The sequence below is a fragment of the Mastacembelus armatus genome, chromosome 5 (assembly GCF_900324485.2).
Source record: "Mastacembelus armatus chromosome 5, fMasArm1.2, whole genome shotgun sequence".
NCBI classification, from domain to species: domain Eukaryota; kingdom Metazoa; phylum Chordata; class Actinopteri; order Synbranchiformes; family Mastacembelidae; genus Mastacembelus; species Mastacembelus armatus.
In genome coordinates this window covers 12,990,422-13,056,151 of record NC_046637.1, presented here as the reverse complement: position 1 = coordinate 13,056,151, position 65,730 = coordinate 12,990,422, and the positions used below count along the sequence as shown (strand labels likewise).

At 41.9% G+C, this 65,730-nt stretch overlaps 1 protein-coding gene across 1 annotated transcript; it reads right to left on the bottom strand.

Annotated features, from left to right (window-relative positions):
- Window positions 1–14,316: 14,316 nt before the first annotated feature.
- Window positions 14,317–61,227, bottom strand: erc2 (ELKS/RAB6-interacting/CAST family member 2). Its single transcript, XM_026306311.1, is given in 19 exon segments — window positions 14,317–14,393; window positions 14,520–14,589; window positions 14,849–14,912; window positions 15,357–15,433; window positions 16,118–16,265; window positions 20,108–20,268; window positions 20,379–20,502; window positions 20,820–20,831; window positions 22,644–22,766; window positions 26,273–26,502; window positions 29,312–29,452; window positions 29,760–29,900; window positions 30,655–30,792; window positions 31,563–31,730; window positions 32,229–32,396; window positions 33,145–33,300; window positions 35,519–35,593; window positions 35,922–36,356; window positions 60,556–61,227. Coding segments are annotated over 18 exon segments (3,060 nt in total). The 3' UTR covers window positions 14,317–14,393; window positions 14,520–14,562.
- Between the last annotated feature and the right edge of the window lie 4,503 nt (window positions 61,228–65,730).

The window sequence follows — 65,730 nt, the reverse complement described above, 5'->3', positions numbered from 1 at the left end:
AGATGGGGTGCTGAGTGTACATTAATGAGGAATAAAATGAACTTTTTTGATTTTGGCAAATGGCTGCAATGACACAAAGAGTGAAAAATTTAAAGGGGTCTGAATACTTTCCGTACCCACTGTAGGTTGTGTGATGTTTAACTGCAATGCCTGTTGTTACAGTGGTCAACCACTAGAGGGGGTTGATAGTCTTGACTTAGAGTTATCCTTGACAAGAAGAAGAAAAGACTCCGCTCCAAGATGGAGGTTGTACCTTGTCAGTGTTAGATACTGTTAAGACGAATGGTATTAACTGGAGTTGACAAGTTATACAACTGGACTGGGCTGTGTTGGAAAATCTTACCTTATGACTTTCCCCGGGTTCATTAATGGAGAGATACAAGAGGACGGAATGGAAGTTAGGAATCGACACACCGGTTTATTGTAAAAGTGCAGCGACGTCTCCGGAGATCTACTCACACATGCAGGCAGAGAGATCTAAACAATAGATGGAAGCTGTTGGGCAGCGCCCCACCAAAAGGAATTTATGGCATTACCTTATATGGAGTTGTTATTGCCAACTGTCTTCTATGTGTTCTGGATGGGGGTCGCTTGAGCAAACTAAAACCAGTTACATCTTTTTGTCTTATATGAAGCCCCCATAGGTGCGTCTGCATTCCACAGCTGTTAGAGTCTTTTTGGGGTTAAGATACTACACTCAGGCTGTCTTATGTTTGTCTATAAATACACGTGCTTGTTTCAGTGCACGGACTGGGTCTAACTGGTGCGTTCCAGTATCCGGTTAAGCAACCAAAGATGCGCTTGTTTTATACTCCACTGCATTCTGAAGGGGAGGTGCTCAAGCAGTGATACGTGCCCTGTTCGCTCGGGATGTTTGGGTTGGAGTGTTGGAGCATAACAAGTAAATGTCTGCTGGTTTGAAACTTTACCAAACAGGACTCGGTTCAGACTGAGACGACGCACTTATTGGAGGTAAAGAAATCCCTCATCTCTAGATTTTGTTTTTAGGTTTACTTCAATGTTTGTTGACTGTTCCAATGTCAGCTTCACAGTGAGCTGATTTGTGAGAATGTAACTCCATTTAAAAATGTTGTTAAAACATAATAAAATAACTAAAACCAAAGAAAACAATGAATTACTTGTAGGCCTATCATAGCAAACTATCCTTTAGGAACAATAACTATTCTATTCTGTAGTGTCTGTGTCTAATCTGTCACACTGGATCTTATTTATTTAGCAGATCATGCGTTTATGTTTGTGTCATATGCCATATAAATTGTACTATCCCTGAGGCAATTTCATGATGCCTACATAAAATTAAAGGATGATAGGCTATATGTAAACTATTTGTTGAGATTATCCTGCATATTTATTTTGACTGCAGTCACATTATTATGCTTCCATTTTTAAATTTGAACAAACCTGGATGTGACAAGATAAACATCTTTATCTTCAGGGCAGATGGGAGTAAGAATGTATGACAGCAACCTGCTGTAGGCTGCTTGGCTCTGCTGTTTGTTGGTTGTCCCGCTGTACAGCTGTCCAGATGCCTGCAGTAAGTGTACAGGCCCAGAAAATGACCAGTGCCAGGAATGCAGATGTGGATGGATGCTCCATAATCACTCTTGTGTAGGTACTGTATGCAGAAGTTTTTGTATGAATCTGGAAACATACATACATTCAAAAGATGGCGCTGCGGACGGCTGCCTCAGTCTGGAGCTCTCCAGTTGTTTTGTTATTTTTGTTAGTTTGTCCTGCACTTTGTTTACCCTTTGTAGCATTTGTATTTATGTCTTTTTGCACTGGAGTACCCCTCCTGTACCTAAACAAATTCCTTGTGTGTGTGTGTGTGTGTGCACACTCACTTGGCAATAAAGCTCATTCTGATTCTGAAATTATCATTGTTATGACCCTAGTGGTCATTATGTGTGGTTGCTGGTTCTCCCCTCCGCAGTCTGTATATGTGTGTATGGATGTGTGACAGGAGGGGCGTGGACTACCCATAGAGCTCGGGATTGGTCGGGTCAAACGGACCTGACGTTTTCGAATTGGTGCAACCTTCCGGGAAGACAATAAGAAGCTGCGACCAAGTCCCGGAAGAAAGAGCTCTTCTCCGATCTCTACCGCTCCCAAGCCAGCATTCGTTGTGATCGTCGTTAGTCGGAAATTTTGGACATTCGTTTTGTTTTGTACATTCGTTTTTGTAGTATAGGACTCGTAGTGTTTCTTTTGAGTAGAAATGTTTGTATAACTCACATTGTATATAGCGAGCACTGTTTGTTTACTAGTCCCTAGGAGGAAGCTAGGTGTTTTGTTTTCATTTTCTCCTGTGTATTTTAGTTAGGAGTTCCAGGAAAAGAAAACCTGTGATTTTTTTGTTGATTTTCTTTTGTTAGATAACGTAGGGCTATTATAGCGTTTTTGTTTGTAGTTTCAGGCTTCGCCGTTTGTGTTCAGTTTCTGTTTTGTTTATCTGAGAATAAACCCTTTACCTTAAGAGTTAGGAGTCGTGAGGGTTTTTTTGTTTATTGAGAGCGGGAGAGGGTTGAAAGGAAACCTCACATCGTGTTACGTACCGGTAACCCCTAGGCCGGGCGTAACATCATAAATATACACAAGATTACACAAGACAAGCAACTAAGCACTTATATGTTTTGATCTGTTTCGTAGATGTGGATGAGTGCGGCACTGAGCTGGATAACTGTCCTCCCAACAGCTACTGCTTCAATATAGGGGGCTCCTTTGAATGCAGAGGTCAGTGGTTTAGAACTCGTCTTTTAGAGGTACAGTTAGATCAAAACTATAAATAAAGAACTTAGATGTAAAGAGTGATGAATGCACATTACAATTTTCCATAGCCCACAGGGATGTTTTGATAAAATACCTATAAAATATGACTCCATCTCTGATGTGGTGGTATTTTGTGGCTTTTTAAAAAAATATTTATAGCATTTACAGCTTTTGCTAGTGCGATGCAGTCTGTAAATGAAGATATTGCGCTCTCTTTCCTCAGACTGTGATCCAGCCTGTGTGGGCTGTATGGGTATTGGACCAGCACGCTGCAGAAAATGTGCTTCTGGGTACTGACAGGATCAATGTGTCTTGGTATTTAGAAATAAGCTTATTTTGTTTTTAATTTCATCAGCATGTGTATGTTCTGTGCATCAGAGCAGTCTCTGATGACAATATATCAGAGGCCTGTCTTTCCTTTGCTCAGACATAGACAAATGCAGTGACAGGGTGCTTGCCTGTCATGGTCTGGATGAGATTTGTACCAACACAGCAGGCTCTTTCCGCTGTGACTGTGCTAAAGAATTCATCCGCAAGGACAGTGTTTGTGTGAAGAAGCAGAAGCCTAGTGAGTCTGATCATACACAGAGAAGGATGTTTCAATGGTGGAATATACATGTGAGGGGGGAGGAGAGGAAGAGAAGGGAGGGGAGGGGTAGGGGAGCTCGGTGCAGCGATGGTCCTCGGGCAGTCTAGGCCTATAGCAGCATAACTAAGGGATGGTTCAGGGTTACCTGAAGCCAGCCCTAACTATACGCTTTGTTAAAGAGGAAGGTTTTAAGTCTAGTGTCATGAGTCCCTCTGGGGACTTCCTGCCAGAGGACTCGTATTTTGTATTGACTTCCTGTTTTCTCCCCGTTCTAGTCTCTGGCAGCTTTATGTGTAATTAGGTTCATGAGTTTCACCTGTCCCCGTTATGTTCACCTGTGTTTTGATTACCTTTTGTGTTCCCCCTATTTATACCTCCCTTGTTCCTTTGTTCCCTGCTGAATCATTGCATTGAATGCACTGAATTAGTTGCATTGAGTTGGTGTTCACTATTAGTAAGTGTGTTTTTGTAGCGACTATCTCACCCGGTCTTTGAGTTTACCGTTTCATCCGGTTTCCTAGTTTTATGTTTGCCCTGGAAATCCCAGGAAAGAATAAACGCCTCTGTTGTCCTGCATTTGGGTCCTCACCTCTCCTCCCTCACACCACACCCTCGTTCCGTGACATCTAGCCTTAAAAGTACAGAGAGTGTCTGCCTCCTGAACCCAGACTGTGAGCTGGTTCCACAGGAGAGGAGCTTGACAGGTAAAGGCTCTGCTTTTGGAAACTCTGGGAACCACAAGTAGACCTGCACTCTGAGAGTGAAGTGCTCTATTGGGATAATATGGTATTATGAGGTCTTTAAGGTATGAAGGAGCTTGATCATGAAGGGATTTGTATGTGAGAAGTAGGTTTTTAAATTCTATTCTGTATTTTACAGGGAGCCAATGAAGAGAAGCTAATATAGGAGAAATATGATCTCTCTTGCTAGGACTCTGGCTGCAGCATTCTGGATTAACTGGAGGATTTTTATGGAGATACTGGGACATCCAGATAGTAATGAGTTACAGTAATCTAGCCTTGAGGTAACAAATGCATGGACTAGTTTTTCTGTATCATTTTGAGACAGGATGTTCCTAATTTTGGCAATGTTGCGCAGGTGAAAGAAGGTTTTTCACAGTAGTGCTGGAGGCCAGGGTTATACAGTGGGTAAGGAAAGTATTCAGACCCCTTTAAATTTTTCACTCTTTGTGTCATTGCACCCATTTGCCAAAATCAAAAAAGTTAATTTTATTTCTCATTAATGTACACTCAGCACCCCATCTTGACAGAAAAAAACAGAAATGTAGAAATTTTTGCAAATTTATTAAAAAAGAAAAACTGAAATATCACATGGTCATAAGTATTCAGACCCTTTGCAGTGACACTCATATTTAACTCACATGCTGTCCATTTCTTGTCATCCTCCTTGAGATGGTTCTGCTCCTTCATTGGAGTCCAGCTGTGTTTAATTAAACTGATTGGACTTGATTAGGAAAGGCACACACCTGTCTATATAAGACCTTACAGCTCACAGTGCATGTCAGAGCAAATGAGAATCATGAGGTCAAAGGAACCGCCCAAGGAGCTCAGAGACAGAATTGTGGCAAGGCACAGATCTGGCCAAGGTTACAAAAGAAATTCTGCAGCACTCAAGAGCAATTGTGGGAGAAGAGCCTTGGTGAGAGAGGTAAAGAAGAACCCAAAGATCACTGTGGCTGAGCTCCAGAGATGCAGTAAGGAGATGGGAGAAAGTTCCACAAAGTCAACTATCACTGCAGCCCTCCACCAGTCGGGGCTTTATGGCAGAGTGGCCCGACGGAAGCCTCTCCTCAGTGCAAGACACATGAAAGCCCGCATAGAGTTTGCCAAAAACCACATGAAGGACTCCCAGACTATGAGAAATAAGATTCTCTGGTCTGATGAGACCAAGATTGAACTTTTTGGCATTAATTCTAAGCGGTATGTGTGGAGAAAACCAGGCACTGCTCATCACCTGCCCAATACAATCCCTACAGTGAAACATGGTGGTGGGAGCATCATGTTGTGGGGGTGTTTTTCAGCTGCAGGGACAGGACGACTGGTTGCAATTGAAGGAAAGATGAATGCGGCCAAGTACAGAGATTTCCTGGAAGAAAACCTCTTCCAGAGTGCTCAGGACCTCAGACTGGGCCGAAGGTTCACCTTTCAACAGGACAATGACCCTAAGCACACAGCTAAAATAACAAAGGAGTGGCTTCGGAACAACTCTGTGACCATTCTTGACTGGCCCAGCCAGAGCCCTGACCTAAACCCAATTGAGCATCTCTGGAGAGACCTGAAAATGGCTGTCCACCAACGTTCACCATCCAACCTGACAGAACTGGAGAGGATCTGCAAGGAAGAATGGCAGAGGATCCCCAAATCCAGGTGTGAAAAACTTGTTGCATCATTCCCAAGAAGACTCATGACTGCTGAGAGCTAAGGGAACACTGGGCTCAACAGAGCTGTGACTTTTTGTCAGCGTGGCTACAGTCCTGAAAAGAAACCTGGGATTGTTCTTATTTTCCTCTATTAGTGATGAATAGTATGCAGTTCTGGCTTTACCGAGAACTTTTTTATATGTTAATAAACTGTTTTTCCAGGCTAGAAAAAATTCCTCTAAATTTGTGGAACAAATTTCCTTTCCAGCCTTTGTGATGGCTGCTTTAAGGTACGAATATGTAAATTATACCATGGGGCTAATCTCCTCTGATTCACTAACTTCTTTTTCAGAGGGGCCACAGTATCAAGCATTTCACGTAGTGAGGCTACAGCACTGTCAACAATATGATCAGTGTGGTAGAGAGTGGGATTGAGGGAGCTGCTCTCCACTGTGTTGGTACTTGGCATAGATGTAAATAAAGATGGGATCATTTTCTTAAATTTATTAACAGCGTTGTCAGATAAAGATCTGCTGTAGTGGAATTTTCTTCCAAATGCTGTATGAGCCATCATCTTAAATTCAAAAGTTATTAAAGAATGATCTGACAAAATAGGATTATGGGGAAAAAGTATTAAATGTTCAATTTCGATGCCATAGGTCAGAAAAAGATCAAGGGTGTGACTTAAACAGTGGGTGGGTTTATTAACATTTTGAGTGAAACCAATTGAATCTAATATAGAATTAAATGCAGTGCTGAGACTTATTTTCAACATCTACATGAATGTTAAAATCTCCCACTATAATGACTTCATCTGAACTAAGCACTAAATCAGACAGGAAGTCTGGAAATTCACTTAAAAACTCTAAGTAAGGGACAGGTGGATGAACACAATGACAAATAGAACTGGTTTTTGTGTTTTCCAGTTTGCATATGAGAGACTAAGAGAGGCTCTCAAATGAGTTATAACTGTTCTGAGGATGAAAGTTTAATAATAAGTTTGAGTGGAAGATTGCAGATACTTCTCCACTTCGACCTGTGCTTCAAAGAACATGACAATTTTTATGACTGAGGGGGGTTGAGTCATTTAGACTGACATATTCATCCTGCTGTAGCCAGGTTTCAGTAAGACAGAGAAAGTGAATTTGGTGATCAGTCATCAAATGATTTACTAACAGAGATTTAGATGAAAGAGACCTAATATTTAATAATCCACATCTGACTGTTCTGTTTTTCTGTTCAATAAGAGGAGTGGTCTTAATTTATATTAGGTTTTTATGAATAACTCCTCTTCTGTTAACTTCTGATTTATTTGATTTATATGTTCAAGAGGCAGACACAATCTCTATGTGGTGTGAGGGGGGAAACGGCTCTAAAGAAACTGCAGAGAGGCGTTTTAGACTGAGTCTCTGCGTCCCAGTCCCCACTCTGGATTGTCAGGCTTTAGGTTGGCTAATAAACTCGGCCAAATTTCTAGAGATGAGAGCTGCACCATTCAAAATGGGATGGATGCCGTCCCTCGCTACCAGACCAGGTTTTCCCCAGAAATTGGCCCAATTGTCTATGAAGCTCACATTGTTTGTTGGACACCACCTAGACAGCCAGCGACGGCACGATGACATGCGGCTAAACATGTCATCACTGGTCAGATTGGGGAGGGGTCCAGAGAAAATTACGGAATCCGACATTAATTTGGCAAAGTTACACTCAAAGTGACCTCCGATTGGCCTAATCGGGTGTCATTGCTGCCGACGTGAGTAATTAATAAAGTAATAAAGTAATTAACTTGTATGTAGAAAAGTAGTAAAATAATTTCTTTTTGGGGGTTTGTGCGTGTGCGTGTGTGTGCATTATTGTTTATATTGCGGAATTATAGAGTCTTATGGCCGTGGACACAAAAGACTTCCTGAATTTCTCAGTATTGGCTTTAGGAGGAATTAGTCTGTGGCTGAATGAACTTTCCATTTGCCACAGTTCCTCATGAAGTGGGTGGGCAGAATTGTCCAGTATGGAGTTGATTTTGTCTACCATCGTTCTTTCTGCCACAGCCTCCAGACTGTCCAGTTCCAGTCAAACAATAGATTTTGCGTTCCTGATCAACTTGTTTAGTCTGTTGGCCTCACCAGTCTTGATGCCACCTCCCTAGCACACAACTGCAAAGAACAGTGCACTCGCTACTACAGACTGATAGAACATCTTCAGTAGCTTGTTGCACATGCCAAAGGAACAGAGTCTCCTGAGGAAGAACAGCCTGCTCTGTCCTTTCTTGAAGAATGCCTCTGTATTGTTTAACCAGTCAGGTTTGTTGTTAATGTGGAGTCCAAGGAGTCCACAATCTCTACTTCGTCTCCAAGGATGGAGACAGGGAGTGGGGTGCACCAGTGCTGCTCATCACCACATCAGGTATACAGCCATCTAAGCGAACAAACTGTGGCCGCCCAGTGAGGTAGTCTTTGATCCACTCCACCATGTCTGCGGGAATTTCCATATCCTGCATCTTTGCACTTAGCAGGTGGGGCTGAATAGTGTTGAAAGCACTTGAAAAGTCAAAGAACATGACTCTCACAGTGTTGCCCCGCCTCTCCAGATGGGAGTATGCCCTGTGCATTAAGAGGATGATGGCATCTTCCACTCCAATGTGTTCCTGATATGCAAACTGCAGGGGGTCCAGAAATTCAGACACTTGAGACCTCAGGTGTTGCAGGACCAGTCTCTCAAACACTTTCATGACATGTGATGTTAGCGCTACTGGTCTGAAGTCATTAAGGGTACTGGGACGGCCTCTTTTTGGTAATGGGACAATACAGGAAGTTTTTCATAACTTAGGCACCTTTTTGAGCCTCAGAGAGAGGTTGCACACACACAGCACACACCTTAAATACTCTGGTGCTGATCTCAGCTGGTCCTTTTGCTTTGTTGGCCTTTAGTTTAGCTAGTTCCTTCCTCACTTGTTCTGGGTGAGGAAAGAACTAGCTAAGGCAATACACAATACACAGGCAAAGGCTGGGCCTGTGTACTGTGTTGATGAGGAGTCAGATGGTGAGGGCAGAGGAGGAGGTATTGGAGGTGAGGTATACTTTAATGTTCTTATTTATCCATAGCTTATTATTACAACAAACTTTTTTGGATGGAACAACACTGTCCTCACAGAAGTGGATCTAATCTGTGATACAGTGAGAGATGCCTTTGATGTGAGAGATGCCTTCGATGTCCTCACCATGAGCATCCATGAAAAGGTCCCAGTTTGTAACCCTGAAGCACTCCTGCAGGGCCTCCTCAGTATCCTTTGACCAAACCTTCAAATACCTTTTGGTAGCAGACTGTTGTCTTTCTACGGGCTTGTATGTTGGTACTAGATATATTAAGTTGTGGTCTGGTCCACTAAGTGGGGAGAGGGCTGAAGAGCTGTATGCCTCCTTCACATTGGCATAAAGGAGATCAAGAATCTTATTTTCTTGTGTTGCACAGTCCACATACATGAAGTTGGTCAGAGTTCCCGAAATACTAACATGGTTAAAATCCCCATTAATTAGTACTAGCGCACTAGGGTGTTTTGTCTTGTGTTTGACAACTGTGTGGATGATGTCACATGCACTCTGTGCTGCAGCTGATGGAGGAAAGTCACAACAATGGCATGTGAAAACTCACGGGGCAGGTAGTATGGCCTCAGTCCAACCACCAACAATGAGCAATGTCTGGAGTGCAGATGCAGTCCTTCACTGTTACATGTCCAGGGTTTCACCATTTGGAGTTAACAGAGAGACCACCTCCTCTTTTCTTTCCACTCTGTTTCCCTCGATCCGCTCTCACTAGTGAGAACCCAGGCAGTTCAAGCGAGCTGTCCGGTATATTTTCATGCAGCCAGGTCTCGGTGAAGTAAAGGAAGCTACACTCTCTGTACTCTCGCTGGCTGCTAGCTAAAGCAGAAAGTTAATCCACTTTGTTGCACAGTGACCTCACATTCCCCATAATAATTTTTGGGAGAAATGGTTTAAATCTCCTACGTTTTTCTTGATGCTTCACTCCTGCTCTGCAGCCCTTCCTACGCCTCCTCAGGTCTTGGGGGATTTCAGGTTTTATCCTAAGAAGCAGACTCGTTCCCTTGAGAGCTAACAGTTGCTCCCTTGTATAGATGCCGTTGCCACAGAAACGTATATTTTCTGATGCAGTTTCCATAATCTCCATAAATCCCTCCACGAGAATTAGAAGATCCCAACTCATCCACTTTCATCCGTTATCAGAGAGAAAGCATAGATCTTGACTTGACTTGGATTAACAGATGATAATTCAGTAAAAAACTTACAAAAAACAAACAGAGGAGCTGCTGTAACTGGCTGCCACCTAACAGGTGCCATTCTATACCCATTAAATTTAAAACAATAACTCATTTTATGACGTTTCTCTATCTCCACAGCTTCTTTCTGTAGTTTTCATTTTGGGCAATATATTTTTTGTTTTTGTAAATAGTCACGTGACAAAGGTTAATTGAAGGTGTACATACCAGCTTTGTCCAGAGCAAAACATACATTAGATTAACATCTTAGACTGTATCAACCACAATGTATTTGCACTCTATAAATATAAAGCTGTGACATGTACTGTACAGTGTGGCATGCAGGAACAATTTTGTTTTAAACCTTTTTCTTCACCTGCATATTTTACGTATTTCTCAAGAATACAAAGTACTGAAACAAATTTATTTCAATAAATTAGATGATTTTAAAAATAACTGTTGTACTTGTCTGCTTTACAAGTTTAAGTTGCTGCACTGGATTGAACTTATTTTATCTCACAGTAGAAAATCACAAACAGAGACAGAAAGAAAGTCACCTTTATTGGATGGATATAAACAAGCTGGCCAACACTCAATAGTAATATTCTGATACATCACATAACAATAGCAAACTGGGGCACTGAGGACAGCCTCCTAAGTTTAAAAAACAAAACATTGCAGAGTATCCATGCTTCATTCAAGACTTTGTCTCCCTTTTTTTCCTTTTGGGGCTTCCTCTGATAAAAGTTTTTTTTTAAATAGATGTTTCTCTCTGCATTCATAACACACACAGACACTCACACTGGTGCACAAACACACAGAAAACAACAAATTCAATTGCAGCATATACACACACACACACACACACACACACACACACACATCTCTTTGTCCTGAATACATTTACACCGGCAAAACCAAAAAACATGCTGCACTCTCACAAAACTGCACAGGCTGTCTACTAAGGGGACACAGTAAGTGAGACACATCACTCTCAAACACAACATCACACCGTCACAATGCACAATGCAGATGCAATTAATATATGAGGAATGATGCTTCATGAGAGACTAGCTCACGTTCGCACGTAATCATTCAGCATGCTGGACACTCATTGAATTTGTTCATAGGTCTGTACAACTCAAAACATTTACTTATACAAATAATAGTCTCAAACTGGCATATTCAAGAACCTGAAACTACAGAAAAAATAAAACTAACTTAAATACAAATAATATGAACAATAAAAAAGTAAATATTTGTTATATTTCTGGCAAACAAAAAATGTTTCTGGCATTGGTCACAGTGATTTGTTTGAGCCAAAGTTTTTAGTGACATACAATAAAAGACAAAAACCTTTGTACAATAAAGATAAAATGTCTGTTAGGCTATTCATACTTGTTTTAGAAGGCCTTTTGAAAATTACAGGAGAATGTACAGGCCTTTCAACTTAAATCGTTCTACACGGCTGCCCAGGAAACCAGCCTCAGTCCTTAAGCCTCTGCATCTCCTAAACTCTTTTGACACAACAGCTGAGAAATCGCTCTGCATAGAGAACAGGAGATTATCCTTAAATCATCATTTTCAGTTGGCACATTATGTAAAAATCAGCATGCATGGGCACTATTGAAATGTTCCATTTTTTCTACCATGTAAATCATGTATGCTATTTCATGGTAGGAGAATTCCCTACTTCAAGTATTCAGTAGATAAGGACCTGAAAATGGGGGATTCGTACTGCAACCCCCCTGATGTTAAAGTGAAAAGATTTTCGCTCCTCTGTCTGTTTGCATTGTCTTCCCCTTCTGTTCTTTTTTTTGTTGTTGTATCTAAATCAGGACCTTTCTCTAAACATTTGTAAACACAAACACAAAGCTTCACACAATCTGTTGATTCTTGGTCAGTGACAGGAGCTGTAAAGGTTCATGGGGGGAGCAGACATGTACAAGGTGATGCAAGGATCGCCTTTTTTTGTGTGAGATGGGAAGATGGAAAGACATTTATATACAACAACCTTCACTTAGTTATATTAGGGAGACACACCATGAGGGGAGGAAGAGGAAGTAGGAATAGTAACAGTCTAATTCAATTTTCCACTATACTGTAACAATGGTTTTTCTACTTAATCAGCTGTCACAGTCACATACGTCACCACTTCTGTTTACAAGACAACAACGACAAATACGCAAAAGAAATGCATCCCAACAGAGTCACTCAAACCTCCACTTTGATGTTGTTAGTGATAGTCCTCACTCACAAGTGCAAGTTTCTGACTGCTGAGTGCAGCAGACATAATCTCATTGCTACTTTTGTGAGCTGCAAAATTCAGTGATTTCTGATGTTAGTTACCACAGGTGAAGTGGTCTTCAACTGAGTTGTTTTCACATTTAGAAAGGAATGTATTAATATAATCTTTTCTAGACTTCAAGAGATATTTGGATACGCCTCTCTGTTTCCCATAAACTGCTCTAAAGCTTTTATTTTTTTATTCTGGGCTGTCCTGTATTTTCAGACAGGGAATGTTACTTTGTTGCTGAGGGGTTTTCTCACAATTTACAAATCGGAGGAAAATCACACCACTCAACATCTCTCTGACCTCAAGCCAGTTAGAAAAATAACCATGAAGAAAAAACATATAGTATCTCATCAGTTTGAAACAATTTTCTGACTACTTATAGACACACTCTATATTTTTCTCTCTATATGTATAATATATGCATATCTATCATATATGTGTACAGTTTTTATGAGGCACAGGCCACCTTGTTGAGGAAGAGAAAACAAGTCACTATGTTTGAGGAGGTCACACAGGCTACTGCTGGAAGAGTACAAGGAGAGGATCGCCAGATGATACTGTAAGTCAGAGACTGGAGTGTCAATGGTACAAACAGACCTGGAGGGAAAATATCTACTGAACATGGCCTCCATTTCAGAGTGTATAACGGTATTTATACAGTAGTATCAGTATTTAGAGGAAAATTCATCTGTGTGGGTCTTGAAGTGATCACATAGTCCCCATTGTCAACACTTGTACAAAGCAGTCTTTTACAGATGTTTATGAAGCCCATTGTTGGATTAAGCCCCTTGACTGTGAAAGATACCCTTGCCCGGTCTTCTGACACCATTTAGTTTGAGCACCAGCAGAAGCACCATTAGTAAAAAATCCTGCAACACAGAGGAGGTGCATAGGTGCATAGTCTCAGTAACTCAAAATGATGTGATGGACAGTTTTTGACCACTCTCTTGGCTGCTCTGTTTGGATGGTTAGTTACATGGATGGTTAGTTACATTAATTGATAATTTTGAGAAAGGACTGGGAAATAAAAATGCATTCACTCTATGTTTACATCTGCATAGATTGGTTCTTTTTTCAACTGTTTCTGATTAAAACGAGGTAACATGAAGTGAAATGCTGGTGGCAACCACAGCCTCAAGGCTACAACAAGCCAAAGAACTGAAGGGCCCTGTTTATGAAGCCACGGAAACCCCTCGATGCTGCAGGCAAGGTGAAGGTTAAGTATCAGTCAGCTCAAAGCTCTTTCTTCTGCCAACAAGAAATGACATGAAAAAAACTAAAAACATTCAGATCTGGTATGTGTAAAGCATGCTAGTGAAAGGAAGCTACTGTATGTCAAAGGGTGTGTATACTGTGAGGGCAGTAAGGATAACATTACAGAATCAGGTGGGGGGAGCCAACCAGAGCCAGAGGAGTGAGTCAGGCAGGGGAAAAAGACAGCAATACAAACATGATCTTAAACCAATCAAACAAAAATGGATGAAGAAAAAAAATACTGCACAGTCATCAAATCTCTACTGGAAGGATCACAAAAGTGTTTTTAGCCTGAAGAGGTGTCACATTCAGCAGGTGATAGACAGGTGAGGTGACCTCAGTGAGACCTCTGATACAGAGCTGCCACGTCGATCTCAAGAAACAATCTGACACAGAGCACATCTGTTGCACTTTTGACATCAACATCTGCTTGTTTCTATCAAACTCATTCCCATATCTGTGATCTTTTATGGTGGACATCTGCCCCTGCAAAGAAGAGGTCCCAGGTCACCTGGAGCAGAAAATGAAGAAGATGAAATATGCTGGACTTGGAAAATGTAGTTTTAACATAATGTATTTTTTAAAATAATTTCTGCATGTTCTGATACATGTGTCTTATGATGAAAGGTATGACATTACCTGCTCTGCTGTAGACCCTCACATGACCTGCACACCTGAGTGCATCCTTCTTTTCCCAGGAAAATAAACAAAGGTCACTCAAAGTATTGACTGAGGGGGGTAATAAATGTTTGACTGGGTAGTGTTTTAACATCATGACATGGCTGTGCTCCTCCAGTAGTGACTGAATCATCTGAATGTGAAAGACAAACATATCCAGAGGTCATTCAGTTTTTTAGTTTGTGACAAAGCACAGCAGACACTGTAGCAGACAGGGAGCTGAGAATTGTAAACTGGAAATTTCTTAAATATATCTCACCCCTCAAAACAACATTAGAGCTTTGGTTGATACTGCCCATTGGTTATGCCCATATGCCCTCCTCATCATCCTGTTTTTGGCAGCAGTGGAAATGCAATGACATGCACGTTGAGAAGAAAACAGACAGAAAGTGGAGTAATTGCTGATCAAAAAACACAAGTGGCACTGCAGGAAGTGTTGGACAATAAGTGAGTATCTGACAAAGTTCAAAGTATGAAGCTATTTTGCTGCTTTCTGCAAAGATTTTCTAGGGCTGTTGAGATAGATGACTGGTGAATTGGTGGGAGCATTAAAAATTATAACATGAACAGCATGGTGAGACATCTAACCTGGTCTGGAGAGGGACGATGACCAGCATGTCCTGGTCCTCGAGGTGGCCCTCCTCGATGATGGGGCGAAGGATGGCGTTGATGCTGGGTGTGATGTGGGTGCTGCGTGTGCTGAGGATGCTGGGGATGGGGATGTTGGGGGTGTGGTCCTTGTTGGGGAGGGCCATGTGGATGCTGAGGATGAGGATGCTGTGAAGGGGGATGTCCATGGTGGTGCTGTGCAGGGTGCTGGGGGTGCTGTTGGTGAGGGTGTTGGGGCTGTGGGGGACGAGGGTGCTGGAGAGGTGGCTGGGGATGCTGAGGGTGTTGCTGGGGGTGCTGTGGGTGAGGAGGGTGAGGGTATTGTGGTTGTGGCTGCTGGGGGTGTGGGTGCTGTGGGGGAGCCTGTGGATGCTGTGGGTGCTGAGAATGTTGTGGATGCGGGGCATGTGGATATGGAGTCTGCTGGGCGTGGGGAGGGTGGGGATATTGAGGCTGGGGTTGAGGCTGAGCATGAGGGAGCTGAGGCTGGAGGTGTATGTGACCATGTGGATGATACTGCTCATCTTCGTAGTTGTCAGCTATCAACTTCATTCTGCTTTGTGTCTGCAGGAAAAGAGAACTGTTTAGTGCATGCTGATCTGGAGTTATTAAGTGAACATTATTTCTTTAAAATGAATCATGGACATAAAACAGAGACACCTAAGAATATAATACAAATCACCACAATAGCCATGTACTGTATCTAACACTGAACCTTATAATGTTCAGGTTTTTAGACAGCTGTGGATATATCACTGCACTTGGAAAAATTCCATTTTGGAGACACACACGAATATGCTTTCTAGATGGGAAGATAGCAACCACTCTCATGTCTGTATGGTAAATATAACATTAAAAGCAGTAGCCCTTTAGCATAACGTCAGTATAAAGACTCAAAATGGGGTAAACAAGTTAAATGACTATGCCCAAAGGTATCAAATCCACCTATCATCACTTTTTAAGCATAAAAATCAAAATTGTAGTTTGTGTTCAAAGGGGAGTTACATGTTGGAACTTCCTTTAGGCCAAGCAGTGACTTTCATAACTCTGTGCTGGTTTCTTTGGGACTGTAGGCCAAAGCCTGAATTAGAAATAAAGATAAGTGTCCATGTGTGTGCACCATCCCCTGTAGATAAAATTAGGAAAAATGTGCTAGTTACATTGTGCAGCTATATTTTTCATTCAGATTGCCTTGGTAACCAGCTACAGTGCAGAGAGATTTCTTTGATACTGTGCTGCAGTACTAACATGCTGTTTGAGCTGGTGCATCAGTTTGTCCCGCTCCCTCTTGAGAGCCAGCACCTCCTCCTGGGTCTTCTTTTTATTGGAGGCAGACAGTTCCAGCAGTGCAATATTAGCATCTTTCTCACTGATAGCTGCAAGCAGAGCTTGTTGTCTGAAGAAGAAAAACATCATTATGACATTAACACTTCTATAATACAGGAGGAACACTTAATAAATGGTATATAGAACTATAACAGTTTAATTATGATTTTTTTTAACTAAAAAACTGTCAAATAAACCACATCAGTTCTAACTGCATCTAAGTCAAAACTGCAATTACAGTAAAACTGTTATTGAGGGGGATCAAGCTTTAAAGTGGTTGTAAAATGTAAAATTATCTTTATTGATTACGTATAAAGCAACCGCTAGCAGCAGCTTGCATTAGGGGTTAATCTAGATGAATAGCAAAATGTATAAACAACAAGCTGTGCCTTTATGGTGGAATATGTTTATTGTATGTGTGGGACTATTTTTTGGCCTGTAACTTCCTGGAATCTCCACTGTTTGCCTGTCAACGTCGATGCTAAGAAGACAAAAGGAGGTTACTGCAAAAAATATCTTGTTTTTAGACTATGCTCTTAGAATAAAATGAAGGATTAGCTACATGTGTCATGAGTCCCCTCGGAACTTCCTGCCAGAGGACTCTTATTTTGTTAAGACTTCCTTTTCCCTGTGTTCTGGTCCCTGGCAGCTTTGTTAGTTATCTGTGTTTATTAGTTTCACCTGTGTTTGATTACCTTTTGTGTTTCCCCTATTTATACCTCCCTTGTCCCTTTGTTCGGTGCCGGAGCATTAGTTGCATTTAGTTGGATACTGTGGATGCCCCTTGTAGTATTTGTGTTTGTGTAGTGACCGTTTCACTCGGTCTTTCGAGTTACCGTTCCATTCGGTTTTTGGTTTTGTGGTTTGTGTTCGTCCTGGAAATCCCGGGAAAGAATAAACGCCTCAGTTGTCCTGCATTTGGGTCCTCACCTCTCCTCCTTCTCACCACACCACCCACACCCCATGACAGAATGCTTCGGCCAGAAATGGACCCAGCAGGACCGGCCGAGAGTTTGTTCCCGGAGCGGTGTCTGAAGGACAGTGTCACCGCGCTCCGGATGTATCTGGGTTTCGCCCCGGATTACACGCTGGGACTGATGGTGTGTGGCCAACAGCTGCGGGGACTGCAGCATACGCCGCCCGAGACCTCCAAGAAGAGTGTGAGAACGGCGTTCCAGCTCTTCTCCTCCCTCCACGCTCTTCTGGAGGAAGGCAGAGATAAGCAGGCTCCTTTCCAAGGCGTCAAGAGCAGGTGCCTCGCGGTTCTCCAGTCGCCTCCACCGGAGTTCTGGCCTCCCACCACCTCGGCTCCTTCCCTCGCCCCGGCGTCCCAGTCGCCAGAGTCCCAGCCTCAGACACCGGTTCTCCCGCCACCAGCTCCTGAGCCTCAGCGGCTGTCCCCAGCAGAGGCACGCGCCATCTGGCAGGAGGTGAAGGCCGAGTCCCTGGCTCCCTGGGATCTGGTCCCCGCCTCCGCCGGCGGCACACCCGCTGCTGCCCAGCCCGGGTCCCTCCTCGCTGCTGCCCAGCCCGGGTCCCTCCTCGCTGCTGCCCAACCCGAGTCCCCCCGCGCTGCTCGACGGGATCGCCGACAGCGACGGCGTCGGAGCAGGGAGGCGGAATCACCAGCTCGGCAGTCCAAGCCCAGCCGCCGCTCGTCGCTGGAGCTCCCAGCCACCACCTCGCCGCTGCCGCAGCAACCCGAACCCTCATGTGCCGACGAGAGCGTCCCCGCGGGGGTTCCGACCAGGATCCTGCACCCTCAGTGCGGCGACGTTCACGTCCCCGCTGAGGCACTTACCCCGCAGCAGGAACCTCAGTGTGCCGATGATGGCGTCCCCGCCGAGGTTCTGCCCTGGATCCCTCAGCCTCAGCGCGCCGATGACGCCGCCTCGGCTGAGGTTTCCACCTGCCTTCCCAGCTCCAGTGTGCCGACGAAGCCGTCCCTGCTGGAGCATGACCCCGGTATCCCGAGCCCCAGCGTGGTGTCATGGCCGACATTGCTGGAGCTCAACTCGGCCAGCCAGCCTTCCTGTGCGCCGATGCCAGCGTCATGTCGCCCTCCGCCGCTGGAGCTCCAAGCCACCACCTCGCAGCTACAGCCGCAACCCGAGCCTCAGTGCACTGACGACGGCGTCCCCGCTGAGGTCCCGGTCCGGATCCCTGAGCCTCAGTGCGCGACGACAGCGTCCCCGCTGAGGATTTCCCCAGGATCCCGCTGCCTCAGTGTGCCGACGTTGACGTCCCCGCTGAGGCACTTACCCCGCCGCAGGAACCTCAGTGTGCCAACGATGGCGTCCCCGCTGAGGTTCTGCCCTGGATTCCCGAGCCTCAGCGCGCCGATGACGACGTCCCCGCTGAGGTCCCCTTCCAGCCTGTTCCCGTCCCTTGGCGTGGTGAAGTCGCCCACGCCGAGGCTCAAGCCCTGCCAGCTCCAGCCCCGCAGCGTCACGATGTTGGCGCCCGCGTTGAGGCCCAGCTACCAGCGCCACCGGAGTCCCCGGGGCAGAAATCCCCTGGACCTTCCGGACTACCGCCTGAGCCAGAGCCTCCGCAACAGCTGCCCGAGCTGCCGTGTCCCGAGCTGCCGTGTCCCGAGCGGCCGACTCCCAAGCGGCCGACCCCCGTGCAGCCGATTCCCGAGCAGCCGCAGCAGAAGCCGTCACTAGAGGTTCCCGAGCCGCCGCAGCGGCAGCCATCACCAGAGGTTCCAGTGCCGCAGCAGCCGCTGCCTTCGTCTCCAGTGCCGCAGCAGCCGCTGCCTTCGTCTCCAGTGCCGCAGCAGCCGCTGCCTTCGTCTCCGGAGCCGCAGCAGCCGCTGCCTTCGTCCCCTGAGCCGCAGCTGCCGCTGCCTGTCCCAGTCCCTCAGAGCCGCAACCAAGCTACGCGCGCCAAAGTCCAGCCAGCTCCTCCCCGGCCGTCACAGCCGTCTCTGCAGCAGCCTCCCCGGCCGTCTCAGCCGTCTCTGCAGCAGCCTCCCGCGTCAGCCGTCTGCAGCAGCCTCCCCGGCCGTCTCAGCCGTCTCTGCAGCAGCCCCGGAGCCGTGGCCGCCAATGCGGCAGCTACCAGCGTTCCCGGAACGGCTCCGGATCCACGCTAGCCTGTGAGGACTCTCGCTCGTCTCGGAGGCCGTTCTCCCGAACGGTCCCAACCTTCGCCTGTCAGAGAGGCCGTCCTCTGGAACGGCCTCAGACCTTGTGTGCCCGCGGAGCCGATCAGCGGATCGACCCAGGACTCTGCCCGGTTAGGGGTCATAAACTGTGTTCCCCCCCCCCCACCCTGGACTTTTGGTGGAACTCGTGGGCCGTCTGGTATCCGGCCTTGGGGGGGGGGGGGTCCTGTCATGAGTCCCCTCGGAACTTCCTGCCAGAGGACTCTTATTTTGTTAAGACTTCCTTTTCCCTGTGTTCTGGTCCCTGGCAGCTTTGTTAGTTATCTGTGTTTATTAGTTTCACCTGTGTTTGATTACCTTTTGTGTTTCCCCTATTTATACCTCCCTTGTCCCTTTGTTCGGTGCCGAAGCATTAGTTGCATTTAGTTGGATACTGTGGATGCCCCTTGTAGTATTTGTGTTTGTGTAGTGACCGTTTCACTCGGTCTTTCGAGTTACCGTTTCATTCGGTTTTTGGTTTTGTGGTTTGTGTTCGTCCTGGAAATCCCGGGAAAGAATAAACGCCTCAGTTGTCCTGCATTTGGGTCCTCACCTCTCCTCCTTCTCACCACACCACCCACACCCCGTGACAGCATGCTTTATTTCTCATCTCAGAAATCTTCATAAATTAACTGGTAGATAATAAAGCAAAAATTTTTCCATGGAAAAAAATCCATTCATGGATTTGCCACAAACACATTAAGATAAGCAGACAATAGGCTGTCTCTGCAAGGCAGACATCAAGTCATGGTGACACTAACTTCATCTCTAGGATCTCCTCCAGTTGTTTCCTGCGCTCTTGTCTCATGTTGGTGAGATGAGTGTCTCTCTCTTGCAGAGACTGCTGTGTGGAAGAGAGACGCTGCTTGGTGGCATCCAGCTCCTGCCTTGTCCTTTCCAGTGTGTTCATCAGCTCCTCCAACTGACAGATAATGATGTGGGAACACACAGACAAAACACCTTCAAGGCATACATTTCAAGTGCTAAAACCTAATGTATATCATAATTGGTAAATTATGTGTCAATCTGCACCTTTAAGTGGTGACCACTATCCATTGAGCTTTCTTTACGAGGGTCCTGTCCTAAGCCTTTCTTGTCCCCTTGTGGTCCCAGTTTGATGGTTGAACCCTTCTTAGTCTGGTCTTTGCCTCCTTGTCTGTAAAACCAAAAAAACTTAAAAGTACTTCCATTCCAATTATTTTTCTGAATCCAGTTCTAGTAGTTGTGTCTGTTGTATACCACAACAAAAACATGAAACACAAATAGAACAAGTACAGTGTAATGGACAATCACTTTAGATGCATTTTGAATGAGACTAACAGTACCAGTATTGAGATTCCAGGACAGCAACAAGACATGCGCACCACAGATGAATTGATAGCTTTGTGTTAATGTGACATTACTGTGATGACTCCCAGGTTTAAGCACCAGAGTTAGCAGGGGGTTCAGTAGAGGGATGGGGACATAACTTACCTGGGAGCTAGACTGCAGATGGGGAGAGGAAAAGGTAGACGAGAATGGAATAACGGGACAAGTGGAGGAATTGAAAGCAGGAGACGAGAGCAAACACAGGAAAAAGTAAAAAAAAAAGACATTAGAACCAGAATAACCACAAATAAAATATACAGAGGACCCAGTGTGTTCACTGTCAAACAACATGGGTGATTATAAAGGCGCCTGTGATAGCCTGACACAGCTAATGCAGGATGCACTTCTCTGAAAAAATGGAGCCATGTGCATCTGCTGCCAAGCCGGGGAGTGGCAGACATGCAGTCAGACAGGCATAAATCAGCTGGGAAAAAGAAGAGGATAGGAGGACAGGTTTAAGTGCCGAGCAAAAGGAAGGGAAGCCAATGGTGGTTTAACCAAGTAGGCAAAAAGGATTGAGTTAGTCAGTTATGGATGCAGGGTTGTTCAGACAGAAGAGACCCAACTGAACCGACACACTTCAAGACTGAGGGCTCAGTCCAAACCCTACCTACTACAGCACCTCACTCACTGAGCATGTGTAGACCTGGAGCACAGCTGTTCTATTCATGCAGGCCACTAGGGTGATCATTTTCCTTAGTGTCTGGTAGAGCAAGCTAGGCAGGGTGGAGTGGGTCAAGTTGGACAGGAGAGCAGAAAGGTGGGCACTGGGAAAAACCACTTCAGAAGAGAGGGGCTGTCAGGTGACATTACTGGGATTATTTGATGGTGTGAGGGTGACAGAGTTACATATGCGGAGGGTGATGTAGGGTGAGGAGGGCAGATGGGTGGCTGGAATGAGCAAGGGAAGCATGCTCATGGCAGGAGGAGGCCTCAGCTCTAAGGACAGACTCTTCCTACACAGAGAAAAGCTACAACAAACAGCCAAACCAAACACCAAAAAAAGACACAAAAGGGTGTATGTGTGTAAGATATATAAACATGTAAGCAAGATATTTCAACAAAGGACACAACGAGGTGTAACAAATACCTATAGAAAACTACAATGGATGAAGCAAAAGCCGTTGGGAAAAATCACACCAAGTTCTATATACTGCTAATTAAACAGTATATAATTTAGTATTTAGAGTATTAAATATTTATATACAAGTGCAAAATGTGATAATGTCTTAATTACAAGTGTGAAACTCCTCTAGTGTTAATTGTGAAATTGAGTTGCAGGCTGAGTCTTTGGTGTGATTTACTATGTGACTTTACCATGCATCATTACAGCAACAGGCCTCATGAACAACAGTGTGAAGTGACACTTACAGTTCAGTGAATCATTAAGTATAGTATAAGTATATACTAATGGGACATATATTTCAAATAATATGAGCTGATGTTTTGCACTCACAGTATTTTTGTACAATTAATCACACATTATACAACTACATTTTTGTTGACTTAAGTCTTATAAATGTCAGTGCACAGATTGATGGCTGTTATTGCTGATTGTCACATGCAGTTTGACTAATTAAGCATACAACTCTCTCTCACACACACACACACACACACACACACACACACACACACCACACATGGTCACACAGACTGATCAAAAACCATTCATGGCACACATTACAAGTTAGCTTACACAGTTAAGCACTAAGCAAACACATGCTAAACAAATAAAAGGAAACATGAATCCAGGGATCTTTGTATCACGCACACAGGTAGATTAGATGGTACAGATAGAGTGTGTCAATCTGATACAAAGATCTGTGGATAGCAGGCAGACCAAGGCACACAGATGAAACCAGATGCAGTTGCAGCAGTCGTAGTCAGAGACCACACAGCCGAGCTGAAGTGCCAGGGCAGAGCACTCACTTTCCCAGGAAATCCCACACCATGCCCCCTATCTGCTGGGGAGCAGCGGACACAGAAGGGAGCGGGTCAGGGGGAGCTCTGCCACCGGGACGAGGGATGGGGCGAGGGGCAGAGGGAGGGGGGCTGGTGTCAAGATGACACAACAGAGAAAGAGTTGCGAGGGAGATGTAGAGATTGATTTAAAAAAAAAACAATCGAATTTGAGAAAGGGAAAAGAGGGGATTCAAGTCCAAGGTTGAAAGTGTTCAATAGCAGAGGGTAAAAAAGGGACAAGTGGGTATGAATCAGAAAATAGAAAAGGGAACAAGACAGAAGAAGTGGGTAAAGGTGGCAAAAAGAACAAGAACACTCAATTAATCAAACACCACTAATGAATTAGCATGACACTGAAACAAAGTGGCCCCTACCACTGGCAGGGAAGGAAAGTGTAGTGGTTTTAACAATAAGTGGCATCACTGTCATTAGCATGGGAGGTGGGCTCTCATTGGCAGACAGTGTGATGTGTGCGCCTCTCATGCAGTCCTTTGGTTTTTCTCTGTCTTAGCAGTGTGACATCCTTTCCAGGTTAATGTTAAAATGGCAGCCTCGACCAGAGAGACATCAGCCAAACCAAAACCGAAAGGTTATTCCAGTGTGGACACTTTAGCCCATATAGAGGTGACCCAAAACCTGATGGGGCCACCAACATTATTTAAGTGGTCCTTAAAATTAAATCTGCCATTGAGCAGGTGACTAAGTGTGATCTAATATAACATTTAACATATTGGCAGAACTTGTACAAAATCCTGCTCTACTTCCAGCTGCAACTTCTTCTTCTTCTTCTTTTCCTTTCGGCTGCTCCCTTCAGGGGTCACCACAGCGAATCATCTGCCTCCATTTAACCCTATCCTCTGTATCCTTCACACCCACACCAACTATCCTCATGTCCTTCTTCACTACATCCAAGAACCTCCTCTTTGGTCTTTCTCTAGGCCTCCTTCCTGGCAGCTCTAACCTCAGCATCCTTTTACCAATATATTCACTGTCCCTCCTCTGAACATGTCCAAACCATCTCAATCTGGCTTCTCTGGCTTTTTCTCCAAAACATCTAACATGAGCTGTCCCTCTGATGTACTCATTCCTGATCCTATCCATCCTCGTCACTCCCAAAGAGAACCTGAACATCTTCAGCTCTGCTACCTCCAGCTCTGCCTCCTGTCTTTTTCTCACTGCCACTGTCTCTAAACCATACAACATTGCTGGTCTCACCGCTGTCTTGTACACCTTTCCTTTCATTCTTGCTGATACTCTTTTGTCACACATCACATCTGACACTTTCCTCCACCCGTTCCAACCTGCTTGCACACGTCTCTTCACTTCTTTTCCACACCCTCCGTTGCTCTGGACTGATGACCCTAGGTACTTATAATCCTCCACCTTCTTCACCTCTACTTCCTGTAAGCTCACCATTCTACTTGAGTCCCTCTCATTTACACACGTATTCTGTTTTACTGCGACTAACCTTCATTCCTCTCCTTTCCAGAGCAAACCTCCACCTCTCTAGATTTTTCCTCCACCTGCTCTCACTACAGATGACAATGTCATCTGCAAACATCATGGTCCACGGAGATTCCTGTCTAACCTCATCTGTCAGCCTGTCCATCACCACAGCAAACAACAAGGGGCTCAAAGCCAATCCTTGGTGCAGTCCCACCTCCACCTTGAACTCCTCTGTCACCCCTACAGCACACCTCACCACTGTCTTACAGCTCTCATACATGTCTTGCATCACTCGAACATACTTCTCTGGAACTCAGACTTCCTAATACAAAACCACAGCTCCTCTCTCGGCACCTGTGGTGCTCTTTCTTGGCATGAAACCATACTGCTGCTCACAAATGCTCACTTCTGACCTCAGCCTAGCCTCCACTACTCTTTCCCATAACTTCATTGTGTGACTCATCAGCTTTATTCCTCTGTAGTTTCCACAACTCTGCACGTCTCCCTTGTTCTTAAAGATGGGCACCAGTACACTTCTCCTCCATTCCTCAGGCATCCTCTCACTCACTAAGATCTTAAGTAGCCCAGTCCAAAACTCTACTGCCATCTCTCCCAAACACTTCCGTACCTCCACAGGTATGTCGTCAGGACCAACTGCCTTTCCACTTTTCATCCTCTTCAGCGCCTTCCTCACTTCATCCTTACTGATCTTTGCTACTTCCTGCTCCACAACAGTCACCTCTTCTACTCTGTGCTAACATTTTCCTCATTCATCAACTCTTCAAAGTATTCCTTCCATCTTTCCATCACACTTGTGGCACCTGTCAACACATTTCAACACATTTCCATCCTCTTCATCTTCCTCACCACCAGAGTTATCCTACACACCATCATCCTATGCTGTCTGGCTACACTCTCCCCAGCCACTACTTTGCAGTCAGTGATCTCTTTCAGGTTGAAACGTCTGCACAAGATGTAATCAACTTGTGTGCTCCTGCCTCCACTCTTATGTGTCACCCTATGCTCCTCCCTTTTCTGGAATACATCCAGCTGCAACTATTGTCCATTAAAATTATTTTTGGGTGTATTATCCAAGCCTATGAATGGCTCTACTACAGTACAGTGTGTTGACACTTGTACATAAAAACATGAAAATGACAGTACATTGATACAAAAACGTGAAATTTCACATGAAATACAGATCGAACAGTACAGGGCCCTTTAAAACTGACAAGCACAACCAAGTGAGATTAGAACCTTGACTGTTCAACCTGAAGAGGAAGTAAGAGAATATACTGCTAAAAACCTCAGAGCCAAAACAGTGGCATTAAAGTGTTATGTTGCTAAATGACAAAATAACACGTTTTGTTTTCGTGCTAACATCACAGACGAAATCTCAGAAAGCAATATCTCAAAGCATTGTTAATAGCAGAAGTATAAGAGAAAACATTTATTGATAATTTGGTGACCCAACCTTTAACAGTCTTTGACATGTAACTCTTCTTCCAATTGAGTTGGACTCACTATAGGATTATAAAGATAACAAATGAGACACAAAGGGGTAATTACATCAGTACAGGCTACACTGACAATAAAATATCTTTAAGTGAAGCTTTGGTGAGAATTCAATGTGGGTTAATGTCTACTATGTCTTCTACTGTCTACTACTAATAATGTCTACCTGTTCTCCATCACTCCCATTTTATCAAAATTTATGTCCAAATTCCTACATTCAAAATTTTTATATCATTGCATAACTGTCTATCCATCTTTCAGAGTTCCTATTGCATAACCTACCTAGGTAGTAGTTTCAAATAACTGAAAACACAACAGTTTTCTGTCTTACGAGAACTGTGAATTCAGTTGTATTGATTTAACAGATGATAGATTGTGTTTTAACTGTGTTTTCTTGATGTGTTAGTTTTGGTGGAATTCTGTGCAATACTGTGTTCAGAATCAAAGATAACTGCTGCATTTAAGCTAAAAACCTGTGCAGATCTAGCGTTTTTTAATACAGAAAACTGATCAGGAAATCATTAGGGGCATCAATAAGCAGAATCAATAATGGCATTGGTAACAATAAAATCTTATTAATTCCCATTCCTAGTTAAAACTTCCATACAATTCCAATATATCTCTCCTAACTGAACTAACTTCTCCAGACAGTCAGAGTTAGTTACCTTTCTAGCTCAGCAATCTTCTTGTCCTTGTCATTTTTTTCAGTCTCCACTTCCCGCAGGATGTCCAGCAGTCGCTCCACCTCCGCCTGAGCTTTGCTGGCTTCATCCTTGTAGTAGCTCACCTCTTTCTCCAACAACTTCACTCGGTCCACATACTCTGGGTTCCCTCTGGAGCCCGACTGCTGCTCTACCTCGTGGGCCTTCTGCATCCACACACCAGAGAAAGACACATACGAACATGTACAGACCCAAACACGTACTCTATTAATATTATAATGTCAACACAACCCTGCGGTGCAGCACAGAATGTTTTACTGCCCGGTGAAGATAGATACATATGGTACACTGTCGTCCATCTATGTCTGAGATTACCTACTCCCCCTGCTCGCTTCCTCACTTTCTGAATGACTAAAGTCGAGTAAAATGTTGTGGACAAGGGCATCATTACTGGTACTGGCTCATTAGCTTTAACAGAGCTATTATTTAGCTCCATTTAATAGCCCTCTGAGACTCCTAGTCACTTGGGTGAGTGTGCAGAATACAGCACTGTGCATGTATGTCTTGTGTTTATACACAATTTTAATAAGCAAAATTTGTTATAAATCATGAAATGCTAAATCATTATCGTCTCTCATTGATTACCTGCCACAAACTAATCAAAGCGCTGTTGTTTAATCAAAATGGGTTAATCTTGCCATTATTGCAACAGTTTGTACCTTTCCCTGAACAACAGTACACATCACCCTCAAGACAATATTCAGCCACACATGTCAACATACGCTGCAAAAGTGCAATATTTGTACAGAGCCATCCATCAGGACACTGCAGTGATCTCCCACCACAGCTGATACCTCAGCTAACCACACCACACTGTAACAGTAGAGAAGCGTGGCAACACTTTACACTGACAACATGCAACAAGATAAACCAAATCATGCAAATCCAACAAAGCTGCACAGTGTTTGCTACTGTCAGTCAAAAGAAAGTTGAGTAAGGCGCAACAGGGACCAGGTCAATCTGTCAGCTTGGAAGTTTTATATTTTAAGCAGAAGGAGCATTGTCGGGATTTATTTTGTGGCAGATTATTCGCACTGATTTGACTGTAAAATTATTTCAGAATGACTAATCATTGTAGAGGTATGTCAAACATTTTAAATGTTTCTGGTTCACCATGTTACTGTAGGTGTCGAAACATACGAGAAAACGCTTTTCACTTCCATTATATTACCAATCTCAGTAGCCATTATGAAGAGGTTGATTCTTGCATTTTGACCCTCAAGAACAAGAATTCATTTCTCATGTGTACTTGCATTACAAAGCACAGGTGTAGCACAGGTGTTTTGTGCCAGTGTAGGCTCTGGTATTTCCAAATTTTATAAATTTGCAGGACTGAAAGTTTAGTTTTATCTTTTCGAGCTTAGTGTGCAGAGAACTTTCCATTCTATTGTGTGGTTAAGTAAAAGAATCTCACTTTGGTTAAACTAACTAATCACTGAAAAAGGAACTATACAATTAAAAAAATTAGAAATAAATAAATACTGCTAACTTTACATATTGTATATTTAGCACCAGTGTCACCATATGTCACAAACACCAACACTTGCAGAATGAATATATTACACAGGACTCTGAGTGCAATCTAAAGCTCAGTAAATCATTACAGTGCAATGGTCATGCATCTGAGTGGGTCAGTGGGTAAAAGCAGAACCTGTGCTTGGGCCTGACATGATCACCATTTAGCACATTTAAAAAAAAAAATATCAGTGTCCTCATGCTTTCAACATGTGCCTCAGAGATCTTAAGAGAGGGACTTACAGGATTGTTCATGTGACTGAATAGTTGCTCAGCTTGCTACATTGCAAACAGAGGGGTTGAAGGAAGCAGTGTCGGGGGAAGGGGGAAGCGTCAGGATTTTGTTTGAGGCCGGGGAGAAAACAGCAGGATCAGACATGTTACAATACATATTTGACAGATTGTTAGCATCAGTTACAGCACATGTTGTTGCAGGTTCAGGGCTACACAAACTGACAAATAAATGCGGTCGAACAAACACAGGGATAGTCTGTGGATTATGGAGTAGAACAAGACAGAGGGGGGTATTTAATGGATTGTCTGCTCCCAGCAGTGGCGTAACGAAGTTAGAGGAGAGAGAGCATGATGGTACTCACTATCCTAATTAACTGTCTTTTACATAAAGCTGGATTTTTTTTATCTTGTTTGGTCTGGATTACAGGGATATTGACACAATTTTTGCTCTTTTCATACAAGGAATCAACTTAATGAAGGATTAAGGATTTTCACAGTGTTCACCTTGGTGTTTTTTATATCTGCTAAATGTTTTACATGTCACAGTTTTCTACACTGAGGAGTTTATTATTAGTTAAGTTAATCAGAATTCTTCAGCATTTTCCATTATGAAAATGACACACAATGCAAGATCTGAGTTGTAGGTATTTCTGAGCAGGGAAAACTCACTTTATCAATATGAATCCAAACTCTGAACTGAAATAAAAGAACTATTTTATACAGTTCAGCCAAAGCTGAAGCATTAACCATATAAAACTCTAGTTAGTATTAAAAACAACATTATAGTGGTACTACTGTGGAAATTGGACGTCTCAATGTCCTTTTCATCACAACAATTTAGCTACAATAAAATTATTAAAACTTTTAATTTTTGTCCATGTTGTAGCTGCTCTGGAGCTTTCAGTCATGTCATACAGTCATCCTTAGCAAACAGAGATGATACAAACAAATACTCTCAAACAGCATAAACCTCATGGTGAAACTTTTTTGCCAACAGCTGTAAATTTGCATGAACATGTTGCGGCGTCACGTTAGCTTAGCTAATACTGACTTGTTTTCTCCTTGAATTAGGTGCTTGGATTTTTCCAGATTGGTTGCCTCAAAACTGCAGGTTGAGTCATATATAGCAAGAATGATCAATTTAGCACATTTAAAAAAAAAAAGATCAGTGTCCTCATGCTTTCAACATGAAAGCACACCTACCTTCTGCAACTGTGTCTCCAACTTACTACACTCTTCTTTTTTCTGCTCAATGGCTATCTCCAGTGATTTAAGCTTTGAATCCTTCTTGAGGCCTGAAGACGCAAGGGATGATGCATGTTCCTTCAGATCAATGAGACTGGACTACAGATAGACAAACAGCACAGAGAAAGTGAGTTTGCTTGGAGAAAAGACAGTAAGATTGTCAAGTTCAAACCAGGTAGGCCACCACACTGTTAGCGTGTATAACTAGGCCAGAGGTAGCAGCTTAAATGTCATACAGAGGCCTACTGAGAGAATGTAGTATGACACAGGCTATACAGTACATAGAGATGCGGTTCATACTTTATAGTTCAGCAGAGAAACATCTGGGCAATATTCAATCATCAGTGCACTCCTGTATGGCCTTCCATAAACAGAAAATCTCTTCACTCCGTGTGTACTGACTGACCTCCTTTTCTGTTAATTCTATCTGTAGGCTGTTGACCTTCTCCTTCAGGTCCTTGTTCTCTTTTTTATAGGACTCCACTTCTTCCAGACGTTCTCTGTCTTCCCTCTCTCTTTGGTCCTTTAAACGCTCAATAATCCTCTCCTAACACATACAGACAAAAACAAAAGAAGTGGCTGAATAAACAAAGTTCCTTTTTAAAAATTCTTCTCTGAAAGTGAAAAATAAGACACATTTCTCAAGCAACATACTCAAGCAAATCTTTAGCAGCTCTCAAGTGATCTCACCATTTGTCACATGTATATCTGAAGCAGAATCAGAGACAAGGATTTAGTACTACATCTGCATTTCATTTTTTTAAAGTGCATTTCATTGTTTGAAATTCTTAATATCTCCAGTAGAAATCACATGTGAATCTAGGGAGACCATCTTGGAATTTTACTCTATCCAGTATGGAGGAAATAATAAAAAGGTCATTCGAATGGGAACAGGAAACCAAACTGGAGCAGTAATGAAATCACATCATGTAAAACTGCCCAATTCTGGATTATAAAAATTGCCTCAGCTGACATATTTATACATGACCAGTTACTGTTCTTATTCTTAACCCACTCAAGCTGAAATTATGCTTCTCCAGGCTGCACACAGGCAAATGTGCACAGGATCTCTGGAGATCCCTTAAAAAAATTATAGTTATTTTTTTCTACTTGGGGGTAGGATAAAAAGTGAAGACTCTGTTTCACTTTTGGAGGTAAAAAAAAAAACAAGGCCTGGAAATGAAATGTTATTCAATTCATCCAAGGAATGTAAAATGATTTGCAGCAATCTTGTAGCAGCTGGTAAATTCTAAAAAGTGAGATATAAATCTTTGCATCATCATTTTACTGCAGTCCTGTACCTTTTCGGACAGTGCCTCCTCCAGCGTGGCCAGGGCAGTGTCTGTGTTACTAGAGTCAGTCTGCAGAGACTTGACCCTGTCCTTCAGGTTCCCCAGCTGCTTGTCTTTGTCACGCAGCTGCTCCTGCAGGTTCTCAATCTGCCCCAAGAGGGAGAGACCGACAGGATGGAAGTGCCACAGGAGGCAGGAAAAAGGCAGAGAAACATGTAACTGAACCCATGGAACCCTTCAAAATGTAGAGAAACATAGATAACTAGCGAGTTATGCTCATAGTCTGAAATGTGCTGTGCCATTAAGACTGTAAAAGCTATTAAGAGACATTAACATGCATGCACTGAAACAAAAACAAATAAGCACATCAGGAGATAAACAAAGAATTAGACATCACAAAAGATAACAAAGAGGGAGATAAAAGTAGATGGATGACGGAGAGGGGGTGTGATAGCACAAGTGAGGAAAAACAAGCAAAGGGAATTGGAGAGCAGGTCAGGGTGACAGGGGAAGTAACACTCTGTGGGTATTTATAGCACAGATACACACTAGAGCCAGCAAGGCAGAAATATCTTCTTGCTTATCTTTTTATGGACACATTCCCCCTGAGAGCAACACAAACTCTCACTCTTAATGGAGAGCGTAACCACTCTGTTTTACTCCAAGACACAAAAATCAGATAGAATAACTCACTCCCCTCATCATCTAACATTTCTGACTACATGTGAAACACACACTGACAGCACACAGACCTCCACCTACTCACCATAACCCATAAAATCAGCAACAATAACACAGAGTAGTTTGCAAATGGTTATAACATTTTCCTGTGTGCATGTTCCCCCTGACTTTCAGTTTCTTTTCATTCCTTTATACACCCATAAAATAGTAAAATTTTCTACACCTCTGATTCTCACCTTCTTCTGCAGGACATTGATCTTTCTTTCTTTGACCTCTAGCATGTCCTTCATGTCCCTGATTTCTCCGGCAAGAGTGCCCTTCTCTTCAGTCAAGTCCTGCAGCTGCTTGGTTTTTTTGTTCAGGAAGGACTCTTTTTCTTCCAGACGCAGACGTAGAGCATCCACCTGCAGAAACACACAGCCAAAAACACCTTAGAGAAAATCCATCTGGTTATCATGCTTTAAAATAAAAGAGAAAACTTATTTAAAACTTACTTAATTATTTATACAGTGGCAGGGAAAATAGTATTGAAAGTGCTTTCAGATAGTTATTTATTTTATAGCTAATCTCCATACAACTGTTTTTATTACTTTGGTGATCTTCATTTACTGCATTCTAGTGCATTCTAGTAACTGTAATGCAGTTACAGTTATTGTTTTGTTTTATTAGTACAGCCTTTTCTTGTTTTTGATGTTTAGTAGATGTGCTGTAACAGTGCATTGAGGCTTGCTCTTTCCTTGGATCTGCCCTGCCCTCACAGTTCAGTTAGTCCACAAAGTAAATAAAGTGCTGATATGATTTGCAATAATAAGCCTGAGGCCTAGAGCAAGCCTATTATTTGCACAGTTTGGCTATGATTTACTGTTTGTGTACAAACAAGTTAAGGTTTTTTTTTAAATTACCTCTGTTTGCAGGATGGCAGCACGTTGCTCCTTGGCAGTGAGCGACTCTTTGAGCACCTCAATATGCTGTTTGCAGTCTGAGTTTTGATTGTTGAGGGTCTCTAGTTTTGTTTGCAGAGCCAGCAGTTCCGATTCCTTCTTTGACAACTCCTGTTTCAGCTGGTCAATCTGTACGATACACGAATCAGACAACATGCAGAACCTGTTACTGTACTAGTGACATAACGTCCTAACATTATGGCACACGCGTGACAGAGTGAAAGAAATGGAAACTGCTTTTTAGGCAATACAGTCTTTTCATGTGCACATTTTCCTCTCATTCAAAATGCATTTGGGACTGACTACCCTGCATTCATCATATATTATGCATCATCTTTATTCATGATTGATGAAATGAGGTTTAAAAATAGAATAACAAAACTGTGGCCTCTTTGTGCTTAGTCAAATAATTAAGTGGTACTGTCAGAGTCAGTGCCCCAGAGAGTGACAGGCACATATAGCTTTACATAAACACAGATTTTAGGTGACTACGTTTGCTGGAGGTTTTATGGTGTAGCTATAACTACTATCATGCAGCAGCCAAAAGCCTGAAATAAAGCAGGTGTAGTTTGTTTAATCAAAATTAATCTATTGCAATGATTCTGTGGGTAGTTTTACCCTTTGAACATCTAGTAATGTATATTTGCTGATTTTGCTTTTTGTGGTAATAATGACATTGAGTTCACAAAAAAATAAAAACTGCTGTACTACTTGCTGACAACACTTAACACTAAAGCAGCAAATTTAAGTGACACATCAGCTTAATTTGGTATTCTCCTCTCTGAAAAGGTTTATCTGTACCCTGGAACAACAACTGTGTTTTTCAGCTATCCTTATTTCAATAAGTGCATGTGCATGTAGTGCAGAGAGTATCTACCTTGGTCTTCATAAACTTAGAGTGGTTCTTGTAGACCTCCATCTGTTTGATCTCCTCCTCTCTATCCTCTGTGTTCAGTAAGCCGTTTGCCTTTAGCATTTGGATCTCATCTTCTAGATCTCGGATGTTGCGCTCCAGAGAGGCAATTTTGGTGTCCTGCACACAAACATACAAAGGAGACACATCTCAAAATCCAAAATGGTATGTCCACAAGTTGCATGCTGCAAATAAACCTGAACTACAGGCAAGAGCCTGGGACAGACAAGCAACAAAAAAGATTTAGAGGGACTAAAATGCAGAGAGAGTGTAGAATGAAGAGTAGAAAGATAAAGAGAAACTGGAAGAAGCTCTTTGGTGTGACAGAGAGCAACTGCAGCATCTGTCGATGGAATCAGAAGCTTTCTACCCAGTTCCTTGCATCAACTCAGAGGATTAATCACCATTGGGTAATATGGAGCACACATCCAGCACGGAGAGATCAGCCTAAGCCGGAGAGAAACGTGCAGAGGGAAAGTAACGAAATGCAGCTTTTGCCATAGCTGCTTGCAGATCAATGCAGAATCCACTCTCTGGACTGTGACTGTGAGTGCAGCTTTAGCTTCATGGCTTTTTAAATAAATAATACAACGTCTTTAAGATTAGCCATGGTCCATCTCCTCCTCCAGCAGAGCAAAGAGCAATCGTTCCTTCCTGTCTTTCTCTCTTTTTGTGCCCATACTTCTTTCTTCCTAGTGGCTTTGAACTTATGAACTTGTGGCAGGGTCAGTCACAGCCCACTGCAGAGGAACATGGGTAAAGATGGTCTACCAAAAAAGGATCTGACGGGTTAACATCAACGCACGAGCCTAGTACATGTCCATGCACTTCGCCCTGCCACTGCATCTCACCTCAGTCTCCTTCTTACAAGACGAACATCAATGAACTAACATTCCTGCAATAGACATAAGACACCGTACCTTAAATGGAGGGAGGTTTTATTCCATCCACATGTAATCAGTGGTACATCGACCTAATAAGTAAATCTTGCTCTTATCTGTCTTTCTCTGACACTGTGTGTCTCTCTACCTCTCTGCATACTGGCCTCCACTGTCATAAACAACCACACCTGTTTCCATGGTAGCACCAGGCAGGCTATATACTGTGCACTGTCTCCAGTGAGTGAGAAGGAGAGGGCGGGAGGGATGTAAGCGAGAAAGGGAGGGAGGATTATTCGTGCTTCCATCAGCATCAACCCAGCAGAGGGAGAGACGAGAAGGAAGAGATGCAGGGTCTTCCTACACAGCACAGGAGGAGGAGGAGAAGGCGGGTCTTCCCTCGTTCTGTATGCAAATCAACAGGATCCGAGAAGGAAGAGATGCAGGGTCTTCCTACACAGCACAGGAGGAGGAGGAGAAGGCGGGTCTTCCCTCGCTCTGTATGTCACATGACTGCACAGGGGAAGGATGAGGCCTGCATAGTGCCGAGCTCGCCAAGTGAGAGGGGCTTGGTCAGCTCAGCGATGATGTCATGATTTATTTTGAGGAAGTGATGTCAGGCCTCTGCAGTGAGGCTGGTGGCTCAGTAGATGGATGGCCCTGATTATGGCCCTGTAAATGCATTTTAAATATTTACATATTATATGCATTGATTTTAAAGATTGAAATGTGGTTGTAAATACTATAAAGATACTAGAGCTGACAGCTTATAACAATCACATCTGTTTGTGTGGCATAAGAGCTCTAAAATTGCAATCCAAGTCCATCTTCTTGAATACAATATAATACATTTAATAAGTTCTTATATTTAAATCCCTTTAAATTTTCCTCTGAAGCTTAAAAGTTTCATAAAAACTTTACATACATATTCTTCACTTTTTGTCTTAAGTGAAATTTTCAAATCCAAGATTTCATTTTAAGAATAAAATACAACATATGTTTGTCATGACCCACGTGTTTGGCACAGTTGGCTGCTGCTCCTCTTCAGTAAATCACAATAGCTAAAATACTGAACTGCATTATTAATTCCTCTTTATGTTTACACAACTGCTTTGTGAACTGAGAGTGAGAGTGCATTTGTCAGTGTGTTGACTATTGACTGAGCTGCTGAGGGCCTCAATGACAACACTAAAGTAAGCTGAACACACATTGGTGTATTCCTCAGTTTATACATGCAGCAGCAAACACAAATCAAGACATGTCTCAAGTATAAATAAATATACCATCTTCGACAAATTCACCATGATTAGCTGCCATGATTAAAACTTTAGTATATCAAAAATAATAAATGAAATATGATGTAGCTGAATAAAAAAAATAACTACATCGAGTGTTGATTTCTCCATGAACGTTCCATGTAGCTGTGGTCATCCAGCTTATATTGAGAATCAGGTTCTTACTTTCATCTCTATGATGGTCTGCAGGGCCTTGGTTTTGCTTGGATCCTGATGTAGCTGATTTCGTCTGTGCAGTTCCTTAAAGAAAAGCAATAAAAACCATATAATTTTGTGGCATCTGCACAGCAGAATTTATTGTGACCTTTACTGAAAACTTAATTACTTTACTAAAAAACAATTCAATAAAAATATGAACATGTATTTAATACATGCAACTGATGTGCTCTGCAATTTTCAGTTTATTACATAATCAATGTGCTATAATTTAAGCAGCAGAGCAGAACATGTTGATTTTGTAACATCTAGTACTGCCCTCTTGTGACAACAAAATATAAAACAGCCAGTTTTAACTGTTACACAATACATCCTGTACATTGATATCAGCATAATCCTAGTCATTGAATACCTCTCGTAGATGGATGTTCTCCTTCTCCTTTTGATCCAGAATGACCTCAAGGTGTCCGAGCTGGGCCTCTGCTTCAGCAATGCGTCTGGCTCTCTCCTGCTCTTCCTCTTCAGATGCCCTGCCCGGCCCCGGGGGCAGCCCTTTACTCTGTAGCATCTCCAGCAGCTTCTTTATGGACTCATCTCTAGCACCCAGGGTCTGTTTCTGGGTTTCAATCCTCAGCTCCATCTCCTCCAGTGTCTTTCTCAGCAGGAAGAGCTCCTTCGCCTGCCTGTCGTGTTCGGCCTGCAGCCGGCGGAAGTTCTCCTCTGTCAGCTCAATTGTGGTGAAGTGCTCTGTTCCAGAGCGGTTTCCACTCTCCTGCTGTAGCAGATGGTTCAGGTCTCGTTGTGTGCGCAGCTCATCCTGTAGAGCCTGGATGGTCATCTGGAGATGCTGATGAACATACATGTAAACACACACACATATACACACAAAGACTCAACAATTAATTTTATGAATAACACACAATGCAAAAATTTTCACCTCACTACACATGAGGTTAACCACACATAAACACACAGTTCTAAAATGCTTTGCACACAGTTCTGTGGAAAAATGCTACACTAGGTCAAACATGCATAAAACATGACTTACCTCAAAATATCTTTAGAGCTAACAGAGTGCAAAACAACTGACATTGTTAAATGGCAGTATGTCTTACTTGGGGAAAATGTGTGTGAGTATTTTTTTATTCTGGAACAAAAATCAAGGTTGAGTCCTTTGGGACTACAGTAACAATTTTACTATTTATTGATGAGATCAATAAAAGCTTAAAATAAATCTAAACTGTAAGACAGATTTATGTATTAGTGTGTTGTTAAAAGCTGCACTGTTTTTATACACAAGCAGAATTAAATAGGGCCATTTATGGGGTAAGGTTGCTGTCAAAAAAGACGTGCGTCCTAATAAACATTCGTACATATTGGCCTAAGGTTGTGCATAAATGAATCCATCCATCCATCCATCTTCTATACCCGCTTTTCCTGGTTCAGGGTCACGGGGATCTGCTGGAGCCTATCCCAGCTCTCTCTCGGGTGGAAGGCAGGGGGCATAAATAAATAAAAAATAATAATAAAAAAATGTGGTTTTGTAAACTCTCGTATGAGTCAAATAATACATAAAATATGTAGTGCGTGTTCTTATGTGAGAATACGATTCAAAAAAACTAAAAAAATAAAATAAAATAATAATAATAATAATACGAAGCACAATTTTGCACTTGGAGTTTCTCCTTTATGAATACTAATTGACAACTGTGACTTTACTGTTCATGTCCAGAATAAAATAAAATACTGTAAAAACACATAATATTAAGTCAAATTTTACTTTGTGTAGGGGTGTTGGTTCTGGGTTTATAGGAACAATGTTTTAGCTATATTTCTGCCAAAGATTGATTCAGTCTTGGTTTGCCTGTTGAAATTTTCTTCCAGTAGATTTCTCCAGAGATAGACAAATCAACCCATGCTCAGAAAATGGTCCAATTTAAAGGAGTGGCAACAGCTTCTTATACTGAAATCAAACCAACTTTGGAGGCAGTTTGCGGTTATAAGGTTTGTAGTACTTCAGGGATATGGAGCACCAGACATATTTGGACTGATGTAAATAAGTAAACATCACTTTCTATAGTTTTAAAGTGTTTACAGAGAAACACAAGGATTCACGGGATAAGGAGGAAGACAACTGTTGAAAATAGTTAACATCATTTTACAGGCTTCATAGGAGGAGGGTGTAGATGCAAAGGAATTGCCAGGTGCCTGAAAATACACACCACACTGAAGGTGACTCTATGTTATGCACACAACACATGGTGCAAACATAGGGACAAACCTTGGTTCTCCTGGCATCCAGCAGCTGCAGAGCATGGGCAGAATGAACAGAAAAACAAATGGATGGTAAAAACAGAGCATCAGAGCATGATGCAAGAGAGATGGATGATCAACACAAACCAGCCAGAGTTTAAAGTGAGAGCCATTCATCAGTCTGTCCAGCTGCCTGTTAATCAGTCTGCAGCTTTCAGTCACTACATCACATTTTTCACAGCAAATATTTTTGGCTTGTCATGGCAGAAAAACTATTTTATCTGCTTTCCATTTAGCTGAGCCAGTTTCAGTGTCCTAGGATTGTGCATGCTGACTACATGCTTGTCATAGTTGAGAATGCAATGAGAAGTCAAAATGTCTGCCATGAAAAACCTATAAATCAAAATGACCTTTCTGGAGAGAGATGACCAAAAGTTGAAAAAAAATTTAAAATGACCATGAATTTATTACTAATTATAATCAGATTAGATTTGTCTAATAATAGTAGTTATGGCAGTACCACTGAAATGAAATTAATAACTGTAGTATAAATAAAACTAACTGTATCATAGTAGTGATTGGATGACTGAGGTTAGGTGTTAGTGTTAGTGTAGTTTTAAATGAATTTATTATGAATCTTCAATGGAAAGTTACTGCAACCACTATTGATAATTCATTTAAATAGATTTTCAAACAAAAATCCCAAACATGATTTAGTTCTATTGTCCATAGGAATGAGTGTGAGCCTGTGTGGTTGTTCATATATATGTGGCCCTGCAATGGACTGGTGACATGTCCAGGATGAACCCCTGTGACCCAAAATAGGAATAAGTGGGTATAGATAATGAATGGATGGATTTAGTTCCAGCTTCTCAAATGTAAACATTTACTGATTTATTTGTCTTTTTTCTACTGTTGGTCTGACACCTTTGGCTTTGGAATACTGTAAAGGCATTTCTTCACTATTTTCTGACAGTCACAGATGAAACAACTGATAGATAAATTCTCCTAAAAATAATAATCAATTACAGCTCTTACAGCAGTATAATGAAATATAATCAAAGGACAAATACCAAAGTATTTAATTATTCTAACATTCTTTAGCTCACTTTCTCTACATGATACTTTAACCATCAGGGGTGTTTGTGCTTGAAAGAGGAACAGATGATTTTTTTTCTTTCTGACTGCAGGACCACTGCTATCATCAACAGTTTTGGTCACACTCCCTTGAATGAGTCAGCGACATTTGGTCCAGTAACAGAAACCACCTCTTACATCTCATATTCTCAAATTCAATCCATTTACATGGACATTGCATCACTTGCTCACGTTCCCATAAATTACAAAACAAGCACACTGCCTGAACCTTAAAGCTAGAACACTGTATTGGCAGTGAACAGGGATTTATTGTACATTTGGAATAATCCTTAATAAAATAATAATTTGCTATGGCCATCTAGAGATAAACCTGGAAAATCAGCCTGCTGCAACCCTGATTCTACCATATCAAGGTATATTAGATTCAATTGGTTTCACTCAAAATGTTAATAAGCCCACCCACTGTTTCAATCACACCCTTGATCTTATTCTGACTTATGGCACCAAAATTGAACATTTAATAGTTTTTTCCCAAAATCCTATTTTGTTAGATCATTCTTTAATCATTTTTGGATCTAAGATGATGGATCATGCATCGTTTGGAAGAAAATTCCACTACAGCAGATGTTTATCTCACAACGCTGTTAATAAATTTAAGGAAATGATTCCATCTTTATTCACATCTATGCCATGTACCAACACAGTGAAGGGCAGCTGCTCCGTAAAGCCAGAACTGCATATTATTCATCACTAATAGAGGAAAATAAGAACAATCCCAGGTTTCTTTTCAGCACTGTAGCCAGGCTGACAAAAAGTCACAGCTCTGTTGAGCCCAGTGTTCCCTTAGCTCTCAGCAGTGATGAATTTATGAGTTCCTTTACAAATAAAATCACAACAATTTAGCAGATGCTTCCTATACCTGCAATAAATGAATCTTCTACTACAGTAGCTCTTGAATCATCTGCAAGACCTGTTATGTTTAGACTGCTTCTCTCCCATAGATCTGTCTGAATTTATATGAGTAGTTGTTTCATCAATCATCAATGTGTCTCTTGGACCCCATCCCGACTAGACTGCTTAAAGACACCCTGCCATTAATTAACTCATCTTTATTATACTTAGTAAATTTATCTCTAGTTAGTATCAGGCTACGTACCACAGGCCTTTAAGACTGCAGTAATCAAACCCTTACTCAAAAGTCTTGATCCAGGAGTCCTGGCTAATTATAGACCAATATCCAACCTACCATTTATTTCTAAAATCCTTGAAAAAGCTGTTGCTAAGCAGCTATCAGACCACTTACACAGGAATGAACTATCTGTCCACCCCCAATACCATGACTGAGGTGAGACCCTTGAGCAAGGCACCGGACCCACTGCTCCGGGTGTGTGTGCACGGTGTGTTTGTGTGTTCACTGCTGTGTGTGTGCACTTGGGTGGTAAAGGAATTTCCCCATTGTGGGACTAATAAGGGTATTAAGTTAAGTTAAGTTAGGTTATGAGCAGGAGGCCATGCCTGGCCTTTCACAAGGCCTTTAACTCAAGGTCACATGAGACTCCTGCAGCATGATGCCTTTTCAAAATAAAAGCCTTTTTATGACATGGCTTCAAAATAAAAGCAAAGAAATACTAGTATGTGCTCTTTTCCAGCTCATTCTTACCCTTACAGCCTTTTTAGCAATTCACATCATTTTATACTTTTTTCATACTTCTTTCACTCCTTACCAAGCACTTGGCTCCTGGCAAATTGCTTTAGGCACCATTGTCAGCCTTGCTGTCTTCACTAGACAGGACATGTTCACCCCCTTTATTTGATTATTTTAATTTCTTTAAAATACTTTTTCGACAGCGTATCAGCTCTCCCACGTAATTTCTTCTGAAATTACCTTTTCTAGTTACCACTGCTATGCAGATGACACTCAGCTGTATCTATCTCTGAAACCTGTTAACACAAACCAGTTAACCAGACTTCAAGCATGTCTAACTGACATAAAGGCCTGGATGACCAGTAAATTTCTACTTTTAAATTCAGAGAAAACAGAAGTTATTGTATTTGGGTCTAAAAACCTCAGAAATTGCTTTTCTAAGCTACTTTAGATGGCATAGCCCTGGCCTCCAGCACTACTGTGAAAAACCTTGGAGTTATTTTTGACCAGGTGTCATGATGTGAATTCTGAGTTCCGTTCTTGGACTTTGATTTTGGGGCAGTTTCCTGTTTTCTCCCGTGTGATCTTGGATAGCTTTATTTCTCGTTAGTTCATCAGTTTAAATTAGCTTCACCTGTGTTAACTAGTTCTGTCCTGTGTCTATTTATACATCTTGTGTTCCTTTGTTCCTTGCTGAAGCATTAACGTTTGTGGACTTATGCCCGAACCCTAACCCGAACCCCTGGCCAGAGTGCCCAAACCCCCAGCCAGAGTGCGTGCGCCAGTGTTCCAGTCTCCAGTGTCCCAGAGTCCAGCGCTGCGGAGCCAGAACCAGAACCAGAGTCCAGTGCTGCAGAGCTAGAGCCAGAACCAGAGTCTAGCACTGAAAAGCTAGAACCATTGCCAGAGCCAGAATTCAGCACCGTGGAGCCAGAGTCGAGCTTTGCAGAGCCAGAACCAGAGCCAGAGTCTAGCACTGCGGAGCCAGAGTCCAGCGCTGCGAAACCAGAGCGGCACCTGTTCCTCTCTCACCTGAGAGGTTGTCCACCCGAACGGCCTCGGACCCACACCTGCCTGAGAGGCCGTCCACCCAAACACCCTCGGACCTATGCCTACTTGAGGGGTCGTCCTCCCGAACAGCTCAGAAATTTGTTTACCCAAGGGGTTGACCTTGCCGTCGACCCAGCACTCTGCCCTGCCAGAGCATTGTCAGGACATTGTATTTGGCTCTCTCCTGCCCACCCTGGATCTTGCTTTTTAAACTACAGTGGGTACGGAAAGTATTCAGACCCCAAGTACAGAGATATCCTGGAAGAAAACCTCTTCCAAGAGTGCTCAGGACCTCAGACTGGGCCGAAGGTTCACCTTTCAACAGGACAATGACCCTAAGCACACAGCTAAAATAACAAAGGAGTGGCTTCAGAACAACTCTGTGACCGTTCTTGACTGGCCCAGCCAGAGCCCTGACCTAAACCCAATTGAGCATCTCTGGAGAGACCTGAAAATGGCTGTCCACCAACGTTCACCATCCAACCTGACAGAACTGGAGAGGATCTGCAAGGAAGAATGGCAGAGGATCCCCAAATCCAGGTGTGAAAAACTTGTTGCATCATTCCCAAGAAGACTCATGGCTGTACTAGCTCAAAAGGGTGCTTCTACTCAATACTGAGCACAGGGTCTGAATACTTATGACCATGTGATATTTCAGTTTTTCTTTTTTAATAAATTTGCAAAAATTTCTACATTTCTGTTTTTTTCTGTCAAGATGGGGTGCTGAGTGTACATTAATGAGAAATAAAATTAACTTTTTTGATTTTGGCAAATGGCTGCAATGACACAAAGAGTGAAAAATTTAAAGGGGTCTGAATACTTTCCGTACCCACTGTATGATTGTGGCCGTCTGGAATCTGGTCTTGGGGGGCAAGAGAGATCATATTTCTCCTATATTAGCTTCTCTTCATTGGCTCCCTGTAAAATACAGAATAGAATTTTAAATCCTTCTTCTCACATACAAATCCCTTCATGATCAAGCTCCTTCATACCTTAAAGACCTCATAGTACCATATTATCCCAATAGAGCTCTTCGCTCTCAGAGTGCAGGTCTATTTGTGGTTCCCAGAGTTTCCAAAAGTAGAATGGAAAGCAGAGCCTTTAGCGATCAAGCTACATTCCTGTGGAACCAGCTCCCAGTCTGGGTTCAGGAGGCAGACACTCTCTGTATTTTTAAGGCTAGACTTAAAACCTTCCTCTTTAACAAAGTGTATAGTTAGGGCTGGTTTCAGGTAACCCTGAACCATCCCTTAGTTATGCTGCTGTAGGCCTAGACCATACGTGCACTGAGCTCCCCTACCCTAACCCTCCTCTCCCTTCCCTTCCCTTCTCCTCCTCTCCTCCCTGCTCACATGTATATTCCACCATTGAATGTCACTAATCTTGTGCGAGCTCCCTCTCTCTGTACCTTCTGCAGGTGTCCCTGGTCCTGGAGCTGTATATTGCTGATGTGCAGTGTCTATTTGTTGTTTATTCTTGCTGTTCTTTTCTCTCTGCTCTATCCACTCACCCCAATCGGTCTAGGCAGATGGCCACCCAAACTGAGCCCGGTTCTGCTGGAGGTTTTTTCTTCCGTTAAAGGGAGTTTTTTCTCTCCACTGTCGCCAAGTGCTTGCTCATAAAGGATTTGTTGGGTTTTTTTTTTTGGTTTTTTTTTTGTAAAGTGGCTTGAGGTGATTTGTATTGTGATTTGGCGCTAAATAAATTAAATTGAATTGAACTGAATATCTGCTTATTATGGCACACAGCAATATCCAAACCTTTTTGTCCTACACCTGACACTGCTCCACCCCTCTTTTCATCAATTCTCCTCTCTGCCCTAATCAATAAGCTGCCATCTTGGAACTAAACTGCAGCAGACAGTCCAATAAGTCCATTTGCATAATTGCAATGTGGGTTTGGGTTAAAGTGGCTATATGGCTGGTGTTTCCATATCCCTGCACCCCACCCATCATCCACAGAACTGCATCAGCTCCTGTGAGTCAGTAATGACTCAGCGGATATCAGAGATGTGGTCAGCCACCTGAGTGGTTAGCACTGTTGCCTCACAGCAAGAAGGTCGTGGGTTCGCAACCCGGCCTTTCTGTGTGGAGTTTGCATGTTCTCCCTGTGCTTGCGTGGGTTTACTCCGGGTAATCCAGTTTCCTCCCACAGTCCAAAAACATGCATGTTAGGTTGATTTGTGACTCTAAATTGCCCGTAGGAGTGAGTGTGAGTGTGAGAGGTTGTCTGTCTTTGTGTGTCTCTATGTGGCCCTGTGATGGACTGGTGACCATTCATGTAGATGTTGAAAATAACTGCCTCAGCATTGCATTTAATTCTATATTAGATTCAATTGGTCTCATTCAAAACGTTAATAAACCCACCCACTGTTTTAATCACACCCTTGATCTTGTTCTGACCTATGGCATCGAAATTGAACATCTAATAATTTTTCCCCCAAATCCTGTTTTGTCAGATCATTCTTTAATAACTTTCGAATTTAAAATGATGGATCATGCAGCGTCTGGAAAAAAATTCCACTACAGCAGATGTTTATCCGACAACGCTGTTAATAAATTTAAGAAAATGATTCCATCTTTATTTGCATCTATGCCAAGTATAAACATAGTGGAGGGCAGCTGCCTTAATCCTACTCCCTAACAAATTGATCATGTTGTTGACAGCGCTGTAACCTCACTGCGTGAAACGCTTGATTCTGTAGCCCCTCTGAAAAAGAAGTTAGTGATTCAGAGAAGACTAGCCCCATGGTATAATTTACATGTTCGTACCTTAAAGGAGGCATCACGAAGGCTGGAAAGGAAGTGGCGTTCCACAAACTTAGAGGAAATTTTTCTAGCCTGGAAAAACAGTCTACTAACATATAAAAAAGCTCTCCGTAAAGCCAGAACTGCATACTATTCATCACTAATAGAGGAAAATAAGAACAATCCCAGGTTTCTTTTCAGCACTGTAGCCAGGCTGACAAAAAGTCACAGCTCCGTTGAGCCCAGTGTTCCCTTAGCTCTCAGCAGTGATGAATTTATGAGTTTCTTTACAAATAAAATCACAACTATTAGAGATAAAATTCAGCAGATGCTTCCTATACCTGCAATAAATGAATCTTTTACTACAGTAGCTCTTGAATCATCTGTAGGACCTCAGTTATGTTTAGACTGCTTCTCTCCTATAGATCTCTCTGAATTTACATCAGTAGTTGCTTCATCGAAATCATCAACGTGTCTCTTGGACCCCATCCCGACTAGACTGCTTAAAGGCACCCTGCCATTAATGAACTCATCTTTATTGGACTTGGTAAATTTATCTCTAGTATCAGGCTACGTACCACAGGCCTTTAAGACTGCAGTAATCAAACCTTTACTCAAAAAGCCTAGTCTTGATCCAGGAGTCTTGGCTAATTATAGACCAATATCCAACCTGCCATTTATTTCTAAAATCCTAGAAAAAGCTGTTGCTAAGCAGCTATCAGACCACTTACACAGGAATGAACTATTTGAAGATTTCCAATCAGGATTTAGAGCACATCATAGTACAGAAACAGCACTGTTGAAAGTTACCAACGATCTTCTCTTAGCCTCAGATAATGGACTTGTTTCGATACTTGTCCTCCTAGACCTTAGTGCAGCATTCGACACCATTGACCACAACATCTTATTACAGAGACTGGAGCATGTGATTGGTATCAGAGGAACACCGTTAAAGTGGTTCCAATCCTATTTATCGGACAGATTCCAGTTTGTTCATGTCCATGATGAACCTTCCACACGAACAAAAGTTAGTTATGGAGTTCCACAAGGTTCTGTGCTAGGACCGATTCTGTTCACCCTGTACATGCTTCCTTTAGGATATATCATTAGGAAGCACTCTATTAATTACCACTGCTATGCGGATGACACTCAGTTATATCTATCTATTAAACCTGTTAACACAAACCAGTTAACCAGACTTCAAGCCTGTCTAACTGACATAAAGGCCTGGATGACCAGTAACCTTTTACTTTTAAACTCGGAGAAAACAGAAGTCATTATATTTGGGCCTAAAAATCTCAGAAATAACTTTTCTAAAATTATAGCTACTCTAGATGGCATAGCCCTGGCCTCCAGCACTACTGTAAAAAACCTTGGAGTTATTTTTGACCAGGACATGTCCTTTAACTCACACATAAAACAAATTTCTAGAACTGCATTCTTTCACCTGCACAACATTTCCAAAATTAGGAACATCCTGTCTCAAAATGATGCAGAAAAACTAGTCCATGCATTTGTTTCCTCAAGGCTAGATTACTGTAACTCATTACTATCTGGATGTCCTAATATCTTAATAAAAAGCCTCCAATTAATCCAGAATGCCGCAGCCAGAGTCCTGACAGGAACTAGCAAGAGAGATCATATTTCTCCTATATTGGCTTCTCTTCATTGGCTCCCTGTAAAATATAGAATAGAATTTAAAATCCTTCTTCTCACATACAAATCCCTTCATAATCAAGCTCCTTCATACCTTAAAGACCTCATAGTACCATATTATCCCAATAGACCACTTCGCTCTCAGAGTGCAGGCCTACTTGTGGTTCCCAGAGTTCTCAAAAGCAGAATGGGAGGCAGAGCCTTTAGCTATCAAGCTCCTCTCCTGTGGAACCAGCTCTCAGACTGGGTTCAGGAGGCAGACACTCTCTGTACTTTTAAGGCTAGACTTAAAACCTTCCTCTTTGACAAAGCATATAGTTAGGGCTGGCTTCAGGCAACCCTGAACCATCCCTTAGTTAGTTATGCTGCTATAGGCCTAGACTGCCCGAGGACCATCGGTGCACTGAGCTCCCCCCCCCCCCCCCCTCTTCTCTCCCACCTCATGTATATTCCACCATTGAATGTTACTAACCTTGTGCTCTCTCTCTCCCCTAGTTTGTGCTCTCTCCCTCCCTCTCTCTCTCTCTCTCTCTCTGTACCTTCTGCAGGTGTCCCTGGTCCTGGAGCTGTTTATCGCTGATGTGCAGTTACTGGCCCCACCAACTTGCAGTGTCTATTTGTTGTTTATTGTTGCTGTTCTTTTCTCTCTGCTCTATCCACTCACCCCAACCGGTCAAGGCAGATGGCCGCCCAAACTGAGCCCGGTTCTGCTGGAGGTTTTTTTCTTCCGTTAAAGGGAGTTTTTTCCTCTCCACTGTCGCCAAGTGCTTGCTCATAAGGGAATTGTTGGGTTTTTAGTTTTAGTTTTTGTAAAGTGCCTTGAGATGATTTGTATTGTGATTTGGCGCTATACAAATAAAATTGAATTGAATTGAATTGAATTGACCTGTCCAGGGTGTACCCCTGCCTTTAACCCGAGAGAGAGCTGGGATAGGTTCCAGCAGATCCCCGTGACCCTGGCTTTCAGGAAAAAGCGGGTACAGAAGATGGATGTATGGATGGATGGTCAGCCACCCTTGATAGAAGGCTTCTCTTTCATCGCCTGTGCTGAAAATTACCATAGCTTCCAGATGTTTCATAAGAGTCAAGGATTGATATTGAACAGTCCTTCCCCCTCTAACTGACACCTGGGGCAGCCAGGGATAACTGGCTGTCAAAATGGAGAAAAACAAAATCCTTCTGAGACCCACAGTAGGGGGGATATAGGGGATATTGGGACATCCAGATAGTAATGAGTTACAGTAATCTAGCCTTGAGGTAAGAAATGCATGGACTAGTTTTTCTGCATCATTTTGAGACAGGATGTTCCTAATTTTGGAAATGTTACGCAGGTGAAAGAATGCAGTTCTAGAGATTTGTTTTATGTGTGAGTTAAAGGACATGTCCTGGTCAAAAATAACTCCAAGGTTTTTTACAGTAGTGCTGGAGGCCAGGGCTATGCCATCTAGAGTAGCTATAATTTTAGAAAAGTTATTTCTGAGATTTTTAGGCCCAAATATAATGACTTCTGTTTTCTCCGAGTTTAAAAGTAAAAAGTTACTGGTCATCCAGGCCTTTATGTCAGTTAAACAGGCTTGAAGTCTGGTTAACTGGTTTGTGTTAACAGGTTTAATAGATAGATATAACTGAGTGTCATCTGCATAGCAGTGGTAATTAATAGAGTGCTTCCTAATGACATATCCTAAAGGAAGCATGTACAGGGTGAACAGAATCGGTCCTAGCACAGAGCCTTGTGGAACTTCATAACTAACTTTTGTTCGTGTGGAAGGTGAACAAACTGGAATCTGTCCGATAAATAGGATTGGAACCATTTTAACGCTGTTCCTCTGATACCAGTCACATGCTCCAGTCTCTGTAATAAGATGTTGTGGTCAATGGTGTCGAATGCTGCACTAAGGTCTAGGAGGAGAAGTAGAGAAACAAGTCCATTATCTGAGGCTAAGAGAAGATCGTTGGTAACTTTTAACAGTGCTGTTTCTGTACTATGATGTGCTCTAAATCCTGATTGAAAATCTTCAAATAGTTCATTCCTATGTAAGTGGTCTGATAGCTGCTTAGCAACAGCTTTTTCTAGGATTTTAGAAATAAATGGCAGGTTGGATATTGGTCTATAATTAGCCAAGACTCCTGGATCAAGACTAGGCTTTTTGAGTAAAGGTTTGCTTACTGCAGTCTTAAAGGTCTGTGGCACGTAGCCTGATACTAGAGATAAATTTACCAAGTCCAATAAAGATGAGTTAATTAATGGCAGGGTGTCTTTAAGGAATCTAGTTGGGATGGGGTCTAAGAGACACGTTGATGATTTCGATGAAGCAACTACTGATGTAAATTCAGAGAGATCTATGGGAACATAACTGAGGTCCTACAGATGATTCAAGAGCTACTGTAGTAGAAGATTCATTTATTGCAGGTATAGGAAGCATCTGCTGAATTTTATCTCTAATAGTTGTGATTTTATTTGTAAAGAAACTCATAAATTCATCACTGCTGAGAGCTAAGGGAACACTGGGCTCAACGGAGCTGTGACTTTTTGTCAGCCTGGCTACAGTGCTGAAAAGAAACCTGGGATTGTTCTTATTTTCCTCTATTAGTGATGAATAGTATGCAGTTCTGGCTTTACCGAGAACTTTTTTATATGTTAGTAGACTGTTTTTCCAGGCTAGAAAAATTTCCTCTAAGTTTGTGGAACACCACTTCCTTTCCAGCATTCGCAATGCCTGCTTTAAGGTACGAATATGTAAATTATACCATGGGGCTAGTCTTCTCTGATTCACTAACTTCTTTTTCAGAGGGGCCACAGAATCAAGCGTTTCACGCAGTGAGGTTACAGCACTGTCAACAATATGATCAATTTGGTAGGGAGTGGGATTGAAGCAGCTGCCCTCCACTATGTTTATACTTGGCATAGATGTAAATAAAGATGGAATCATTTTCTTAAATTTATTAACAGCGTTGTTGGATAAACATCTGCTGTAGTGGAATTTTCTTCCAAACGCTGCATGATCCATCATTTTAAATTCAAAAGTTATTAAAGAATGATCTGACAAAATAGGACATGGCGGAAAAACTATTAGATGGTCGATTTCAATGCCATAGGTCAGAACAAGATCAAGGGTATGATTGAAACAGTGGGTGGGTTTATGAACATTTTGAATGAAACCAATTGAATCTAATATAGAATTAAATGCAATGCTGAGGCTGTTATTTTCAACATCTACATGAATGTTAAAATCTCCCACTATAATGACTTTATCTGATCTAAGCACTAAATCAGACACGAAGTCAGGGAATTCAGTTAAAAACTCTGAGTAAGGGACAGGTGGACGGTACACAATGACAAGTAGAACTGGTTTTTGTGTTTTCCAGTTTGGATGCGAGAGATTAAGAGTGAGGCTCTCAAATGAGTTATAACTGTTCTGAGGATGAAAGTTTAATAATAAGTTTGAGTGGAAGATGGCAGCTACTCCTCCACCTCGACCTGTGCTTCGAGGAACATGATAATTTTTTTGACTGAGGGGGGTTGATTCATTCAGACTGACATATTCATCCTGCTGTAACCAGGTTTCAGTAAGATAAAGTAGGTCAATTTGGTGATCAGTTATCAAATCATTTACTAACAAAGATTTAGATGAAAGAGACCTGATATTTAATAATCCACATTTGACTGTTCTGTTTTTCTGTTCAATAAGAGGAGTGGTCTTAATTTTTATTAAGTTTTTATGAATAACTCCTCTTCTGTTAACTTCTGATTTATTTGATTTATATGTTCAAGGGGCAGACACAGTCTCTATGTGGTTTGAGGGGGGCGGCGGCTCTAAAGAAACTGCAGAGAGGCGTTTTAGACTGAGTCTCTGCATCCCGGTCCCCACCCCATCTTAGTTTAGCATGTTGCTAATTAAGAGTAAAACAAAGTACAGCTGAGGCTGATTGAATGAATTAATGGATGTTATTAGTTCTGTACATAAACCAAAGTATTAAACTTTTGTCCTGATGGTGGCATGAGAGGAAAGCTTAAGAATCACCAAAGTCATTTAAATTTACCCTGAGGGGGATCAAATGTCATGTGGAGCCATCCAATAGTTGTACAGCATTGAAATTAAAACCCAAAAATGTCAATTTTACAGTGGTGAGAGCGGAAAAGTCAGTTTCACATACCTGTAAACACACCAGTAAGTAAAACATCTGACCTGCTACTAGAGGAAAGGTCAGGGTTTCACCAGAGTTATTATGATTTATTCTCTGGGCACCATAAATTTCCAAGTATATGGCAATCTAGTTATGGTAATCCACTCAACAGTTGCTGAGATATTTCACTAAAAACCAAAAACCACATGCTGGCACTAGAGGTAAAATCCAGATCTCTCAAAAGTTCTTTCAGCACGTTTCATCTTCTTGGGACCATGATTGCAAGGCCAGATTCGGTGATGACACCGAATTTAATGGAAATTCATCAGTATTTGACATCATTCAAAGTTCAGTTCTTTAACCAAGTGCCAGGGACAGCTATATGTGTGGCATATTGTACATGTGTGCTAGAGAGAGTGGGTGTTTGCAACTGACAGATGAACGGCTCCAAAGCGCTGAGTCAGAGCAGCCTACTGTTCACAACATTTCTAATCTCTGTGTTGCATGTCGTGATGGCTCACAATATACAATTACACCCACATCCATGCCAGCAAATGTGGCATTTATTCATCTCCACTTAGCTAAAAAGTTATAGAGCAGCATGAATGCAGGAATTTGAGAGTTGAGAAAGTATATAGAAGTAATATTATACTAAATACTGAATGATATTTTCTTTCATTTTAAGTGTTCACCCAGAGTGAAGAAGGACATTTATAATACATTTTAATCATATTGGTGTTTATCATCTAAATAATATAGTTCTCTTCTCATTTGTAATATATGATCATTATTCAGTTTGACAGTCCCTGTCCTTAGTGGTCCCTATCCTTAGCCTTCATTTAATTTACTGAGTGTCAAAGTGCCACCATGAAGGTAAATATTAACCACACACACACACACACACACACACACACACACACACACACACACACACACACACACACACACATATATCGTTTTTATTGCACTTACTCTCGACAGTCAATGTGATAATATTACTGTAATAATTAATACGGTAGTGACGAATCACACTATTGTAATAATAATATTAAAATGTAACTATAACACATGCTCATAAATGGCAATGCAAATATGTTGACATTTAGCAAGTATAATAATTAATGTAATCATCTTAGATTAGCATGTTGTAACTGCTTCTAACCTGCTAATTAGCACTAAAGTAAAAGTACAGCAGGGGCAGATGGGAATGCAACTGGCTTGACAGCTAGTTGATCATAAATCAAGGTACTGGACTAAAGGACACTGAACTGATGACAGTGCTTCACTGACAATTCATCCTGAAGGGGACATGAATGTACCAGCTGGAATAATATTTCACTAAAAGTCAGAAGTCACAACCTTGGTGGCACCAGAGGCAAAATCTGGGGAACATTATAATTCATCCACTGGAGACTGTGAACCAGAATTGCATTGTAATCTATCAAATTGATAGTTTAGGTTTCACCATAGTCTAACACTGTCAGCCCTAGAGCCACTCTACTGTTATTTCTAAAAAACCACAAGGCACTTTGTCGTAAAAAGTCACCGGCCAAAAAAACACATGACTTACGGTTATGTTTTTACCATGCACATATTTTTTTCTTCATTAATTTTACTTGTTAGTGGCATATTCAACTGTATATCATGATTATAAGATAATAATCTTACCACTCACTGTCTAATTATAGAATGGCACCTGTTAGGTGGCAGCCAGTTACAGCAGCTCCTCTGTTTGTTTTTTTTTTTTTACTGAATTATCATTTGTTAATCCAAGTGAAGTCAAGATCTATGCTTTCTCGCTGATAACGGATGAAAGTGGATGAGTTTGGATAATTCCTGTGGCGAGACATATGGAGATTATGGAAACTGCATCAGAAAATATACGTTTCTGCAGCAACAGCATCTATACAAGGGAGCAACTGCTAGCTCTCAAGGGAACAAGTCTGCTTCTTGGTATAAAACCTAAAATCCCCCAAAACCTGAGAAGGCGTAGGAGGGGCCAAAAATTATGATCGGGAATGTGAGGTCACTCTGCAACAAAGTGGATTAACTTTCTGCTTTAGCTGGCAGCCAGTGAGAGTACAGAGAGTGTAGCTTGCTTTGATTCACCGAGACCTGGCTGCATGAAAATATACCGGACAGCTCGCTTGAACTGCCTGGGTTCTCACTAGTGCGAGAGGACAGAGGGAAACAAAGTGGAAAGAAAAGAGGAGGTGATCTCTCTGTTAACTCCAAATGGTGCAACCCTGGACATGTAACAGTGAAGAATTGCATCTGCACTCCAGACATTGAGCTGTTGGTGGTTGGACTGAGGCCATACTACCTGCCCCGTGAGTTTTCACACGCCATTGTTGTGACTGTTTACATTCCTCCATCAGCTGCAGCACAGAGTGCATGTGACATCATCCACACAGTTGTCAAACACAAGACAAAAACACCCCAGTGCCCTTATACTAATTAATGGGGATTTTAACCATGTCAGTATTTCAGGAACTCTGACCACCTTCAAACAGTATGTGGACTGTGCAACACAAGAAAATAAGATTCTTGATATCCTTTATGCCAATGTGAAGGAGGCATATAGCTCTTCAGCCCTCCCACCAATTAGTGGATCAGACTACAACTTAATATATCTAGTACCAACATACAAGCCCATAGTAAGACAACAGTCTGCTACCAAGATGTATGTGAAGGTTTGGTCAAAGGATGCTGAGGACGTCCTGCAGGAGTTCTTCAGGGTTACAAACTGGGACCTTTTCATGGACGCTCATGGTGAGGACATCGAAGGCATCTCTCACTGTATCACAGATTATATGCACTTCTGTGAGGACAATGTTGTTTCATCCAAAAAAGTTTGTTGTTTCCCCAATAATAAACCATGGATAAATAAGAACATTAAAGTGTACCTCACCTCCAATACCTTCTCCTCTCCACCATCTGACTCCTCATCAACACAGTACACAGGCCCAGCCTTTGCCTGTGTACTGTGTATTGCCTTAGCGAGTTCTTTCCTCACCTAGAACAAGTGAGGAAGGAACTAGCTAAAGACCAACAAAGTAAAAGGACCAGCTGAGATCAGTACCAGAGTATTTAAGGTGTGTGCTGGACAGCTTGCAGAGGTTTTTCAGAAACTCTTCAACCTCTCTCTGAGGCTCAAAAAGGTGCCTAAGTTATGGAAAACTTACTGTGTTGTCCCATTACCAAAAAGAGGCCGCCGCAGTACCCTTAGTGATTTCAGACCAGTAGCGCTAACATCACATGTCATGAAAGTGTTTGAGAGACTGGTCCTGCAACACCTGAGGTCTCGAGTGTCTGAATTTCTGGACCCCCCTGCAGTTTGCATATCAGGAACACATCGGAGTGGAAGATGCCATCATCTTCTTAATGCACAAAGCATACTCCCATCTGGAGAAGCACGGCAGCACTGTGAGAGTTATGTTCTTTGACTTTTCAAGTGCTTTCAACACTATTCAGCCCCACCTGCTAAGTGCAAAGATGCAGGATATGGAAATTCCCGCAGACATGGTGGAGTGGATCAAGACTACCTCACTGGGCGGCCACAGTTTGTTCGCTTAGATGGCTGCATATCTGATGAGCAGCACTGGTGCACCCCAAGGAACTGTACTGGCACCATTCCTGTTTACACTCTACACCTTAGACTTCCGCTACAACTGAGGAACCTGTCACCTCCAGAAGTTCTCTGATGACTCTTCGATCATTGGATGCATCAATAATGATAACAGACACTTGATAAAAAGCTTTGTTGACTGGTATAACAACTGTCTAAAGCTCAATATCAAGAAAACCAGAGAACTGGTGCTGGACTTTAGGAGGAGCAGGAAGACTCCACTCCCTGTCTCCACAAAGTAGAGATTGTGGACTCCTACAAATACCTTGGAGTCCACATTAACAACAAACTGGACTGGTCAAACAATACAGATGCACTCTTCAAGAAAGGTCAGAGCAGACTGTTCTTCCTCAGGAGACTCTGTTCTTTTGGCGTGTGCAACAAGCTACTGAAGATGTTCTATCAGTCTGTAGTAGCGAGTGCACTGTTCTTTGCAGTTGTGTGCAGGCTGGTGAGGCCAACAGACTAAACAAGTTGATCAGGAAGGCAAAATCCGTTGTTGGACTGGAACTGGACAGTCTGGAGGCTGTGGCAGAGAGGAGGATGGTGGACAAAATCAACTCCATACTGGACAATTCTGCCCACCCACTTCATGAGGAACTGTGGCAAATGGGAAGTTCATTCAGCCACAGACTAATTCCCCCTAAAGCCAAGACTGAAAGATTCAGGAAGTCTTTTGTGTCCACGGCCATAAGACTCCATAATTCCTCAATATAAACAATAACGCACACACACGCGCACACACACACATGCATGTACGCGCACACACACACACACACACACACAAACCCCCCCAAATAAGTAATTAGTTAATTACTTTATTACTTTATTAATTACTTTATGAATTACTATTAATCCATATAATTTAAATAATCTCAAATTTAATAACTGCTGTAACAACTGAATTTCCCCATGGGGATTAATAAAGTACTTCTTCTTCTTCTAATGACATAACCTAAAGGAGGCATGTACAGGGTGAACAGAATCGGTCCTAGCACAGAACCTTGTGGAACTCCATAACTAACTTTTGTGTGTGTGGAAGGTTCATCATGGACATGAACAAACTGGAAATCTGTCCAATAAATAGGACTGGAATCATGTTAATGCTGTTCCTCTGATACCAGTCATATGCTCCAGTCTCTGTATTAAGATGTTGTGGTCAATAGTGTCTAGGAAGACAAGTAGAGAAACAAGTCCATTATCTCAGGCTAAGAAAAGATCGTTGGTGACTTTTAACAGTGCTGTTTCTGTACTATGATGTACTCTAAATCCTGATTGAAAATCTTCAAATAGTTCATTCCTGTGTAAGTGGTCTGATAGCTGCTTAGCAACAGCTTTTTCTAGGATTTTAGAAATAAATGGTAGGTTGGATATAGGTTGAATGGGAAGTTCATTCAGCCACAGACTAATTCCTCCTAAAGCCAAGACTGAGAGATTCAGGAAGTCTTTTGTGTCCACGGCCATAAGACTCCACAATATAAACAATAATGCGCGCGCACACACACACACACACACACACACACACACACACACACACACACACACACACACACACACACACACGCACACACGCACACAAACCCTCAAAAATAAATTATTATTTTATTACTTTTCTACATACAAGTTAATTACTTTATTTTATTAATTACTTTATTAATTAATATAATTTAAATAATATTAAATTTACTAACTAACTAAATTAGAATAACTGCTGTAACAATTGAATTTCCCCTTGGGGATTAATAAAGTACTTCTTCTTCTAAGCACCAATAGATCTGCTTCAGTATCTGCACAGTGAATCACAGTTATTTGAATAAATACTATATTAAATATTTCACTTCATACTGATGTAAAATACACAATGACACACAGTTTCTGGGTGATGATGAGGTGACATAAAATTTCACATGGATTTTGAATTAAAACCAGTAATTCTGCCAGTGCCAGTGGTCAATAAAGTATTAAAATAAATATAAAAGCAGCGGTTCATCTACAGCAATGTCATCAAATCATGAAACCATTCTCATATCAGTGTTGATTCAAAAATATTTTTGGAATAAAACCACTTTGTCCAAGTATTATTTTAGCCTATTGGAGTTGATGACAAGTTATGGGGAGCATTAGTTTTACATTAAACTGTCCCACAAGAGGTCACTTGGTGTAACTTGCATTATTCTGTGATATTTTAGCATAATGTTTTCACTGTGTGTTTCCAGAAAATTACTTTTTTTAAAAAGTAAAATAGGAGTCTATATAACAGGAATTCGACTTTCCTTCCTGGTTAATAAAATATATCTTTATCACAGAATACTTTACCAACTTTACTTTAAAAGAGTTCTGCTGTATTAGCATTGCTCTGATATAGTCAAAAACTGCGCTAGTCTAGAGAAAAGACACCAGCAAGCCATAACGCATCTTAACCCCTTAACTTTGTTTTTCCATCCTCCACTCCCATAATTTTTATACCACCCCTGTTCTCTGTAAATGTTTTTCTGTTTTCATCTCATTCTGTAAAGATGAGGAGAGAGACTCATCATTTCATCATGTTCCTGTCCTCTGAATAAAGCAGCAGCCTGTCTTACATGCTCCTTACATGATCAGATGTGGATAGTTGCCACAGGAAGGATTCATGGGTTTTTTATACTTGGGTTTTGTATACTTCATGCTGTATACTTCATGTCATGCATGACATTTGTCCAAGCTAATCACCAAGTCATGCAAGCTTGTTTGCCACATACTGAACAGAGCTAAATGCCAACTTAACATATGGTGTTAATGAACACTGTGCAGTGTGCGCACACCTGTTGCAGCACCATAACTATTAATAACTATTAATATTATGTGCAAACAAACAACTGTGACAATAATACTGTACCTCTCCCACACACACAATACAGATTGGTCGTGATGGCTAAACCTCTGCACACATAGCAGGTAACACAACTACAAAAGGAAACAAACCTTAAATCGAAAATAAAAACACCCATCTACACACGTTCAATACATATCAGAGTGGCATACATGATATGCAAGAATCCATGCTTATTTACAATGAGGCATACACCCACTTGCTCAGTGACATGTAACAATCGTCACCTTAAGCAACGAATAAACAACATGTCATGTCTGAGGCACCGTATGCATGCACAGACAAGAGTAGTGTGATATGGGATGCTCAGCCTCCATTTTGGGTATTGCCTTAATGAGGATTGACTGGGTGGCTGAGCAGCAGTGGTCATGTCTCTGTCAGATATGGTACGTTCTAGCTCACACATTTGCCTCTCATCCAGCTTCAGTATGACAAAAAAATTGTCTGAATGCAAGTCAAACAGTTTTGTGTTATAACTGCCTGAGCCGGTTGCATAGTTTATTAAAAATGCACAACACAAAACAGTCCCAGGCTAATCATTACCTCTAGTCACAAACATCGACTGTCTTGATTAAAGATCTGCAGGCCATGGTTGGTATTTCACTCACAGTGAAGTCTGTGCTTTACAAAACAGAAAATACACAAAACTAATGACTGAATGGTTTTTTCTTAAAAACAGAAGCACATATTCCCAGATCTTATTTTTCATAAGATAAATAATGCATGACATTTGTCCAAGCTAATAGAGGCCGGAGGCACATGGTGCAATTGTAAAGGGTGCTACAAGACAGATGTAATGATTGGCCTGAAATTTCTTCATTATTAATGAAGCAATTTGCTCCTCAGTCAGCCTCTGAACAAGCCCAATGGGTGTGTCCAAACTGTCCCACAATAAGTACACACTTACGAAAGGATTCCTCACAGCCCCAGAAATCAAGATAGAAACGACCAATTATAGTAACAGGGCACATCTTCCTTTTATTAGCCAACATACATTAATGAACCGTATCAGGAGAGATATAAATGTGTTTCAGTGTAGAGTCAGAGCAAACAGAGAATAGTTGTCTCTTTGTTTCAAGCACAAAGGCATGAAAGCCCACACTGTACAGTTTTCATATTTGGCTGGACACATTAATTTTCTACAGTGTACACAGCCAAGTTAAAACTATATCCAAGGACACATACTGAGTATTTAATCACACAGCAGACACATTTGTCTGCAAAAGACTGCCCTCATAAAATCAGCTAAGTCAAAATCTTTTCATTTTATAAGGGAATCTTACACACGGTCAAGTTAATGGGATCCTCTGACCTTGAAGGGTGGAGTGCCTGCCAATTTCAGTAATGAGTGATCTATTGGCTTCTCTGCGTCTGACAACATCACTCAAGCAGACAACAAAAAAACAGACAGACTGGCACAAAGAACACAACCAGCTGGAAAAGTTCAGCTTTTACGTTGCTTGAGGTGTCATGCAGTTTGCTGCATTATGCCAGAGCCTGCCCTTTAAAAAAAAAAAAAAACAAATAACAAAAAGCCAAAACAAAAAACACTGTGGAGCTCAATCCATCCAGTCAAGCAATATGCTGACCTATTGCACAATCTTTCTCAGTGTCATACACCTTTGCAGTTGAAATATCAAACTAAACCAAATGTTCTGGCTGCACTATGAGTCAGCCTGTTATTTGCTGTTATATAGTTTATTCCCAAGATGATGACATTACCTCTATTTGAACAAAAAAAAAAGTAATACATCACAAAATTTAACATGAAAATCGCTAAAATTACGGTGACACATTTTTCCATGCTGAATGAAAGCACACTAATGCTTGGCTATTTTTATATCTACAGTGGGTACGGAAAGTATTCAGACCCCTTTAAATTTTTCACTCTTTGTGTCATTGCAGCCATTTGCCAAAATCAAAAAAGTTCATTTTATTTCTCATTAATGTACACTCAGCACCCCATCTTGACAGAAAAAAAACAGAAATGTAGAAATTTTTGCAAATTTATTAAAAAAGAAAAACTGAAATATCACATGGTCATAAGTATTCAGACCCTGTGCTCAGTATTGAGTAGAAGCACCCTTTTGAGCTAGTACAGCCATGAGTCTTCTTGGGAATGATGCAACAAGTTTTTCACACCTGGATTTGGGGATCCTCTGCAGCTGAAAAACACTCCCACAACATGATGCTCCCACCACCATGTTTCACTGTAAGGATTGTATTGGGCAGGTGATGAGCAGTGCCTGGTTTTCTCCACACATACCGCTTAGAATTAATGCCAAAAAGTTCAATCTTGGTCTCATCAGACCAGAGAATCTTATTTCTCATAGTCTGGGAGTCCTTCATGTGGTTTTTGGCAAACTCTATGCGGGCTTTCATGTGTCTTGCACTGAGGAGAGGCTTCCGTCGGGCCACTCTGCCATAAAGCCCCGACTGGTGGAGGGCTGCAGTGATAGTTGACTTTGTGGAACTTTCTCCCATCTCCCTATTGCATCTCTGGAGCTCAGCCACAGTGATCTTTGGGTTCTTCTTTACCTCTCTCACCAAGGCTCTTCTCCCACGATTGCTCAGTTTGGCTGGACGGCCAGGTCTAGGAAGAGTTCTGGTCGTCCCAAACTTTTTCCATTTGAGGATTATGGAGGCCACTTTGCTCTTAGGAACCTTGAGTGCTGCAGAAATTCTTTTGTAACCTTGGCCAGGTCTGTGCCTTGCCACAATTCTGTCTCTGAGCTCCTTGGGCAGTTCCTTTGATCTCATGATTCTCATTTACTCTGACATGCACTGTGAGCTGTAAGGTCTTATATAGACAGGTGTGTGCTTTTCCTAATCAAGTCCAATCAGTTTAATTAAACACAGCTGGACTCCAATGAAGGAGCAGAACCATCTCAAGGAGGATCAGAAGAAATGGACAACATGTGAGTTAAATATGAGTGTCACTGCAAAGGGTCTGAATACTTATGACCATGTGATATTTCAGTTTTTCTTTTTTAATAAATTTGCAAAAATTTCTGTTTTTTTCTGTCAAGATGGGGTGCTGAGTGTACAATTAATGAGAAATAAAATGAACTTTTTTGATTTTGGCAAATGGCTGCAATGACACAAAGTGAAAAATTTAAAGGGGTCTGACTACTTTCCGTACCCACTGTATATTGTTTCCGGTGTTAGCAGCTAAATTTCACTTGACTGAAAAATAAGGAATGCCAGATGAACAGAGGTGGACAGTGAGAGATGTTTGTAGTCAGAGCAAGTGAAAGAAGTACAGTGGGGAATGAGATAGATGGCGAGAGAGACAGACAGTGTCTCTTGGTGTTGTGCCTACGCTATGCAGTAACTGATTTAACTGGGCCATGACTACGCTCCCACAAGACAGCAAGCAAAAAACCTTTTGACATTCTGCTCTCTGAGGCTAATCTGATAATAACTTTTGAATATAAGCTAAAATAAATTGATGCTGTGGCCAAATTGTATACAGAAACTACCATCCACCTGTAGGAAGTGTCATCATGCTTTAAGCAACTGAGAGCAGGTTTGTATTGCTAAATTTGTGAACTATGCAATGGTTTATTACAAGGGCACAAGCCTCAGAATAGCAGCTCAAATTTCGAAAAATAGATTTTAGGAAACAACAATATAGAGTGTTGTTTTTCCTGTGACTCAAGTGGTTACTCTGACATTGATTCTGTACTGGAGTATGAGTCGAGGTGAGTGTGTGTTAAATATTTATGTACACAAAGAACTCTTTCCAGAAAGGTTTCCACAACTACTGTAACAACATGACTGGCTGTGATAATTCTCTGAATTTTTGGACTGAGGATGACTGTGATCTATAGCAGAAAAGAGAAGGGTGAGAGTGCAGACATAGGTTATATGTGTCAAAGGCAATACTTAAAAAAGAGAAAGAAACAGACTAGCAGCAACTGAAATTTACTGCAGTAATGGATGGATTATGACAGCTCAGAGGGCTGGTCTCACCTGGTTCTCCTCATGAGTGACTCTCATCTGCTCTTTAAGGATTGATGTGCGTGCCGCCTCTTCTTTCCTCATTATTCTCTCCTTCTTCAGCTCAGGACTCCAGAAGCTCTTGATGCTGTTAGTGGAAGATCCCAACTTACTGTCCTTCAGGTCAAGCTCCCTGCGCAGAATCTCATTCTCCCTCTGCATCTCCCTGAGCTGGGCCTGCATCTCCAGCAGCTCCCCCCCACTGCCCCGCGCTGCCTGCCTCAGCAGGGCTGAGGGCACCCCCTGGTGGTGGTGGGGGTGCAGCATAGAGAGGGAGCCCAGGTCACTGTAAGACAGAAGGTCAGCATGGGGCAGCCCCACTGAAGCGATGTTGGGACTGCTGCCCATGGCTGTGACGCGGCCCCCGTACATGGCCCGGCTGGTGGCGCGACCCAGGGTCATAGTGCCTTTGGGGTAGGTGGCAGTGGAGCCTATGCCCTCATGGTCACTCAAGTACATGGGCCCCGACGTAGCATAGGCAGCGTTGAGGGACTGGATGTTCTCCATGGAGAGCGTCTTGCCCCCCGCACCACCCCCGCCCCCACTGTTGGCCCTCCGATGGCCCAGTCTGGGGGACCTTGGCAGGCGCGGGGACCGTGCGGGGCTGCTCTCTATATGGCCTACAGCTCTCGCACTGCCGTACATGTCCTGTGAATCGTAGCCACCAGGGGGTCCTTAACAGGGGCGCGTTGAAATGAGACTGCTCTGACTCTCTGAACCACACATGGGTGACTTATTTTGCGCCTTAATAAGTGAAGCACATCAAAGTCAGATCTGAGGAAACAGGAGAGAACGACCTGTTAGAGGAACAGCAGCTGTTTGTATGTGTCAGATGAAAGGCTTAGTAAAATAGTACATTTCCCTCAGAAAAAGATCTTGGTTAAAGAGTAAACTCGGCCTGCAAATATGCCTTTGGTGAAACAAAATAGCTTTGTTAGCTTTAAGACTGTGTTAGTCAACTTCAACAGCAAACATTATAGGAGGCTCCTATTTCAAATGGCCCACAACAATTTCCCAGCATCACCAGGGATTTCCCACTGGCCAACGTTTATCTAAATCCCATTAATGCTGCTGATACAGTCAGAAGAGAACAGCTTTACAACCACACAGTATATCAGCTAAATAATAGACTAATTAAAACACTGGCTACTGTAGTATATCTTATATCACATTTGTCAATTCTGATCAATGATGATCAACTGCTTTATGCCGCAGTAAATAATGATATCTATGGTCTACTGGCAGAATGCATAAATTGATCTTTTTACATTAATAATTTGTAAAAACATATATTAAATAATTCAAGTGTTATGTTTATTTTCTTTTGACTAGTCATTATTTTTACTTTTTTAGTAATGATGTACAGAGCCAAACAGGAGTTTAAATAAGTGTGATTTTATCTCTTTGATTCCCTAGTTGATCAGCTCTTCTCATATTTTCTAAAGAGGGTGATGTTTGCAAAGTAAGATGATTTATTAGCTGGTTTGTACCATATTGCACATATATTTCAACCCAGTAGCTCTTACATTATAACCACCTTATTTTAGATTTTCTTTTTTCATTATATTTTGACTAGTAAAAGACTGATGACGTGTCCAGGGTGTACCCCACCTCTCGCCCAATATCATATGAGATTGGCCTTAGCTCCCTAAGACCCTTGATAAGACTAAGCAGTATAGATAATGGATGGATGAATGTATCACATTAAGACCAGCTAAATTATGATGGCAATAACAGGCATATCATACTTTAAGGCTAAAACCTAATCACGTTTTCTGGCAATATTATTAATTAAAATTGTAAAAATTTAAATATTTTAAAATAGCTCAGTTCCTTCTGGCGAACATGGAGAACAGGATATGGGAGGCTTAATTTTTAATGATCTCATCTCATCTCAAGCTTTTATATATTGTAATATATATCACAGTTTCAGATTTATTAAAACTTAAGCTGCCAGGTAATGATAGTGTCATTATTATACTATGGTAGACATTTGTAAAACAAAATAAAGAAAGCTGTGTGACAACAAATGTTCAAAACAAAGACACAGACTCAAGCTGTAATGTCCCAGGTTGTCTGGAGGATGAGTAACATGGTGTTATACTGTGAAAAAAAAATAGACTCTTCCATCTAAGTGCACTAACATACTTTCTCTCCTACGATGACACTTGCAGCGCAGCCCCAGTTGCCATGGTGACTAGCACCTCAGTCGTCTGACATAATGGTAGCAAAAGTTTCCAAAAGGTGAGGAAAGAAAATGTAGATGTGTGTTGCAGCAGTGCCGCGGTGACAGGGCAGCCTGTGTGTCTTTTGGATGCTTTCTTTTTAAAAATGCCAAGTTTTTAATGCTAATTCTCTGTTTTACCTGGAGGGACAAATAAAATGACAGCTCACTGCACAGACAACAGGTCCCCTCAGTTGTTGAAATTTAGGGAATTTTGGATGACAGGAACCCTCAGGTGTTCTCAGAAATTGCTTCATCTACAAGGAAACATTTAAGCCAGGGGCAAATCACTGCAGCTGTAATTTATATTAAGTGTATAAATGGGATGAGACAGTAAATGACAGAACAAATCAAACGAAATGTGAGAATGTGTTTAAAGTCTTGGACAATGTATGCCTTATGATTGTAAATTCATACTGTGGCCTATAAACATTTACATTTTTTGTTAGCCACTCAAAGACATGCTGTTCTGTTGAATTTGAATTTCTAATATGAAGGCATATGCAACATTAAGCACAGTTGGTTTTCAGTGGTCAGGGACAAAAGCAACTGGTGAGACTCAATTTTTGCTTTTTTTGTGCTGCTGAGACATTCCTGACATATACTGTGGTTTGCAGTGTAAAGCATCTTTCTGTCAGTGAATTTATGTTTTTTTCTGTGTTTGCCTTATTTATAGACTTCCTCCACTGATGCACCAGTAATCCAGGCTCTCTGGCCCCTTTGTATTATGTTATGTTGCCTTGAAAACTCATGTTTGTCATCCCCTTTATTAAAACTGACACAGCTTAGAAAGTGATCTTCAACTTTATGAATCAGTTATGTTTCTTCATATTTATGTAACGTGATGTGTGGAAGAGAAAAAAAATTGTGCTGTGCTGGTGGGCCCAGTGATCTCAGATTGGCAACATCCCAACCCCGAGTTAAGCTGGGGAATTTTTGTTGCATATCTTCCATATCACTCCCCATTTTCCTGCTAATCTTCACTGTCAGATACTGTATATAATAGGAATATAGCAGAAATATTTCCTTTACAAAAATCTTGAATTAGGCTGAATACTAAGAATACTGCACTACATTCTACAAACTTAAAAATAAAAATTTAAAACACATTGAACCTGCACCTCTGACAGTGTTGACTTAACTGCTACATGTTATTTTTTGTTTCTAGCCATGTGAAACCCAAAGGTATTTGATAAATAATGTATGAAATTGAAAGGCTGCAAGTCCTGTCATTTCAGGAGCAGAAGCCAAACAATAATTTGGTGTTTTTGTTTGATAAATGACTAAGATGATGACAACAACTGTCAGTTAATTTTCAGATGATTTGCCTAATCATTTCAGCACTAGTACAATCAACATCTAGGTCAAATATCAAACACTGTAAGTTATCTACAGATCCCAGACCACCACTGTATGTTGACAAATTCAGCTGCAGTAGAAAATATCTTCTATCTGATCTTTTTATTCTCTGTCTAACCTGGGCTACAGTAAAATTTCTTATTTACATTGGCGGAATTCAGCCCTGCATCATGCAGAACCACACTGTGTCCAAGCACAGTGCTGAGGATGCCGCACAGAGGGAAATGACTAAAGCTTTATAAGACGGTATCATATTATTGCAGAAACTGATACTACTGGAGTAACGTACACGATGGCACCTGACAAGGCCAACTGTGATTCTAAACAGCACTCCGACCTGTCTAACTTTACAAAGGATGCTTCTACAGCTTATTTTCAGAAATACATCAAACCTGTTAATTTCCTGAATTTCCTAAAGTTTATCTTATCTTAAAACAATAGGTTGTTATACAGTTAGCCTATGTACAGCTTTTTTAGGAATGTAGTTCTGTTTTTTCATGCAGGTTTTTTTCCAGAAGAATAGCCATACTGCACCCTGACATTCATTTTTGACCAGTCATCGTGGTTATGCTGCTTAGGTATTAACAGGACCTCTAACCGATCAGCAAATAGGCCACTGAAAAACTGATCAGTGGCAATTCAGGGAGGAGAGCAGTGGTGTGGAAACAGCTGAGGGGATACAGATGTTCTGAAACTAAAATGTCACCACAGGCAATGCTGAGTGTATCAGTGGAGGCAGGGAGACAGTTTCTATCATGACATTTTAAAAGCCAGCATGCAGGCATTTTGAAACTGTAGTGAATGAGACGTTAAAAAAAACAGGGGTCTTTGGTGGCGAAAATGCAAAGATGCTACACCAAATGGCCCGTTCACCCTTCCACCAAACCGATGTTTAACGATGCCTGAAACGTCGACTCAATGGACAAAAGGTGGGCTGCTGGAAAATATCTGAAACGTCCTCGACAGATGTGTAGCTATATTGATAACATACATGTCTCTGTTTTCAATTACAAAGGTTCCTCTTTTGATTGATGTATTGACTGAATTACACTTGATGCTGCAGAGGAAGGCACGACCGAGCAAGTGACACCTCATTGGGCCTACATTTTCGATGTCTCCAGCGTGGTGTGCGTCGACCACCATATACACTAATGAAATATCAGCCTAACCCGCCGTAGGGAAACCTTTATTTTGAAATACAGCGGTGCTCTATCGCTTGAACCGGCTTTAAAATGCAAAATCACAGGTATGTAGAGAGCAGTAACACCACGGAATGAGAAGGATTTTAAAACCTACACAGCCTACATGCTTTTTGCGGTAATACGCTCACAAAACGCTCAAAATCCGAGGACGTTGCGCGGAGTTTAAAGTGATCCATAAGGAAGCGCGGATAGGCTGGGTGTAAAATTAAAGAAACAAATATACCTTTTATTGATGTTAATTCCTCTCCTTCGCCGCTCTAGACAGCATCTTGTCGCCTCCATTCACCCCAGCAGCCTCTCTCAGCATCCTGCGCTGTCATTGGGCAGCGGACACGCTCTCTCTCCTCCTCCAAACACTGGGGA